This window comes from Gymnoscopelus microlampas (assembly GCF_963454915.1).
Source record: "Gymnoscopelus microlampas genome assembly, chromosome: 5".
Lineage (NCBI taxonomy): Eukaryota > Metazoa > Chordata > Actinopteri > Myctophiformes > Myctophidae > Gymnoscopelus > Gymnoscopelus microlampas.
In genome coordinates, this window is record NC_139942.1 from 36363714 (window position 1) to 36435254 (window position 71541).

The 71541-nt window shown below is 41.4% G+C and overlaps 4 protein-coding genes across 8 annotated transcripts; 2 read left to right on the plus strand and 2 right to left on the minus strand.

Moving 5' to 3' along the window:
* Positions 1-7466: 7466 nt before the first annotated feature.
* On the plus strand, positions 7467-30982 carry rc3h1b (ring finger and CCCH-type domains 1b). 4 transcript variants are annotated; one of them, XM_084058095.1, is made up of 20 exons: positions 7467-7580; positions 9079-9509; positions 12173-12293; positions 14393-14632; positions 14757-14932; positions 15355-15555; positions 15772-15904; positions 16218-16336; positions 16569-16681; positions 16823-17068; positions 17299-17516; positions 18531-18946; positions 19135-19293; positions 19544-19699; positions 19817-20036; positions 20297-20390; positions 20931-21027; positions 22820-23020; positions 24912-25015; positions 25433-30982. In XM_084058095.1, exons 2-20 carry the CDS (start codon positions 9279-9281, stop codon positions 25587-25589), a joined length of 3402 nt encoding a protein of 1133 aa, XP_083914221.1. In that variant the 5' UTR covers positions 7467-7580; positions 9079-9278; the 3' UTR covers positions 25590-30982. The 4 variants fall into 4 exon arrangements, with proteins under 4 accessions (XP_083914221.1, XP_083914223.1, XP_083914222.1 ...); XM_084058097.1 differs by having other exon boundaries at positions 22847-23020; XM_084058096.1 differs by having other exon boundaries at positions 20300-20390.
* Positions 30983-31816: 834 nt separating this feature from the next.
* On the minus strand, positions 31817-36772 carry LOC311046033 (putative oxidoreductase ZK1290.5). 2 transcript variants are annotated; one of them, XM_084058126.1, is made up of 8 exons: positions 36532-36772; positions 35105-35353; positions 34889-34990; positions 33833-33924; positions 33384-33566; positions 33185-33244; positions 32841-32942; positions 31947-32078 (listed from the first exon to the last, which is right to left on the minus strand). In XM_084058126.1, the coding sequence occupies exons 1-7, from the start codon at positions 36596-36598 to the stop codon at positions 32847-32849; spliced, it is 849 nt and encodes a 282-aa protein (XP_083914252.1). In that variant the 5' UTR covers positions 36599-36772; the 3' UTR covers positions 31947-32078; positions 32841-32846. The 2 variants fall into 2 exon arrangements, with proteins under 2 accessions (XP_083914251.1, XP_083914252.1); XM_084058125.1 differs by lacking the exon at positions 32841-32942 and having other exon boundaries at positions 31817-32078.
* Positions 36773-37032: 260 nt separating this feature from the next.
* Positions 37033-40156, plus strand: extl2 (exostosin-like glycosyltransferase 2). Its single transcript, XM_084058123.1, has 5 exons — positions 37033-37188; positions 37575-38026; positions 38280-38350; positions 38512-38627; positions 38989-40156. Exons 1-5 carry the CDS (start codon positions 37184-37186, stop codon positions 39410-39412), a joined length of 1068 nt encoding a protein of 355 aa, XP_083914249.1. The 5' UTR covers positions 37033-37183; the 3' UTR covers positions 39413-40156.
* Positions 40157-41312: 1156 nt separating this feature from the next.
* Positions 41313-47479, minus strand: LOC311046027 (presenilin-associated rhomboid-like protein A, mitochondrial). The gene is made up of 10 exons (XM_084058118.1): positions 47380-47479; positions 45105-45321; positions 44827-44931; positions 44531-44663; positions 44285-44380; positions 43591-43740; positions 43232-43302; positions 43022-43123; positions 42575-42672; positions 41313-42298 (listed from the first exon to the last, which is right to left on the minus strand). Exons 1-10 carry the CDS (start codon positions 47457-47459, stop codon positions 42148-42150), a joined length of 1203 nt encoding a protein of 400 aa, XP_083914244.1. The 5' UTR covers positions 47460-47479; the 3' UTR covers positions 41313-42147.
* Between the last annotated feature and the right edge of the window lie 24062 nt (positions 47480-71541).

The window sequence follows — 71541 nt, forward strand, 5'->3', positions numbered from 1 at the left end:
TACAGCTAAGGCGTGCAAGACTTCCGTGTCCTGCATGAACTAACGCTATGCTTAATCTATAGCATTTAGTTTAATTGCAGTGCAACAATGTGTTTCTCAATAAAACAATATAACAACAGACAAATCCAAAATAAGAATCCAGAGTCAAATTGAGCTCATTTTCTATCCCATTAATTGAACTATGAATGAAGCCTTCAAATGCAGATGATTTATCCTCAGCACAGTAAAATCCTCATGTTAATTTATCCATTTGTAAAGATTTTGTAGATTTGTACATGCTGCAAAGCTTAAAAGTTGTATTTTGGTTCCTTTTACACCATTATTGGACGTGACGTTTCGAGCCTATCGGCTCTTCATCAGATACTTTATCCATTTGTAACATCTTCTTAAGCCACATTATGTAATATCAGAAAGCCTGGGGCGTGGCAGCACAGAGGAACCTCATCCATCCATCCTTACATCCAGCTAAGCTGCTCTGCATTGTGCTTCACTCTCTGTGCTCATCTTTATCCCCTGGCCTAGTGATAAAGATAGCATGATATTACTCCAGCCATGAGGATTATCCTTGTAACGGACAGGGTGTGACTCATTCTCTCCTGCATGTGTGTCGGGAGTAGAACATGTTGTGTTCCCATAGATTACAGTGTAATGTCAGAGGAGGTGTGACAATAATATACAAGTCAGTCATGTTCACTTGTACTGTTTATATATGAGAATGACAACAGATGGAAAATACGATGTCCTCTAGTCTGGACTGATTAACACCCTTGATGAAGTGTCATAACCATGGACAAACAGTTTAGTAGCAGATCAAATTCAACTTTGAGAGAGTGACGACTCATGATTTTTGGGGTCATACTACATTTCAAAATAAGGGCAGGGGAAAACCTTCTGCAATTCTGTCTCACTGCTTTCCTCCATAAAAAACAAATACTCTAAACTGCACTAGCTATGAGAGTCTACTAATTGAATAGATATATTGATTGAAGGGATATAAGTGAGGTATGGGGCCTGCACATACAGTATCTGTAACTAAAAACAAAACAAAAAGGTTTTCTTCCATAAAGATGATTCATTCGAAATAATTATTTTTCACTGCATTCACTGACAGAACTGTGTGTTTACTTACCTTGGACATTGTTCCAGCTCCTGAGGGGGAATCGATAAGTCTGAGGCCTGGTCAAAGAACTCATTGACACCTGGAAGTGGCGGAAAACAGAAGAAGAAAGAAATATAGCCTATATACCACTAACCCCTCTGTTTGATACATTATAAATTATATTATGTTAAACACAATATTCAAATGTATAGTTTGTTTGGTCTCAATGTATTACATAATAAGATCACAAAGTCATCACATGATTTCATTCATACTCTTACTTTTTGTGACTGTAATATGAATTGTTGCTCCATGCCCATTGAGAATAAATTGGAAAGAGGGATAAAAAGATAAATCCCCTGTGAATGTGTGCAGTCATCCGGGTATAAAACTATGAGCACATGTAAAATACTTAAAATGTGGGTGTGACAGATTGAAAGTGAATTTAAAAGATCAGCAATTCATGCCACCATGAACAGAGCCATTCCAGTCTTTAATATTTTAATACTGGAGGACACAAATGCAAAGCCCCCTGGATTTTAGCTTTCACTTTTAAATGAAGAGAACGAATGTCAACAAATATGAAATATTGCGGTGTAATGGTGCAATCCCTGCACTACAAGCACAGTGGCTTGACACAGTGTGATCTAGTACATGTACATGCAGGTATTAAGGTGATTGAGTCGTAGTATGATCACAAAGATTTTCATAAGCCTTAATAACATCACTCGCTGACTCCATAGGTTATTCCACCCTGACTGACCCTCTATGTCCATCAAAGCCAAACCGTCTTATGCAACCAATGGCAGCAGGAACATTGAGTCAGTTATCATAGAGCCATTCCTGCCATTGACACTCCATCTGACACTAGCACACATGCAGTATACACATACACACCTACGTATACACACCCATACCAAGTGTAAATTAGTATGTTACAGGCACACAGTACAGAGTAAAGTCCTCCTCAGTGTTAATGTATCCATTTGTAACTCTGTGAGTACACAAATGTAACCAAATGAACCCTTACGGGTCCATTTGGTTACATTTGTATACTTTCAGAACACTGAGGATTTGACTGTGTAAGTAAACATGTACTGTATGACCTTATCTGCCTTCATGCACATGAACACATCGTCAGTGAAAAAAGCAGAGGCCCTCCTCCACAGTTCAGGCTGCTAATAATAGCAACATCCCTGTGCACATCTGTTCATGTGTTCGCATCGGAACATCTGTTCAGCACAGTGAGTCAGTCAGCTTCTGAACACAGGGCCCATGTGCCACCGCAGTTTATGCTTGAACAGATAAAGGCTTTCATGTGGCAATTCAGTCAACCATTACAGTTGGCATAAACATTAAACATACATTGCATAAACATTTTTATGGCAATATGTGCGTTTTGTGGGAAAATAAACCCCCCAAAGCTCCATCTTTTGTCTCTGATTCTGTCAAATGTTTGTGTGTGAAAAACTCACCACCAAATAAAGGAATGTGAATGCAATATAGCAGCAAGCCTGTGGCCTTGGCAAATCATAGCTTAATAAGTTATAAACAATTATCTAAAAGCAAAATCAAGCAGGCTTAATTAGGCTTTAATTTTTTTGTTGCAGTATTAGCTATAGTGGCACTAGATAAAAGCTTTCAGACATTTTTCACCTTAAGCTGCTATTGCCAAAAAACATAGCTTTTTAGTTTTAATTCAAGAACAACTTCTGGCATCTCTGTCTTTTGATCACAAAGATCCAGCTGATCATATGTCCTATTTTGTAATGATTAAGTTCTGATCAACCTAACGTTTAGATATGCTATCGATTTGCTAAAAACAGTTTCATACTCCCTGCGTGGACATATTGATACAACTCTCTGCATAGCCTATGTACAGAGAGGTCAAAGAGTCAGCCATAGATCAGCACAACAGCACATTAAATTGTTTCATTTATGATTCACAAAAATGTGCACATCTCCTCAGTTAACCTGTATAAAAGTAAATGATGTCCCCAAACCAAACATACCTTTACAATCCACTTTGTTTGCCTCATCACTATAATGACAAGAGCTCTCCGCTCCACTCTGCTCTCCCTCCTCTCTGCTGGTGTGTTGTCGTCTTTCCTTAGGCCTCCTACAGACCCTTTGACTCGTCTCTGCCTTCTCATCGTTGGACAATGTGTCACTGTGTGCGGGCTCGCTGTCCATGCTGCCCACCCTCAACAGGTCCTTCACTGGCTTGGATGGCTCTGCCTCCTTCTGCTCGTACCTGTCCAGGTAACAATCCAGACTGTCTGAGTGTTTGAATTCTGATGGTACCACCTCGCCGTCGTCCACCGTGCTCCCTAAATCGCAGGCGGTCCCGGCCTCTGCTTGGCTGGGTTTCCTCTGAGGCTCTGCGACCGCAGCAGTCTGTGTGTAGTCGATCAAAGGTAACGAGGAGGGTACACCGTTCAGAAGCAGAGTCTCTGGACGGACTATTCTCCAGAAGCCCTTCGGTGGTGCCCAGTGCCTGGCTGTTGATGAAGACGCAGAGGAAGATGAAGAGGTGCTGGTGGCAGAGGCGAGGGTCGAGGAGGAAGTGGAGGCAGGTGTAGGTGGTGCAGGAGGGGGCGGGGCATCCTGGCCACTGCTTGAGTTGTCGGTCAGGTTCTCCAGACTGGCCCCTTCCCCTAGCCCCCGAGGCTGGTCTGACAGACCGGAGATCTGGCCCCCTCCTCTATCCGACTTCTCTTCTCCTCTTCCCATTACCGCCTGGCTCCCCGGCTCCCCTGGTGCCTCCGGCGGGGGACTGTGGATCTCCAGCTTCACTTGTACCTCCTCCACCTCCTCCCCTTCCTCGCTGCTGCTTGACTTGCTCAAAGGGCAGCTTCGCCAGTTTGGGGCAGACAAGGACACGTTCCCCTTGCATCGGGCTCTCTCTCTAGGCAGGACTAGAGATGTGGTATGGCCAGCTGGGTCAAACACTGGGACCGCTGAGTCGAACTTTTCTCTTTCTCTCTCTCTCTCTCTTTCCCGCCCTCTTTGTCTCCTCTGGGTGAGTGTCTTCACCTTGGTTTGTAGTGCATGCACAGCTGAGCTCGTGGGAGGAGGTCCCAAGGAGCATGAGAGAGGTGAGGCAGGGACAGACACAAGCCTCCAGTTGACAGAGGGCCCAGAGGTCGGAGGTGAATGGGTGGGGATTGATTGATCTTCCACCTGCAACTCTTTCTCCATTGGCTGACCAGGAACAGAGCAAAAAAATGGGATGGATCCTATATAAACAATTAAGTGTTACTATTTTCATAAACCACCATACAGGCCATTGCTACTTATTCAATTACAAATCTCTTAGTTGACATTTTGCCTATATAGTCTTATTCTATAAGAATACTAATGTGGATTCAGTCACTCAGCCTTATCAAGATAGATAATCCTTTGGAATGAAAATAATCAACTGTTGTCTCACACTGTCACCGACTGAACCCATAGCTGTTCATCTGAGAGAGACTAAGAACATAAGATTTTTTTTTTTTTTCAAGAAATTGTTCAACAATCACATAAAGATGTGATTGTTGAAGTAAGCATAAAAAAACGTATGCTTACTGTTAAGCTTCTGTAAATTTGCCATCAATTAAAAAACGTTCAAAGCAGCCTTTAGCCTAATTAGCAGACGATGTAAGATAAATAGCCTACAATTAAAATATGGCCAATTCAAAGCATCTTACTTTTAGATTTTCGCCACTAACTGGATATAAACTATATTTATTCGTCCCCGGATTAAACAACTAGATTTGAATAAAAACAATAATTTACTGTTTAGCAACAGGAGAGCATTTGTAGGCCTAATACTCGAAAATACAAACATGTATACAAATATTGACTTTTAGCCTACCCAAGCAATTGTTAAGATAATATCATCTTTTGTTTACCACAGAGTTGATTCTGATGAAGAAGCGAGTAGTGCTGCAGAAGTTAGCGCGGCGACAATCCATTAAAACCTGCTGCGCTTTGTACATTTTTTTGTGCGCATCCTCAACTGCAATCATATGGAGCAACTTTCCCCTTAGTGCAGAAATTAAAATTAAAATCTTGCGCTGATCCACTGGCAACTCTTTTATGTTTAGCTTTTGTATGCTGCGTCGAAAGCACTGCTCCTGTCAGAGTCCATCCAGTGTAAGCGAACCGCCAGTCCTTCAGTCATCATGATTGGTCCCGGTAATCCCTTCAGAATCGGAGGGATTAGACAAAAATGGAAATACAAAAAAATCAAATGCGTGCTTTTTTAATTTCGTCATTGGAAATGGAAACTCATCACTACTACTGATTGAAGCTCCCTGTTTCGTAACTAAGTAAAAGCAACACGCCTGATTAGTAGCCGAGCTGTCGATAGACTGCTCAGCCCTTACCCACAAGACACAACAATAAGCCTATCTTAGGCTATTATTACAAAATAAATAAAAAAATAAAAACACAAAACTATAAAGGCTCCTCGTGCTCGTGCTTTAATCAAAATGACATTCTACCTCTCCGTTTAAAATTTCAAGATTGGATTTGGTCCCAAATAATCATATCTGGTCTATAATCTATATTAAACTAGACTATCTGTTTTCATATCTAGGCATTTTCTATATTGTAGCCTATCATGTTTCCTCTTTCTGTTCCGCTGTGTTTATCTTTCTCTTTGGGGTACAAAAAAAATATTTCCTAATTGGGCCATGTTGTTCATGTTGTTCATGTTGTTCATGTTGACTTTCCACTCAGTTGTCACTGTGACAGTGACAAAACTGCTCAATGTTGCGCGACGCATACAGTCTTTGACACACAGAGGGCGCTATTAACACACATACTACAATGCTACCACATAAACACGCACACCAGCGTTGCCATGTTGCCTTATTATAAGCGACTTTGGGCTGTTTTTTTCTGTGAAGTTGCTTGTAGAAAATTGGTATTTGCCGTGTGTTGGGCTTGTTTCTAAAGTGTAGTCGCTATTTGGGCTTGTTGTTTCCAATGTTTTTAAATTATTATCTAAACCGCAGTGGTTCTCAAACATTTTCATGGCAAGAACCCCAAATTTAACGTGTAGGCTTATTTGTCCACGGACCCCCATCTGAAATTAATTTGTGCCAGAGACCCCCGCCGTACCAGATTTGTGTGTTGATAAAGTGTTTCAACAATATTTCACATTTTACACTTTTTTTCCAAGATGTTTTTGAAAATAGCTCACAATGTGATTTTGTAGATCGACTATTTTCAAATATAGCCTGTTTAACAGTGTATAACAGTGTATAACTATTATACACTGTAGGTTTAAAGCAGGGGTCTTCAACGTTTTTTGGCCCAAGGACCCCATTAGCTGAGAAAGAGATGAGCAGGGACCCCCCCTACTAGTAGGGGCCCCCCTAGTACATATTGTATAAACATGTGTTGCAGATTAAACTTTTTCATAGATTTCATAGATAGTTCGATTCATGCTAATGTGTATTTTCAGACAGTTCACCTTTTAAACTCTCAATATTTAGTCAACTTGACCGTTGGCGTTGTCTCACTTGGTCTGCTCTTTCCCTCTACACCAACGCTCCGAAACTAGCCGATCTACAAGCTCACAACGCCTCGCAGCACGAGGTGTTATGATATGAGCTGCTGGTAGATCGGCTATTTTCGTCTATAATGTTCCCTATCACACAAATATTTGGCGGACTGAACCTGTAGTAACTCTGAGGACCCCCTAGGGGTCACGGACCCCCTGTTGAAGACCCATAGTTTAAAGTGCTCATGTGGCTCATGTTGCTTCTTTTGGGCTTGTTTTACTAGTTGCTTATTTCTCTCACAAAACCTGGCAACGCTGACACACGCATGCACAAACACACACGCGCGCACTCAAATGGACTCTATGATGGAAGCACACACGCACTCGCGCGCACACAGCTCGTCCGGAGCTAGATGTAACCGGCTAGCTGGCCTGTTGTAGAGTTGACACTTGTGAGCTTGTAGATCGGCTTTTTTCACTACTTCTTTATAGATTTGTTTTCTAATTAATGGAATTTCTTAGATTTAAAAAAAAATATTTATTACTTAATTAATTAATTCATGACGATTTATAGATTTATTTATTTTTTGCTTAAAAAAATTATGATGAAAAAGAAAATGTAGGAATCAAAAAAGTAAGTAATATATTCACTCGCGTCACGACCCACAAAAATGGGTCCGCGATCCACAAATGGGTCCCGACCCACAATTTGGGTAAAGGAGTTACACACACACGCGCGTAAACGCGCGCGCGCACGCGGAAGCACACGCACACACCGCACGTCCAGCTAGCTGTAACCGGCTAGCTGCTGGTCTGTTGTAGTAGAGTTGACACCCTCCTCCTCCTCCTCCTCCCCCTCCTCCTCCATCCCAAAGCTCGGCAGCCAGCAGCAGAGAGAGCTGCACACAGTCGACATGGCGACCGAGAAAATAGAACACCATTTCCCTAAAGAAAGATGAAGCTCTTCCAAGTGTTTTGGAACGAGTGAGTATGTCGTTGACGGGAATGTGACTTTTAATGTGGTGCGAATGAGCATAACCGGCGGTAATGGCTGCGTTATTTCGTCTTTGCGACATTCATGGGGGGCTTTAGCTGTAATTGCTAACGGCTAGCCTGGCTAAGGTAGCTGTAAGAGCCCAGGCTGTGCTGGGAGGAGTAGCGTTAGCATTTAGCTTTGTCTGATCATCATCAGTGTGGATTGTTGGGGAGTGAAGTATTTCAGATTATTGAACCATTTAATGTGCTGGAATCGCGGTTGCCGTTGGGAATTGAATCAACGCTGCGATTGAATAACGTGGATTGTTTGACACAGAAAAGAGATTAGTAGGCTTTTCCATGCAGTTGGCATGTAATCTAATGTTAACGTTACATAATGTCACTGTTGCTACGTTTTCCCAGTTTGTCTATAGTTTCCTGTTCTGGACTGCGCTACACTTGTATGTATATATCATTACACTTAACGTCACAACATGACTGCAGTCTAACAGCATGCTATCGTATGCATTGATTCTTTAAATATACCTATTATTGTTGTTATCCAACGACGTTAGCCTTAGCCACCCATAGCTAAACATGCTAACAGTCGGCTAACGTTGTGGGCTAGGTTGCGAGCAGGCTAGCATGAATAGCGCACCTCGAAATGTGTTTATGGGGAAGTAAGTCAAGAGATTGTAGAATAACGTGGATATGATTTCCCACACGTTCACATCCAGACGTGGCCACCAACTAATGTTAAACAGTTATCTGAATATCTGCGCAGTCTCGTGGATAAGTTGTGCTAATGGCTAACGTTAGGCTAACTGTTAGCCTGTCCAGGACCCTTTGTCCATGATCGCAGCGGTAACAAGTAGGCCACACAACTGTTGTTTTGATCTTATACCCAGTCATCTTTTGTCACTCCACGTTTCGTGACATACATTTACTAGTTTGAATTGTTGCATGTTTTGCGTTGTTGTCATCGGAGGGGAAGCACTTTAACATAAACTGTCATCCATTAAATGTTATTCTGCCATCATTCCGACCAGCGTTAAGCCATTTTGAATTCATAGTAGTATCTTATTGACACACATATAGAAACTCATTTTGTCAGCAACGGACTTTAACAATTTTATTCACAACGCACTCGGAGAGTTTAATAGTTAGTTTGGTTGCAATTTCTGAACATGTTGACAAGGTGAATTGTTTCAAATGTAATATCCTGAAAATGTGTTTAATTAAGATATTGAATCCATGTAAACTCAGGTATGTTTGGTGCTATTGTACACATTGTCATTTCGATAGTATATTGTTTGACTGATGCTAGATTCTTGGTTTAACCTGGGATCCTAGTTTCTTGAGGAACTACACTGTCTCTACATTAAATTATCTGTGGATAAGGGCACCTGCTAAATGCCTAAATAAATTGTAATTGCAAATTGTATTGGACTGTCAGTTTGAGAAAGGACATACATTTTAACCTACCTCTCTTCTTTTTCTCTTGCAGTATTTGTCACGTGATGTGATCCAAAATCCACAATGTGTGAGGACATTTGAGAACGATTGAGTTCGGAAGAAAATTTTCTTGATTCCAGTGGAATCTTTCATATATTATATTATATTTTTTCTGTGTAAAATCACACACATTTACACACACACATCCCCCAAACAAACCCTGTCACACATTCGTCCCGTCAACATTTAACCATGCCAGTGCAAGCTCCGCAATGGACAGAGTTCCTGCTGTGCCCAATCTGCACGCAGACATTCGAGGAGACCGTTCGTCGGCCCATAAGTCTGGGCTGTGGACATACTGTGTGCAAGATGTGCCTGAACAAGCTGCACCGCAAGGCCTGTCCCTTTGACCAGACAGCCATCAGCACAGACATCGAGCAGCTACCTGTCAACACTGCCCTGCTGCAGCTCGTTGGAGGACAGGTGAGAGACGTTGTGTGTGTGTGTGTGTGTGTGTGTGTGTGTGTGTGCATGCACATGTGTTTGGATTCCTCGGTTTGTGAAATCGCAGGTGTCACCCTTTATGGAGAGGTTCATGTGTGTACCTGGCAAGGTAGGCCTTGTTGATGCTAGGCAGGTGGAGGTCGATGCAAGCATGCCGATGTGGTTTGTGCATAGGAGTGACTAGAGAGAGACATGGGTTTGTAAGAGAACATTGTGAGAGATTGTTTTTATCTGGACATTACATGTTAAGTAGTCTCACGTAGCCAGACAATCAGGAAACAATGTGGGGAAAAAATAAATAACAGCTGCATGGTGGAGCTAATGCAAAGACCTTAGGGTGGTCCCTCATATTGGGGCAGTGATGTGTTTTCAAAGCAGTGGGCTTTGGGTTTGTCAGTCTCACCACTGTTTGAGCCCATATATCGAGTGTAGATTGAGATCCCCCCAGACGTATCAGTAGGCAGAGATCTCTGGTTACGTGAGACTACAGGTTGAGCTATAATTATTGTTTATGCATATTATTGTAGTGGTATGTCCATTTAGCTTAGGCTACATGATAAACATAGCTCTGATGTAGTCCTTGATGAGTCACTCACCAGTCATTTGGCTGTGGTTGGCTTCGTTTCATTCAGTCGGTCTGCCGGGGAGTTGGCACACATTGTCAATTGTGGTGCAATCAATGAAGTTACCTTCCCGGGAGACAGAGGGAAGCCCAGCCAACAAGTGTATGGCACACATTAAATTGTCCTTTAGCTTAGTTGGCAACGTTTACAGGAAGAGTTAGACATTTTACGTTGATAATAACAGTGATGTTGAACCATTGTCAATGTAAACCCTAGTGGGTCCCGGGAAAAACAGGTGGTTATTCAACTTTGTTCTTTCTGTCTTTGTTTGTCTTTCTGTCTTTCTTTCTCTTATCTATCTATCTATCTATCTATCTATCTATCTATCTATCTATCTATCTATCTATCTATCTATCTATCTATCTTTCTGTGTCTTTGAATTCAAAGGTTTATAATTATAGCTATATTCTTTTATGTTGAACTGATTTTAAAGTTTAAATGCAATTTGCCAAATTTGAAAACTATTTGTAAAATAATCAGCCATCTAAAATTCTTAGAAAACAATATATAGAACGAAGTATACCAGTAATACTAGTATATACCATAGAACATAATATAATATAGTTTACACTATCTACTGTACTATGCTGTATGTATGTAGGTCAAAGCAGAAGATATAACAGAAGTAGAAGCATAGATACAGGTAATGTAGACAGTACACTCTACTCATAGTAGGCTGAGCACAGGCTGGGGCAGAGAGGGGGGCATCAGAGATAGATATGGTAGCAGAAAATATACGTCAAATTGTTTGTTGGCCAGCAATAGGCTTTACTACATTATTATAACTGTTGTATCATTAATTGTCATCATTCATTATTGACGAGCAATCGATTTTGTCGATGGCACATTTGCTAAATTATGATGGCACAGAAGGTCAACAGGCTTCAAGTTGCCGTTGTTGAAACTTGTGCCCCCGAAGCCCTGTTCAATAGTGTTAACTCCTCGCGGCTGCTTTCAACACAAATGTGTTCATAATGTAGGGTAAAGTTAAAAAGTAGGATGCGTCCTGTGGAGGCATCAATGGTGAGTTCTATGCTTCCTTTCTTAATGATATGTGTCAGACGCAGGACGCACAGTATTCAACATCACTGTAACAACACTAACTATTGTGGATCTCCATCTGTGTATTTGCATGATATTGTTGTGTACCACACAACAAGGGGAGAGTCAGGTCCAACTACGTAGCTCTCTTCCTCATGTACAGACAATGCGCCACTCTCAATTGGTAATTCAATTAAAATTGGCTCCACTGAGACGAGTTGTATCATTGCCAGGTTAAAGTTTACTCATGCACGCACACCTTTACAGATTAGTGTGCGAACTGTAGAATGGAAAAACAAAAAGGGCCCACACTTAAACTCCTGGTTTAAGCCATAGTGCTATGCAAAGTTCAGGATTTTATTATACTATAAAATATATTTACGCTGCTGTTTCACTGTAAATTAAGTTTGAGTACCATTACATTGATCAGTGGTGAAAGCCCTCAACTGTTCTTGATTTAGCATCAATTGTACTTGTATTGGCCAATGCAGGAACATTGATGATGTATTGGTTACGGCAGTGAAATTTGTTATAACCGCGGTGAAAACCCAATGTGGTTGAGCGGGTAACCGCACCCGTGGTAACTCCAACTGTTAATGCTTCTGTTTTGTATGTTTGTGTATATTATAGTAAAAATGTATCTGTAGATATCATGTGCTCAAGCTGAGAAAATAATCAGGTGCCTGTAAAAGAATTCCCCCACCCCAAGTGACTTTTATGAGTTTTGTAGGGAGGCAGAAAAAAGACACATGAACTGAACAGTTATTAGTGTGTTTATGGTGAACTTAAATTTGATATGAAAAAATTGCGGTATGCAAAACCACGATAATGTGGCTTTTTCCCAAGCCACAATATCTGTTCTTTGTTATATCCAGTCTAGACACCAGTTGAACAAAGTTAGAGTATGTTTATCATGTAGAGCTATATGTAAAGGTGTTATACTGTAATTGTAACCTGTCTGTATGTTATTGCACGCAGGTTCCTAAGGTTCAACCAGTTGCCTTGCTCACCAGTCCAGAGGACTCGCAGCACTATGAGGAGGCCAGAGAGTGTGTGGAGGAGCTGGCCCTCTACCTCAAACCCCTCAGTAACACCAGAGGTACGGTACACACACATGACTGGACTCTACTCTGTCCTCTTACATTATTTATTGACAGACAGTGCAGTGTTTCCTAAAGAATTAGATTCTATTTGTGGTGGTGGTAGCTGACAGTGGGGTGTGTGCTCGGCGGAAGGAAGCGCACCCACGCATTCTTAACCACGTTGTACGACTACGAGCAAAAATGGTTGATCTACAAGCTCACAATGCGTTGCCTTTTGGCGCCAAGTTGAAAGTGATAACATTATTACCACATACATATATAAATGTGTGTGTATATATATGTATGTATGTGGTTGAAAAATATTTTACAGAACACTGTATACAGCTCCATCTAAAAAATAATATATACTTTGTCCATTAACTGAAAAATAAACAGTGTTCTATTGCCAAAACTTGGTGTCAATTAACAAGAACAATATATGCAGTGAGCTACACGTAATGTGACTGCTAATTGTTGCAAAGTTAACACCCTCTGTTTTGAATATTCTATTTTTAATGGGCTTTTTTGAAAAAATCTTCCAATGCCTGATCTTATGGGATCATAACCCATGTCTTAAATCGACAGCCGCTCTGGATCAAATCCAGTGCCTCTGTGCTTGCTGCTTGTTTATATCCTGACTACATGACACAGAACTTACAGAAGAATAGAATAAGGCCCATTTCCAGAGGAATCTGCATTTCTGACATGTCCTGCTAGCTGTGTCTCCCACAGCAGTTGCAACCTCCTCCACCATCTCTGTCTCCATTAGCTAAAGCTATACCTTCCTCAGCCTATCTCGCTGCTACAGCTGCCACATCAGCACTGGTTGAAGTCTGGAAATATTCCCAACAAATTAATTGGATCGCTAATCACACTGGTCGGACTGTTTTCTTCAATTTCTAGGTACTCTGTTTAGCTAATAACTCTGGGTCAGAGGAGGGTTGATTACTGGAACTCATTGCTATACTGGCACTGGTTTCTATGGGTCTGGTATCTACCGGACTTGGATCACAACGCAAATATCGGTCTTTCATTTAGTTGCCAATTTAATGGCCGAGCTGTCAATAGCCCTGGTGCTCCAAAATGTACATTGTATGCAACAGAATCATCACTACACATTACAAGTAAACATTACATTAATCACTTTCTCTGACAGCAGCATTTAGGCTCCCATTAGCATAAACACGGTTAAAAATGCCTAAAGCTAAATGGTCTAAACTGTGTGGCTGCAGTTCATTTATAGCTGAATAATTAACATTAATTATATCCACTTGCACAAGCAATCGTTATTGACTTGCAGCTATGTACAGCGTGCTGCTAATCTCGACAACCCAGCCATATTCTAACGTTAACTTATAGCTATCCTTACTAGCTAGGCTCCCTACATGCTTGCTAGTAACTTATTTGAAGAGTTAGGTCTCTGAGATCGACAGCACTGTGTTAAGGACATAGATGGACAAACTTAACCTGAATGCATCGGTTTTGGACAAATGTGTGCAGGGGTTCATGATTCTAACCATTTGTGAACTCTGGATTGATTTTTTTCATGAATTTGGCCAACCGTCGTCTCTGCAGGGAAAAGCGGACAATCCTTCCTCCCACGCATTATCATCTTTTGATTCAGAGTGTGTACGGAGAGGAGGGGTAATTCACAGACGAGTCCGTTAATGTGTTTGTAAAAGAGTGAGTCAGGCAAGGAGGGTGAATCAATGTGCAGCTCTGCAATGAAATAACATTTGACCTATTTTAAATGGTTAAATCAATGTGTATATTGTGGTAAGCCACAACATGTATGCACTATATTTAACAATGCAAATGGCTCAGAAGATTTGTCGAGTGAATTGCACTTTCAGTGTCATTGAAGTTAGAGGGATTTTTTTAAGGAGGTAGCTGAAGATAGTCATTCGACATATCTTCCTTATTCGATTCCAACTTCAACATTTTTATGATGTGTGCGAGAATAAACCCATATTTGAAAAAGAGTCACATTTCATCATCGCACTTTACTACCTGTACAAAACAAATTAGGAACAACCAACCTAGAATGTAACTGGAAATTCTGGACAGTTGAACTATTCCTTTGTCATATTCACTTGTTCCCGTGTCATTTAACCAGGGGTGGGTCTGAGCAGCACTGCCCAGAGCATGCTGAGTCGGCCCATGCAGAGGAAGCTGGTGACTTTGGTTCACTGCCAGCTGGTGGAAGAGGAGGGTCGCGTCAGAGCCATGAGAGCGGCGCGCTCTCTGGGCGAGCGCACTGTCACTGAACTCATCCTGCAGCACCAAAACCCGCAGCAGCTCTCGTCCAACCTGTGGGCCGCCGTCCGTGCACGAGGATGTCAGTTCCTTGGCCCAGGTAGAAAGAAAGCCCTCAACTCTTTTGAGAACACCCACTCCATCTTTCCGCAGTGTTGTTTATGTGCTATTTATGTGAAAGTTCTACTTCTGTTACTCATGATTGAGGTTTGTTTCTTCCGCAGCCATGCAGGAGGAGGCTCTAAAGTTGGTTCTTTTGGCTCTGGAGGACGGCTCAGCTCTTTCCAGAAAGGTGCTGGTTCTTTTTGTAGTCCAGAGGTTGGAGCCACGCTTCCCACAGGCCTCTAAGACCAGCATAGGCCATGTGGTGCAGCTTCTCTACAGAGCTTCCTGCTTCAAGGTTTGTTGTGGGACTAAGAAAAAGCAAAATATATTTTACTAATGTCTATTGCTTGGTGACCTGTCTCTTACCAGGTGACTGACTGTCAGTCACCAGGCAGGTGAATGACTAACAGTCAGTCACTTTGTAAAAATCTGTGTCGGGTGTCTTACTATGTAGTTCCTACATTATCTAAATAAAAAGTCCTAACATATAATCAGTCTTTGCATATCCAAACTTGAGATGAGCATAAGCCAAATGGTATAGTTCCCCCATTAGAAATCATATATACCCTGGCAACCATCAAAAAAGTAATAAAATCCAAAGCAAATAAAACCATAAAAGCTCTCCCAGAAGCATAAATGTACCAAAGCACAGAGTGTAATGTAAATACACACTGTTTAACTTCCTCTTTCCTCCTTCCTGTCTCCCTTGTCGCCTAGGTTACCAAACGCGATGAAGACTCGTCCCTGATGCAGCTTAAAGAAGAGTTCCGCACGTATGAGGCTCTGCGACGCGAGCATGACTCTCAGATTGTTCAAATTGCCATGGAGGGCGGGCTGCGAATCGCCCCAGACCAGTGGTCCTCCCTGCTTTACGGAGATCAGTCCCACAAGTCTCACATGCAGTCCATCATAGATAAGGTATGTGCTGCATTTTTTAATTGTGTGAGTGGGCAATGTCTCTGTATAGATGTCCTGTTTTCTGTGACCATACAGCATATGTTTGTGTATTTCTGAGATGTTACAATTTGTTTGGCTGGGTATTTTCCGGTTAAACTTTTTTTTTGCCTGTGAATCAGAAAACCTTGGCCGTCATTGAAAGTATCATTCACTTCTATATGTGTTCTTTTGGCACAGCTGCAGACGCCAGCCTCTTTTGCCCAGAGTGTCCAGGAGTTGACCATCGCCTTGCAGAGGACAGGAGACCCAGCCAACCTCAACAGACTGCGACCCCATCTGGAGCTTCTGGCTAACATTGACCCCAGTCCTGGTAAGGAATTGGCTTTTTTTCTTTGTGTGCTATTGAGCTTACTATGTATTTGAGATATTCCAGTGTTAATTGCGTTCTCTTTCTCTCTCTCATACTGTATAGATACAAATAATTCAATTCAATATATCTCACATTTTCATTGATTGATTGAATACTTCATTAGTCAAAAAGATAATATTTTGTAGGTACACTTAGGTAAAAAGGATGAACTGTCCATTTACCGGCTGCTTTTCTGTGGTCTGTTAAACATAAACCTAAAGATTTATTGAGAATATAAAATTCCTGCTTTTTTTCATTCTGTTCTTGTCCACAGATGCACCCGCTCCTACATGGGAGCAGCTAGAGAAGGGTTTGGTAGCAGTGAAGACGGTGGTACATGGCCTGGTTGACTTCATCCAGAACCACAGCAAGAAGGGAGCTGATCCACAGCAGGTCTGTCTGGCTTTTGGTAGACATAAGACCCAGTGTCATTTAATTCAGTCATGAAAGTCTTGTTTGATTACGTATTCGGAGGTATTGTAAGCCTATCAGAGGAAATGTAAGTGTTTGATGGCAGTAAAGTTCAGTAGTTTTGACATAGTGTACAACTTTTGTCCCCTCACTCTGTAGTCTATTTATTCTCCTCAGCACAGTAAATACAAGATGTACATCTCTCTCCATTTAGCCGCCTCAGCACAGTAAATACAAGACGTACATGTGTCGAGACATGAAGCAGAAGGGAGGCTGCCCCCGCGGAGCCAGCTGCACCTTCGCTCACTCTCAGGAAGAGCTGGAGAAGTAAGTCTGACAAATAGCCACATATACTTAACTTTTCCATTTATCCTGATACTTCACATTTATCCTTTCTGCCATGTTCAAAAAAATACATTGAGAGAGTTGTACTTTTTGTAACTGTTCTCATGCTTTGTGTGTCCCCAGATATCGTAAGATGAATAAGCGGCTGGCGGCTCGCCTCCCAGGCTCAGGAGGCCTCATGCCTGATGAGGGCCTTCCCCTAGATGTAGCAGTGACCCGCAAGCCTTCACCCCTCACCAATGGCAGTGGTGGCCCCTCCATGCTTATCGCCCGTGGCACTGAGACAGGACCGGGAGCTTATGATCTGCTGCGTAAGCCACATAAGATGGATGGAGGGAGTAACAGTGCCCCAGGTTCACCCCCTGACTCGTGAGTTCCCTTTTCCTGACCTGCTTGGATGATTTCATTAGTTGTGTGTGTATTTATAAAAAACAATATTTGTGGATCATATTTTTTCTTTATTTATCTGTGGCTTGTTGTTGTAAAAAAAAATTATCTGTAAGAAAGTACAAAAAAATATTATTAAAGTATTTTTTTTCTAGCTTATGTAGATGTCCTGGTCTGTTTCTAACTCACCATTTTTTCTTGTTCTTTTGTAGTCTGGACTCTCTGCCTAAACCTGGAATGCCCCTGCCACCCCATGGAATGGTCCACCCCAGGGGGCCACCAGACCACCTCTCTGGGGTAAAGCAGATGCCTGTGGTATCTAGGGGGTCTCCAATGTACCCCCAACAGCAGCAACTGCCAGAGATGTACTATCCTGACAGTCGCCCTCCACCTTCTGCTTCACAGTATGAGCCTTCGCAGTACCCAGCAGGTGAGAGAGCAGACGTGCCAACGTGTGTGCATTTTGCATACCATATATTTTACCGTATATATAAATATATATAATATATAATAGTATATAAAATACACTGGTATGAGGTTTTACACAATCTACAATAAAGGTGTAACAGTTAATGAAACTAATCAATAGAATCAATTATAAAAATTGATTAGTTCTACAAGCTCAGAACTTGTTGCGATGCGACACATTGTGAGCTGGTAGATGGCAAATCTGTAACCCTCTGTCTTTTCGTCTGTCTTAGCTTGAAATCCTGACTAGGCTCTGAGTTGGCTAGTCTAATATATTTCTGCGTTGTTACTGCTCGGCACATGCCGTGTCAGGTTACTATAGTAACGAAACGGGGACAGTGGTAGTGAGTGAGGAATGACGTGAATGCTGAATTGATAGCGTGCATGATGGATATTGCAACTGGGATTGAAGCAATAAGTCATGTGAATGATGGCGTGCGTGTGTGTATTCTTCTTCCATCTTTAAGAGGACAAAATGACTAGATAGACAGATGAGAAAATTCCTCTGTGGGATCTTTTGCCACTTCAGACTTATCAGCAGGCTGTTAAATGTTTAGAATTATGTTCAAGTTAACTGTTAACGAAATTAACCTTTAGTTGCGTTTGGACTTATTTTGTTTCAAGAAAAGAATGCATTTTTTTTTCTTGTACAACTCTCAACATAGGACACCCTTTACTTCTTACAGTAGCCTTTATTTTGGTGCTATTTACTATGTTCTGTAAATATAGTTTTCTTTTGCTAATAAAGTTGTCAGGTTTGGATTTCTTTACATTTCTTCAGATACATTTTCAATGTACGTACATGAATATAACCATAATTATAACGAGACCAAACACGAGTTAAACACTGCAATTTGTCAAAAATGACACATTCTTTGTCAGCAGGTGTGTGAGGGTCAAAATAAGGTGTAAAGCTTTTTCCCCCCAATAGTTGCAATACCCAGTATTGACTAGGTTCTCTCATTACCTTTCACAGGTTACCCCTACCAGCAGCCGCCACCATATGTCCATCGTGGTTATATCCGCAATCCTCCACCCCCCAGTGAACAAGCAGGGCCGCATTACCAGGATGCTTACAGTGGTTATGGCCCCCCAGATCGCTCCTACCAAGCCCCTCACTCTGGTCCGCCTTTCTCCTACCCTCCCCCTCCACACTATGATACGCGGGGTCGACATGGCCCCTACCCCGGCCCCCCACCTCCTCCCCAGCCGTACCCCTCTCAGAGGGAGGACATGGTCAGAATGAGCCCAGCACCTCTCGATGGCAACCCTCAGTCAGCAGGACAAAGTGGCTCACTCTACCACCCTGAGCACACTGGTCGGGACAGGTATACGCCGGAAAGCTACTATCCACCAGGCACCCAGCCTCCACCCATGAGGGGATATGCGAGGGTGAGTTTGGTTTGATTCTCCTTGGTGAAACTTTTCTTTGGTAAAAGTGAACTGTGTAGATAGCTAAAAAAGTGTACACTTTTATTCATACTTGGGTCACATGGTATATGCAAACGTTTCTGAGCATTTTGCTCTAGGAGTCCTTGTCACAGACTTTTTGACTAATTATCATTGTGTGCCTGTGTTAGGAGCCACAATATGGCCGTTCTCAGCCCAGCCTAGACTACCTACACCGTCGCCGGCAGGAGTTGATATCCCAGCTGGAGGAGAGGAAAGTCATCTCACCTCCACCCTTCGCTGCTTCACCGACACTCTCTCACCCCTTCCCAAGCGACTACCCACCTGAGGTAAGTTCTACCTGCATTTAGCAGAGGGAATAGGACCTCACCTGTGTGGATCATGATATAAAGTCACTTTTCAAATAACACAATTGAAGGTCAAATTTTCAAGGCAGTAGTGGGGAAGACTGCCATCATTGTGGCTTGTGAAGTCGGCTCAATATGGAAGTTCAGTGGCATGTTTCAACTCTGTTGAGGAACTGTTCTGAAGAGGAAATGGTTGGTTGTATATTAGAATATCTTGTTTACATCTCTGCAGTATGGTGAAGAGAACTCCAAAGCTTTTGGGAAGGGCAGAGAGCCTGACTACGCAGGGCAGTACTCGCCCTGGTCTTGTGATACGATTGGCTCCTACATTGGCACCAAGGACGCCAAACCCAAAGACGTTATGGCTCCAGGCACCATGGAGATGATGGTGAGTTGATCTTGCATTGTCTTCTGTTCTTGGGGATGAAAATGTGCCACCTGGTTCCCCTATCTTGTCTTCCACTAACTCTTTTGCGCTCATTAATGATTCTTTCCCTCTCTGTAGAATGAGGCTAAAGGTCTGAGGGATCAATCTCTTGAAGCCCCTCGGAGGGGGGCAGAAGTAAAGGATGATGACCCCATTATCCCGTTTGGACCTCAGCCCACTGTGTCACGCTTCGGCGCCATCTCCCGCACCTCAAAGACAGGCTATCAGACCACTGGCCCTATACAGGCAATGGCCTCAACACCCCAGAACCCCAACTCAAAACACATGCCAATGGCTGGTAAGAAGTTATTCATTTGTTGTGTATTTTCTGATATCATTATAAATGTATTCATGGATTACACATGAACACAAATATTCTAATGGCTATTTGCTATACTCTACACAGTGCTTGTAATCACAACATTGTCAAGTGTACCAGTTAATGCCTCTTTTTATCTTGACAAATCTCCACACAGATATCAGTCCTTTTGACCATTTGTCATTAATTGGCCCGAAATGAACAGGAGCTCAATCACTGTTTTATTGTCTTCCCCACAGCAGAATACTCATATGGAAACCATGGAGGATGGGGACAAGCCTCTTACCCATCCCACCAGACCGGCTCCTCCTCCTCTCAGGGACACTTTGAGCGGTGAGTTATACTTGTTTTATATTATGGTGTGGCTCTGCAAGATAAAATATGTTTTATTGTCACTGTATGGAACATACAACGAAATTGTGTTTAGTGCATGCCATCCACTTAAAACTAATAGCAGCATCAACAAAATAAATACAGATAGAGCAACATTATGCCATAAACTGTTAGTCAAGTCGCCATAGTGTGTCAAATAAAAACAACCATAGTACATACAATAAATCTTAAGAAAGAAAATCTTGAGAGGCTAGCCATCTATGACATGGTCTGCGTGTGTGTGTGTGTGTGTGTGTGTGTGTGTGTGTTTGTCTGTCCGTCTGTCCGAAGCTAATCTAGCAAACCGCTGGACTGATCAGAGCCAAACTTTGTATGCATGCTGCCAGTAGAAGTAGCCTACCTCCTCTTGATTTCTTTTCACATAGGTTTTATACTTTTTTGAAATATTTTACCTGACATTTTATAATGGAAGTCAATAGCTTGCCCAAATTGCTGGGACAGTGTGGGTGGTCTTGTAAACGTTTGTCCACCTCTCTCCAGCCTGCCTGTGGCAGCCTCCGACAGAGAGCAGCTAAAGATTGAACTGCAGCAGGTCAACCAGCAGATCAACCAACAGACCCAGATGCACAGCATGGAGGTATTGATGCTCTCTTTTGTTATGATTTATTTGTGGCTTTTATGCCTTAACTCATTGACTGCCCGAGTTAAAACATCGTCTATCGTCCCCTTGCCAGCGAAAACGTCGATTTTACTGTACCTTTGAAAAATCATGGAATATTCTCTGTGACCTCCTTCCTCACGGAGATCGGCCACGATCCTTCGTTCCAGAGCTATTGGCCGTTTGAATGTGGCTTGTTTTTTGAAAAACAGCAGAAAAACAAAACCAAGATTTTTTAACTTTTATAAATCCTTTAACATGAAAGGTGCCTAGCTTTTTTGTTGTTGTGATCACGTGATTTCTGGGTGTACTCTTCTTTGGTGGTGCTTGGATCATGCTTGGACCACCCCCCCCCCCCCCCCCCCCCCCCCACACACAAAAAAAACAAAAAGTCGTCATAAGTCGACATTGGCAGTGTTTGGACGATGTCTCGTCAGAAGTAGTTCTTGACAGTGAATGAGTTAATCGATAGGATAGTAGTCTGACAGGAAATGGGGAGAGAGAAGGGGAGTGACATGGAGCAAAGGCTGTCAGGATCGGGACTCGGGCCACGACGCACCGTCAAGCTACTTTGGAGCCTAGGTGTATTGATACTCTTATGAATTATGTCTGTCCTGTCTGTTTCACAGCTTACATTTGAATCGGTATCAGTTTTATGTGACGTATATATTTTCAGTTATTCGGGATGTGCACAGCAACTAATATCACTAGTTTATCTATAAATGAAGGAAACTGAGAAAACAGCCAGCACGCAGTAAACGTCCGATGCTGAGGAAGACCCGTTAGGTTGAACACGTTTGTTGCTCTGTCCGTGGAGAGGTAAATAAAAATGTGAAAAGGACATTTACGGTGTGCTGGCTGTTTTTTCAGTTTCATTATATTGCAGTGTCATTATATTGTTGAGCCGTGCACCTTGAGACTTTTGTTTAATCTGGAGTGTTGTGGGCATTCTGCTTTGCAGTGCTTTCTATAAATGCACAAAATCTCTCGATGCGTATCTGTGTGTCCCCCGCGTATTGCGGCTAATCGACTTCAAACATGCTGAGGACTAGAGGGAATGCAGTGCTTAGTGGGAAGTCGGTCAGATCAGCGGTTGTCCGGAACAATCTATAAATGTGCAAATCTCTATATCTGTTCTTATGTCTGTCTGCATCAGTTTTATGCCCATAAATGGAGAGATCTATGCGTCTTGTCTGTCTGGGTCCCTTTTATTCCCGTATATAGAGATCACAGATGTCATCCAAGTACTATGATGATGGGTACTGCACTAAGTACTATGACAATGGGTAGTCTGACGATGGGTATTGCTATTGCATAACCTGAGGGGCATGCGTCTCCAACGGGCATCGGCCTATGAGACCACATGTATCACATTTTTACATCCCAGGTTGATTTAAACACATACCATGACATAGGTGTGTAAAAATGCTGCTTTGTGACCTTTAAAAACTGGACTGATAATGCAATATGTCTCACTAAGCAGTGGCACCTGTAAACTAAAGCTTGCAGCATTTTCCGGAGCTGAGAACTGACTACTCCCACAGAAAGAAACATTTCAATGCAACACAACATGATGTGTCTGTGCGCCATGCGGCTGCTGCACGTGTAGTTGCATATGTAGTCTTTGGGCCATTTCTAAGCCTGGTAATTGTAGGTGGGCTTTTAATTTCTCCCTCTTTAGATGAATTAGTACTTTCAGCGTTGATGCTTCGTAACTTACGTGATTAAGATTTTTTTTTATATAGTTGGTATTGATGTCTTTTTCTGCCAGGCTGCCAGTAACTCTTTGATGTTGCAGAGGGAGGCCAGTGCAATGGCAGGCCAGCCCAGCCAGAGCCAGGTAGGCCAGCAGCAGCAGGCAAAGTGGCCAGCAGGGGGCACTAGCACAGCAGCAGTCTCCAGCGAGCAGCTCAGCCTTGAGCTCCACCAGGTGGAGAGAGAGATTGGCAAGAGGACCCGCGAGATGGCCATGGTGAGAGGACTTAATGTGGAGTGATAGTGATGTGAAGAATCAAAATCACACCACCTTTTTTTTTTTTGGTTTTGTACTGGCTCACCTCCATCCTACTCCTCCCGTTCAACACCATGTGCTGACAGGCACTGCCCACCCTGTAGTAGTCGCTAGTGCAGACAAAGACTGCCTTCCCCGCCTGGCTTCCCTCCCATGAACATGACCAATTGTGTTCACGTAGACGCTCGGCAAGCAGGATGCACCATGGTGGATTTGAACTCCATGGTGGTGGATAGGTACTTTGCCCTGCGCCACCCGCAGTTCTAGATAGCCCATTGCGTGGATGTGGAATTTGTGTGGAGGAGTTTTAAGTTTTAAGTCAGCTGAGAATGTGCCATTTCAGGTAATGTCAAGTAATACATTTTATTTGTGTATCATGCAGGTGCAAATTCAATGCGCTTCACCAATGTTTGAAAAATACACCAAAGTAGCAAAAATATACAGTGACCACCCTAACCTCCCACCCACACACCTACAAGCATTAGCATTACTGACTTCCCCACACGCACACATACAACTGCCCACTTAGTGTCTGTCTGGCACCACCACACACACAAACACACATAAGCACACAGATTCTAACCATCAAAGGCCTGGAACAACAGAAAGACCTTAAGGCTTTTCCAAAGAGTAGGTCCATAGTGACCAAATGTCTGAGGATCTGAGAGGCCTGACTGGTCTATGAGCTGTGAACAGGTCAGAGATGTATTTGGGAGCTAGACCACTCAGAGCCTTAAAATAGTAAGTATTTTGAAATCGATTCTGGGGAGCTAAGTGGTTTGAGCACAGGAGTAATGTGTTTGGTTCTTTTTGTCCTGGGGAGCACTCCAGCTGCAGCATTTTGCATTAGCTGAAGGCTTCTTCTACCCATTTTAGGCGGGAACCCCTATTTGTAACTATACCTTTCAGGATGGGAACCCATTTTGGGGTTCTTGAATACAGTTCTCGTACAATATATAGCAACATACATTTGTTGTCATTTTTGAATAAATATTTTAAGTTTTTCAAAAAACTTAGGTCAGAATTTAGAAGGCGTTTTCAGAATCGACCTCAAGTCGCTTGTAAATATTCAGTTGCTGGTTGCTTTTGTTTGGGCTTATTTCTGAAGTGTAGTTGCTTATTTGGGCTTGCTTTCAAGATTCTTTTAGAAAATGTCTGATGCAGTAGGGCTCAAGTGGTGAAACCGGTCGCTTCTTTTGGGCTTGTTTTCATAGATCTCGTCGCTTGTTTCTCTCACAGAATCTGGCAATAGCGGAGCTTTGCCAGATAGCATTCTCCACCAGCCCAGGGCTAACGACGGGCTCTAGTCTAGTCGAGACCAACCAAACATGCTCGGTTTCCTCATCGACGCGTCGATAAGGTCCCGACGGACCCTTACCCGACGGAACAACGATGTCCAACGCCCAGTCGGCCCAAAATCGGTGCAGTGGCGAGCTCCCTTTAGGGTCTATACGAACACATTTTCCCTCTGTTCAGAGGAGGGAAGCCGGATGGAAGGGTGATATTTGTCACTGCGCATAATCCTACAGGCTGGGAGTAGTGACTGTCAGCGTAGAATTTTGAGCACGAGGAGTAGGACAAAGGCTCTATGTCCTCTTGGGTGGGTCTCACTGGCAGGTGAGCCAGTAGGGTACAACAGCAGTGGCAAGCAATGGGAGGAATTAATAGGCATAACGACTACATTGGGGAGAAAAAGGGGTAAAAATAATTGGCAACTCTAAATTTAAGGGGGAAATAAGCTGCTCTAGTTCATGTCAATGATAACTCGAGTTATCATTGAGGATTACTGAGGGTTATTCATCAGCTATTTCTTTTCTGTAACAGTTGACAAATATTGTGTTTTTTCCAACAGGAGAATCAGGTGGCCCATGACGTTCAGCAGTATAAAATGAAGGCTGCAGAGAACGGACAGCCGGATCACAAGACCCAGCTGGAGGAAATCTCTCTGGCCCTAGGGTGAGCCAACACACGTACAGTATATCTGAACTAGAGCCTGACAGATGCCACGTTTTGGGGTCTGATGTCGATCCCGAGTTTGGAGAGTCTTAGCCCTCCAATTACTGATGTTTCGACCGATATTTTATCAAAAAGCGCAAAATCAATCCATATCCATTTGAAAAACATAGATTTGATTAAAGTTTAAGAGTTCTTAAACCATGCCAATCTACAAGTTTACAACGCATCAAGCTTTCAGATATTTTTGTCCAAAAATATTGGCCAATTTCGACACTATAAAAACAAGTCAAATAATGGGTTATATATTAGCAATGCCGATATATTGGTCTGGCTCTTGTCTGAGCACACACATCCATGAATGTCTTTTCCAACCGTTGCCTGACTCTGTCCCCTCCCTCCTTACCTTTCTCATTTCAGTGAGGTGTCGAATGGCTCCAGCGGCCTGCAAGACAGTGGGGTGGGTGGATCCATGCTGTCACTGACCAACAAAACGTCATCAATGAGCCTGTGTTCCGATGCTGGAACTGGCGCTTCAGACATGCAGAAAAATGGTGTGGTCCATTCATGCTCTTAGACCACACATTTAAAACACACACACACACACACACACACACACACACACACACACACACACACACACACACACACACACACACACACACACACACACACACACACACGCTCGATTGAAAAGCATGCACAGGCACACATACACATCAGTTTTATTTAGAAGATGAGCAGTATCTGCCGTGATATGAATTTTCTTTCTTTTTGTTCTGTGAATGAGCTTTTTTTAATGACTTCATTGCCTGGAAACCAGGGCATTTGATAACATTTCTCGTTTTTGTTGTTTTGTTTTTTTACTTGGACTACAGATAAACAAGGCTCACAAATAGATGTCAGGAAGGCAAATGGTGGTGATGATGATAGTAGCATTGATACAACATCTTGATTTAAGAAGGCTAGCCCCCAGTGCTGCATAGTAGCCGTGGCGCACACAGATGGGTAAAATATTTCACCTTCAGCGATCCCCAGCCCAGATAATTGCTGAATTGCACGCTGATAAGTGAACAATTGAGCACAAAGAAGCAAAGCAGATTAGCTAGAACTATCGCATAGACCCTTTTGCACGATAAACCTTAACATTCGTTCAATGAGCGTCGTCCATTACAATGTGATGACTGTGTTATAGTTGTAAACACGGCAGAAGTATGATTGTTGGTTCCCAGACACACCCACCCCCAGAATTGTAATGTGGTTGGCCAGACGACGAAGGTCCGGGGAAGGAAAAAGCAGGCAAATGTTGCACCAATCCTAGGCTGACCTTCAGATGCCAATAGGCAAGGTGTTTTTTCTAGTCACATGCACTTCCTGGCCCCGCCATGAGAAGTATGAATTTTATTAGTGCATTTTATGAATACATCATATGTCTGTTTCATACTTGAAAAGCAGTATATTATATATTTAACCAAAGCATTCTGTTTTAAAGATTGCAAAATTAAGTCTTTTTGATAATGAGCTTTCCTCATGTTTTCTATAAGGGAACCTACTATGAGCTTCTCTTGGTTGTGGTGTGACTTGTGGTTTGGTTGTAATGTCTTTGCCTGTATGTTCTGGAGGAGTTGGCATTCAGTCTTTCATTGACTGTTGTGGAGTTCTTCACACCACACTCAATGCCATGAAACGAAATGTGTGTTTTACAAAACATGCTTATACACAGTATGCTGTAATTACAGCATTTACTGCATGAGGAGTAATTATGAATAAGTAATGGTTTTCCCTTCTCGGAGCTCCCCGTCTGGTCACACAAAAGGCCTCCCCATTGGGATTATTGTGTCATTGGTTCTCCTTAACTTCTATGAAGTTGCGTTCCCTTGTGTGTTTTTTTTAATGCTTTACATCGTTACAATTTGGGGGGTGTGGCTGACAAACAAAGCTCTTAGGTCACCTCAGAGCTTTGTTTTTAAAACAAAGGATTAAACTTAATCTAACATCTCCTTTTGCTAATGGTACAAAATTGTCCAAACATTTCAGAAACGTAACTGCGTACTTGTAGAAATCCCGTTGATATCTTTTGGCGTTTTCATAGCTGTATAATGCATTTGAAGTCAAGTACATAAATTAGGGTAACAGTGTTTACTGAGGGGAAATGTATGTCTCACTGTAATATTTGTCCTTTGAAGAGATTTGCCTCTTAAATTGCATGTAGTCACATTTCCAGTTCACTGCAGTGAGTGTGTCACAGTTGAGTCACAACATGCTATTGGCATCATCACCACCACCACTAATACGTCTTGGTCCCTGTCATGGAATATTGTTTATTGCTGATGCTCAAATAAGGAGCGTTTTGCCTTTTTCTAAACAATTGACATGACTGGCTACAATTATAGAACTACCCTCAGATGCAAAGAGTGGGTCCTTGTGTGCAAACGGTTAAAGGATAAGAATAGAGGTGACGCGCTGGTCATTTTGGATTAACATTCAGCCTCTGGGTCAGACGAGGGCTAATAAGGAGCTGACAGTCTGGTTTTAACAGATGCTTGGTTACGAATATTTGCCATTAATTGGATAACTGCATAAATGGGCTGATTTAATCTGTGGTCATATCGGTTAGTTGACATCCTTTCCCCTGCAGGATCAATAAAGGTCTATAATTATAATTTGGCCATTAAAAAAAATAAATATATATATATATATATATATATTTTATCAATTATCTTTTATCTTGCATTTTTTCACCCAATGTAGTCATTATGCTAATTGCCGCCCATATGTATAGTCCCTGTCACTGCCAACCCCTAATGTTGGTTTGGGGAGGGTGTAGTGAACCACATTTCTCCTCTGATACACATGGAGTTGCCAGCCACTTCTTTTCACCTTCACTTCACAGGCGAGTTTTACTGGGAGGGTGTAACGCATGTGGAGGAACACACACTCCCTTCCAGTTATGCTCTCTGATGAAAAGGTGCCTTGACCAAGCAACAACACCCTCCCCTGCTGGCTTCCACCCACAAAGACGTAGGGCTGTCACGATCATGACATTTTTGTTGACGATTAATTGTCACACATAATTGCGATTAACGATATAATTGTGTTTTTGGCATTGAACATTGGAGCATATAAGTAGAAATTACATTTGTGTTTGCCTTTTGGGCTTTGCAAACAAAAATTGCATGGGGCAGATATGACAAATAATTTAAATATATACAGAAATGACTGACAATGACCGGTACCAATAATCAAAATACATAACGTGCTATGGCCAAAGCAGGACATGCATTTAATAATTTCATATTTTCAAAAAATAGCCCAAGCTCACGATTATGCAAAAATAATTGCGATTATCTCAAATAATTGCAATCAGGCGATTATGTAATAATTGTGACAGGCCTACAAACACGGCCAGTTGTGTTTGTTGGAGCGCCCGGCCAAGCCGGAGGCACTGGAGAGGAATCAAACACCAGTCTCACTCTCCACAGTGGTAGAAAGGAACTTACCCCTGCGTCACATGGACGCCACAATTCAGCCATTTGACTGGGCATCTCTTATTCCAGTTTGTCAGATCTTATAAGGTGAATGTTTTGGGGGTTTCTCCTAGTTTTTTTTCCCCCAACCACACATTTAAGCCTCTCAGGCTGTTCCTTGCTACATTTATTGTTTAGGTACACAACTCAACTTATACATATGAGTATGTATACATACATTAATATACTAAAGCACTATTAATGTGCCACCTCTTACTACTCGCTCAGCATTTATATTAAATGATCTCTACTTAGAATCAGCAAAATGTTTTTTTTTTTTGTTTGTTTTTCTGTCCACTGGTTGCCAACACAGACTTTATCCTTTCCCAGTCGAAGGACTTCTGTGCGCATTGATGTGTTCACTTTAATCTTTTTGTGTTCAAACAAAGAAAATGTTCTTTATAGACTATGCTTCCGAAGAAGACAAAATTCAATAACTTTTGAAAAAATACAAAAAAATGTTTTTTGTGTGTGCTAGATTGTATTGTAGAAAATGTACCCTGACTATGGCTTATTTTTTTCTCAGTGAAGTGTGCTGTACTGGGTGATGGTGTTGAGGTATTAGAAAAATCTTTTTTTTTCCCTCCCCTGTTTATCCCCCCAAGTGGCAATTCAGGAAGTCTGATGAAAAGGTTGGCCTTATTTTCTTCATGAAATGCTCCTTGCTGTGTGTCCATTTTAACAGCATGAGATGATCGGGAGCTAATTGATGCTAAATTGGCATGACTGAGCAGTCATACAGAAAGACTCTGGCATAGTTTTTCTTTAAAACTATCACTTGAATTACCAAAAATGACATAACCATAGATTCAAATTCTCAGTCGCCACAACTGATTTCAGTCACTTGGATTCCATAGAGGCCAGCATGACTTTATTTGGCTTGTAACTTTAACACTGCTTCTCTGCACCATGTGGCTGGTCAAATCAAGTCCTACAGTAATAAATACATATTTTATTTTAAGATAAAAGAGTATTTTAATTGGTCAAACTAGCACTAGAATACATGCCTCGGTACATCAGACGCATCTTTGATAAAACAAATGTCAACTAGTTGACTGTGTGTAGAACAGCGAGAACATACATTTAGAATGTTAATAATGAAACATAATTTCACATTGTGCTATTTATTTAGGAAACAGAGCACTAGTGTGGGGGTGGGGGAGGGGGCTCCTTTCACGCTGTTTCACAAATTGCAGATTGGGAGTTGACCTAACAAAAAAATATCATATTTTTGCTTTAATCCCTGCTTAACTCATGCAATAATACAAATCTCTAAAGATTTGAACTTCTTTTGGTTAGCAAAATGTTATGGACCTAGTTGGGTTTGCAGTTTTTTTCTTTTTCTAGGTGTTGAGTAAATCACTGACTTCCAAGTCTTACGGTGATGAGTGCATGGCCTCATGTCAACACGTTGTCTACAGTGATACAATGGTGTCAGTGTGTCAGACACTGGCTGGTATTCATTTACAAGTCACCTGTTTAACCACCTTTTTTCCGTCTACACCAAATCTTTGTTGAAAATAGCAGATCTACCAGCTCACAATGCATTGCAAGCTTGTAGATCTATTTTCACTGAATGTTTGCCCCAGAATAGAGGCGCTAGGGTTAAAGTGGTTAATTGTGCCTAGGGAATTACAATTTGATTCAGGTAAAAGAGGGGATGAAAGATTAACCAGAAATTGGGTGCACTTCAAGAATCAAGGTCTATTTGTCAGTACTCATACAGGTACAAGCCACGAAATGCAAGGGCCTGTGTGAGTTTTAGCTTCTCAGTCTTTTAAGATAACTGTTAACCTCCAACATCATGCTTCCTGATTCTATATAATGGGGTCCCTGCAGCCATTACTGAGCAGCATTGACATACTGATATACAGGGTGGTTTCCATGCTTAAATAGCAATGAAGTTTTTAAGCCTCCTGTTTTTGTTTTGTTTCCGAGTGGAACTGCTTCCTACCCCTTATACTCACACAGCCAATTAATCCCCCCACTCCCTTGACCACTGAACTCTGTTACTGCTGTTTGAGGCTCTCATATTATTCCCTGACTTTCTGGGGAGATGTGCAAATGGCATTTTTTACATGATTACTCCCTTGTAAGATATCTCTTAAATTAAGGTACAGGTTTGATTTCAGCAAGAAAAAGTTTTTATATGTATATTATACTCCATTAAGGAATGTCTAGAATTATCTTCCTCCAATGTGGATGTAGCCATTATTACGCCATTTTATGACTTTGTAAGAGAATTCACTGTGTGAAAATTGGTTTGCATTTTTGTATAATACAATCTGCTTTTTTTTGTTTGATACAAGAGGGAGGTCAAACTGGAAGTTTGAAGAGAGGAAAAAAAATTAACCTGTGAAATTGAGAAAGCAAAATGTAACTTATGTACTACAGTGATTCTATGCTGATGGGGAAGGATTAAATGATATTGCTAACTCTGCAATTTTGCGTCATGGTTTTTAACTGATTCACCACACTGTCTCACTAGCTATCTCAAAATGTTTCCCTGGAAATTGCAAATAAGTGAACCTCACATATAGGTTTTATTCACCCTCAACAGTCATCTTTTACCGGTGAAACTGATCGATATTTGAATACGCTAACAGCCTGAATAACTGTAAACATCTGATCATCAAAATTTACAGCAAACAACTCAGTGGATACATTTCATTATACAGCAACCACCACACAAAATAACAATCACCTTCCAAATAAAAGTACAATTTAGAATTTAGTGGACGCTCTTATCCAGAGCAAATAAAAAAGTGCATGGCTTTAGAAAGTGAACTTTAGTCAACATTAAGTGGCGCATTTCAAAACACATTCTCCACAATTGGGAGATGTGAATGGTTAATTGAGGCAGAACTAAAGTCCATGAAGATCCTGGCATACATGTTAATTAAATCTATAAAGAGGATCCTGGCATACATGTTGGTATAATAAAGGCTCATGCTTTTTATGCACATTAGCGAGAGGTTCAGTTAAGAAATGAGGTAGGTTGTCATCAGCAACTCTACTTGTTACATGCAAGAAGTGAAGATCTTACTCTGTACAATGCCTCAGATTGCCAGGTGACACTCGTATGACAGTGAGGGAGTCTGTAGGGTGCTGGGGTAGTCACTTGGGCCATCGGTATCAAAACGGGGAGGAGGCTCATTGCGAAAGGACAGATTGTTAACCCATATCCGTCAACACCCACCTTGTCTTTCATGTGGCTGATAGTTGATCATTGTGCCTAACAAATACTGGAAGATAAGACATGTGTAGAGAACGCTCAGTCTTTAAAATAACATTTTATTGTATTCAGTTTTGCTCTCAAAGAAAGATTTAAAGCACTTCAGGTAGAAACTCAAATTGTCTAACTATAAGGCACTGAAGGTCTCAGAGATTGCTACAAGAATGTCATTCTCCAGATGTGTTGGATCACATGTGTGTGTTTGTTCTTTCCAGAGTGGATAACTTAGATGAATGAGTTTCATGTCGCAGTGTAGTTTCCTGACGTTGTCCATGTCCTCTGAAGAGAGCAAGAAATCAAAGACCTGTTGAAACACCAAAATTATGAATAAACAAGTAACCTAGCATCAAAGGAGGAACACTGGTCCAAAGTGTAAAATCCATCTCATGACTATGACATGGATTTGAGTATACTGTAGTATGTCTATAGCAGAAATACATAGACAGGCTATCTATCAATCTTAGCTCCGGAAATTATTGCCTATTGGTTACTGCTATGTTTTCTGAACTGTGAACTTCACATTAGAAGGACCAGCCACCTCATTACAATTGAGTTTTTAACTGCTGACCAGGACAGAGTCAGCAACCATATTAGTTGGTGGTTGAGATCGATGGGTAAGTTATTCGGTGAGAAGATGTAGGCAAGGAGTAAATCGAGGTATAAAGTGAGATGTAGATGAGTAAGAGGAGAGAAGTAGTTCTAGCCTAGGACAACACAGATAACATAATCACAATAGAATAAAGAAAATCTGTTCCCATTCACAACGCTTTCCCCTGTAAAATCCAAACAAGGCTTTTGTAGAGGTAGTTGGGTACTCATCCCTAAATAACAAGGGATAGTTACATCACATTCTGTGTATTCATGATGAATGCAATGTGCAACACAGTATACTCCGGCAACAAAGCAGAACAGCATGATGAAAAGGAGAAGAATCCCTTATTATGAATACAAAGATCATAACAAGGCACCATGGGGAAAGATGCTGAGAATCAACAGATACGTAGGCTTGCGTTGAGAGGAGAGTGCGATAGTGAAGCAACAATAGAATGGAGATGTTGGTAAACACCTTGTGCTACTCCACATGGGTGGGATCCCAGGATACGTGTCTCCCATCATGCAATCTGCCCAAAGTTGCCATGTCCACCTCCTGCAACTGGAACCCAAACACCTGAGAGAGGAAGGACGGTGGTGGTGGTGGTGGAGGTGGTAGTAGGGGAGTTAAAGGAGAGGACGAAAGTGGGTAGGGTATATGGATATTGATATGGTTGGAAACGGGCAGTACGTTTCTGGAACATCTTGTGTTTTCCCAGAAATTCCCACTGACCTTTACCAAATATGTTTAACTGACTTCCCTCATTTGAGGCTAAAGTGACAAACATGCACATGAGCAAGTGTTAATGTTTAACTCACTTGACAATTTTCTTGTACTCTCTCCTTCTTGGTAGATTTGGGTATTGTGACAACACCATTCTGAAATGGAAAAGTAGTTAACACACTAATACATAATAATGCATGCATAAGGCCTACAGAGTTCAAGGCAATAAGCATCGAAAGAGTGGTTAACCTTGGGGAAAATATATGTGCTTTAATATTTTGACATGATTAATACCTGTATGCTCCAGCGTATGCAGATTTGAGCAGGAGTGCGTTCGTACTTTCGGGCAAGCTGTAGAACAGTGGGATGGTTAAGGGCCTGTCCCTTGGCCAGGGGGCAGTACCCTTCAAACACTATGCCCTCCTGACGACAGTACTCCACCAGCTGATTGGGCTGCTGGAACGGATGAAACTCCACCTGATTGGAGTTAAGCAGAGCTTAATATTTCGTCTGTTGAAGGCAGCCACTTAGAAACAAACTGTTCATTAATATCAGAAAGGACCTCTAGAGGAAATCTAATATCTACTATTCTTACTCAATTGTTTCATGTGTTGCACAAGTTATACTTTCAAATAGGACCATACCAGTGTTTTTGCATGTCCTAGTAAGACACATTTAGATCCATCAGCAGCACACCCCTATAGATATTGGTCTAAGGTTGGTTAGCTAGCTGGAATACTCACTTGGTTGACATGTGGCACCACACTACAGTCCTCCTTTAACTGCTGCAGATGGTGGATCAGGAAGTTGCTTACACCAATAGCCCGACACACCCCTACAGAAGCATAAACGACAGAGGTGCGCTATATGAAATGTGAGCACAATACACAGGCCCTTTTAGATTCTTTTTTCATTTGGAAATGTACACAGGAGTAGTGCATAGCAAAGATATGCTTTCCAAAGGAAATACTTAACCAGGGTCCCCCAGGTGTCTTTCCTTGGCCCCCTATTTTTTCCCCCTCTATAGCCGATCTACAAGCTCACTATTTTGGCTATTTCGCCTATTATAACAGGCCCAGAATAGGGATGCTAGTGTTCATGTAGTTAAATTACACCTTTGACTCCTTCGACTTACCACAATTAAAACATATAGTCACTTAAAGGCAGGCCTTAGACCTTTTTTTTACTCATGACTTCTGACTTCTGAGAGGCTCTTATAAGTGCAAAATGTCAAATCCATGTAATAAGCATTTTATAATTATTTAATTACTTGAAAGTTAAAGGTAGGGTAAGTGATTTGCGTTGGTTAAAATAAGTGTTAAATAGCTCTATATTTTGATAGTACTCATTGCTATAGAGTGTTTGTTCAGTAAAAGGAGTCTCCTTGTCTCTCCACCTCTTTATTAAACAGAAAATGCATTTCCGTTTCAGTTTCAGTTTCATTTCCAATTTTATCCAACCAGGACAGAGAACTCAATCAGGATATAGATTAAACAAGTGAAATTGGAAGTGATGACACTAAGAAATGAGCATGCAAAATTGGAACTGGAACACTATACAAATTAAGCTTAAAAATGGGTACTTTCTCCTGATTGGCTGAGATTTTGACACCTACCGTAAAATGTATTTTCTGTTTATTAAAGAGCTGGAGAGACGGGGAGACTCCTGTTACTGAACAAACACTCTATAGCAATGATTACAATCAGAATATAGTATTTTAACCTTTTAACAAAATACTTTTTGTTTTAACCAAAAAATATCACTTACCCTACCTTTAAATATTTCCCTTTGTTTCTCACCCTCTTCATAGAGCTCCTCCAGGGCTCTCCAAGTCTCAGCTCTCACTTCCCTGTTAGAGTGACCGGGTTGTCTGGCATCTGGCCAGTGCATCAGGTACAAATCTGAGTGGTAAGCAAAATTACATTTTGAGAGTAAGAAGATAGGGATAATGTGGTTTACAGACTGTTTAGCTCAAATCCTACAGTAGGTGGACATTATCTTACAAATGAGCGTACCAAGATATTTCACCCCCAAGCGGGAGCAGGAGTCAAGGCAGGCCTTTTTGGCATTTTCATATCCATAGTCCCCACACCAGAGTTTACTGGTGAGCCACAACTCACTTCGTGGAATCCCACTTTCTCTGATAGCTTCACCTAGCTGTGTCTCACAGCCATAACGCTTTGCTGTGTCAATGTGCCGTACACCACACTCACGGATTGCATACACAGCAGCATCGTGGGAGTATCCACCATCATGTGATGTTCCTTTGAAGAGATCAAGGACAAACATTTCACAGAAATCGTACATTGCATATAACATAACGGAGCCTTGTCATTCATTGAGTTTAAAAGTTAATTTCCCTTAGAGTTATGATTAGTTAGTTAATGAGTTTTTTGCTTGCCTGGTTGAGTAAGTAAGTAAGTAAGTAAGTCAGTGGATGGGGTATAGACCATCACCACTTGATTATGTTGGTGTGGCAACAATGGGGTGCTTCATGCACCCAGGAACACCACTGAAGAAGACTATAATTGATCTTTAGAATGTGGCTAAAGTGGCTAAACTAAGGTAGGAAGATACTTGGACAAAGCAAGTTCAAGTGTAGTGTAGTGTAGTGTAGTGTAGTGTAGTGTAGTGTAGTGTAGTGTAGTGTAGTGTAGTGTACACAATCTACACATCAACCCTAACTAGTGGTGACACACTGGCACTTATGTGTTGTCTGCACACACTTTGATGACCGGCGGAGTCTCTGGTAGGAGACTCAAAGTGTCAACTTTGAGTCTCCTACCGTACATATTAAATGGCATCTTTCCACCGGTCATCCAATTATTGGCTTAGGAATGCGACAAAAACAAAGAAATATCCATGGATTCAAGGCTTCGTGGGGTGTGTAATTGATAGATTTGGGTGAACTATCCCTTTAATTGGAGGGTGCTTGGGTCTTGCAGTGCACTGTGTTGGGTTCAGGCTTTGCATATTTATGTTCAGCTGTTCAGTTCTCCTGTCTCACAACAGTAAACAAACACCTGTCTTCCAGAGATTAGTTTATTTAAATTTGTATTTATTATTACACCTTGTCAGGTGGTGTTGGAGCTGGCCGTAAAAATGGGGTTAGGATAGAAAATATCTCTGCAGTAAACAAAGGGTTATGATATTAACGTTGTATTGATTTCTTAATTTATATTTTGAAGTGTCATACATATTTAAAACCACACAAAGCACAACATCTAAAGCTTCAAATGAATAGATGATATATTAACATGTGCAATGTCGTATTACAAAAACGTGATCAAAAACTATATGGCAGAAAGCAATGGACATCAGATCAATCATGTTCAATGTTCATGTGTGTTTTCACAAACTGTGTTACAGTGACAGTTTGTTAAACACACTGACAGGGATGTGCAGAGGCAGCAACTGTATACATTGCATAAATCAAACGCACCTAATCCAAGCTGGGGAATGTGCAGTCCGTTGGAAAGAGGAACATTGGGACAGTTTAGAGAACACATTATGGGAAAAAGCCGACACTCGCTGACGTGAAAGAAGGTAAAGTTGAAAATCCGAACAAGAATCGAAATTGTGTAAAAACATACATACAAAAAAAGAAAAAAGGTCTGCAGACCTGATCGCCAAATCACTGCAACGCAAAACACATCTGTTTTGATAATATGGTAACTTCACCGGTAAAAGTCACCGTTAGAAAATACAGTTTCCGCTTCCTATCAACTACGTTCTTCGTAGGGTTGATTCACTTTGAAGATTTCAGATCCGGCTTAGAACGGATACGGAAATGGTATCTGCGCGTTCACGTTGTTTGTGTGAAAATTACCGGATACAGTCAGTGGGCTAAAGACCGGATCTGAGCTCTGAGATGTAAATAGAAGCGCTTCGGACTACTAGGAGGTTGCTATGGTAATGTAACAGCTACTAGCCTAGCAAAGATGGCAGCTACTTAACTGCGAGCTCCTGTTTGTTGACAGCTTGTCGTGGAACTCTTTTCTTCAAAGTTCTTTTACGTGTCAACACATTTGGCCGGGCGTGTAAATTAAGAGGTCTTGCTCTCATATCAGCTATGATATGAATATGAATATAAAATGAGGTAATGTTAGTCATATTTTCTCCATGTTTTAAGAAGTTATGTCTAGTTGTTGTTTGTCAATAGTTATTAGCCTACTTCATGTAATGTATAGCACTTTGGTCAGCTAAAGTGGCTTTTACATATGCTTTATAAATACATTTGATTTTAGTTAATTTCTTCCAAAATAAATTGTTTTTTTTTCATGAGTAATGCTACTTTTTATAGAAGAGTTGAGAGAGAAGTGACCACTGAAGTAGCTTAAATATAGCTTAAGTGGTTAAAATCAGAGCAGCTGTCACTGGATGCTGAATTAAACTTCCCATTACACAGGTCATGGAGATCAATGAACTGTGCAAGAAGAAAAAGTTTCATGACTTAACTTAAATGTTGCATCTGTCTTGCTACAGAGTCCTTCGCAGCTGTATGGGTCTCCGGCGGCCTTATCTAGTTTGGCCAATACTGCTCCTCCTGCTTCTAGTTTGTGCAGCCTTGACCGCTCTATTGCCACCTGCTGAAGACTGGGGAGGCGATGGTGTCATGGGAGTGCTGCGTAGAGCGTCACCCAACAAGGTCACCTTTGCACAAAGCCATACTGATACAAAAGAGGAGGAAGAAGAGGGATTCACTATCATCATCCAAACGTATAACCGCACAGATATTCTGCTCAGACTCCTGAACCATTACCAGGGGGTACCTCACCTTCAGCAGATAATCATAGTTTGGAACAACATTGGGGAACAAACCCCCCAAAAGCTTTGGGACTCCTTTGGGCCCCATCCGGTCCCTGTGGTCTTCAAGGAGCAGAGTATCAATCACATGCGCAACAGACTACAGCCTTTCACTGAAATTGATACAGATGGTCAGTTTATCAACTGGGCTACTGTTTGTGTGTTTTCTATATTGTCATGGGACTTTCATGAACTTGGTGTGTGTGTGTGTGTGTGTGTGTGTGTGTGTGTGTGTGTGTGTGTGTGTGTGTGTGTGTGTGTGTGTGTGTGTGTGTGTGTGTGTGTGTGTGTGTGTGTGTGTGTGTGTGTGTTGTCTGTCATGGTCTGTCTTACTCTGAATGACTTATCTTTCTCTAACATTATGTCTTGTTTCCAACACCTTAGCTGTGTTGATGCTGGATGATGATACCTTGGTCAGCGTTCCTGACATCAGTTTTGCTTTCTCTGTCTGGAAGGTAATGGATACCATCAGTATGTATCTGGATTCCATTGATTATATAGAGAATGTCCATTAGACATTGACATGATGTAACATTTGTCATACATAGACAGACTGTTGTCATATTTTACATGAAACTGAGCTGCTACAATATGAAAGTCTTATTTTGTTCCACAGCAATTTCCGGATCAAATTGTTGGTTTTGTCCCTCGAAAACATGTCTGCATGGCGGGTGGAGTGTATAGCTATGGAAGCTTTGAGCTGCAGGATCCAGAAATAGGTGGAGGTGACAGGTATGTCATCCTTCAACCACTTTCAACCTGGCGTCCATATTGTGGGCAATGTCATTTTAGGCAAAACATTTCCAAAAAGAGCAGCATTCTGTTTTTTTCTGTTTTCTTGAGACACTGTCATACAAAATGTCATGAATATTTGCTTGCTTTATTTTCTATTTTGTTGACTCTTCTATTGCTTCTTTGATTATTGAATTGACCACATTTCCCCCGCATCAATATATTTGAATCTGATTTTATTGTTTGACTGTTTTCCATGCATTGCAGTATTTACACACTAGCATGTGCTGTGTCAGCAAACTTTGTATTTGTTTTGGTTGTCGGAGGTCCACAGTTTAACCTTCTATACTTTCCACTGTAGGTACTCCATGGTGCTGATTGGTGCGGCTTTCTTCCACCACCAATACCTGCAACTCTTCCAGGACCAGCCTCAAGCAGTACACAAGCTGATTGATGAAACTGAGAATTGCGACGACATTGCCATGAATTTTGCCGTGGCAATGCATTTGGGGAAACATTCGAGATTGTCAAGCTTACCCAGGTCAAAGGGCAGCATCAACAGACCCTCAGGGGTCTTTGTCAAGCCTGTGGACCTACGCAACCTGGAGAAAGATGCCAGCAGCGGGTACCTCGGTATGTGGCATCGTCCCGAACACCTCCTCCAGAGGTCCTACTGTCTGAACAGGCTGGCACAGATCTACGGCTCCATGCCACTCTGCTTCTCCAACCTGATGCTCTGCCAGTTTGGCTTCCCCAGCTATGGCAATCACAAGAGCAAGGGCTGAGGGGGAGAAGTTGCTATGACAACCACAAGTGCAAGGGCTGAGGGGGGAGTAGATACTATGGGATTCAATTCACTGACTGCCTGCCATGGATGGAACGAAGTCCGATGCATGTAGTCCGGTTCAGGTGGGTCTACGATGTGTGACTTACTTAAAGTCATACAGCATTTGAAAGGGCTGGGGGTTTAGATTAATACATAACCTTCTTACTTTTGAATACAAACACAGATGGTGCTTTTTCTTTTTTTAAATAGATGTTTAGCAGTGAACCAGATTAAGCCTAATTTGTCCTTGTTTGCCGCTTATCAAACATAATTAAAATCGTGTATAAATTAGGCTTTAGCCTGATTTTTTTCTTGCCAAAGCTGCCTTTACCTTAGTGTTTACAACTGGAGTACTTTGTTATGCACTTACTTTAAAAGCCAGCAGATGTCAGTCTCACCTGCAGCTTTGACATATTTTTTTATGTTCAAAAGAGTAACCTTGCTGTACATGAGAATTGTACTTTCTATAGAAATGTAGTTGTTTTAGAAGGTGGCACAGGATCACTTTAAACTCAGGCAATATGTTGGTCGACAAATCATATTTAGCCTTAGAACCTGATTCTGTGTAATAGTGATAATGTGTCTTAGCCACATTTATCTTGTGGGACTTTTTTCCCCCTCCAGATTCAACAGATCTGTACTGACAATCATTGTTTTTTGCTGTGACTGTGCAGAGATCAAATATTGCTGAAGAATAAATTCTGTTGACTTTGATGAGAACTTCAGTCTTGACTCTCAAGTCAGTCTCTAAACGCTAAAGTCTCTCTTCTGTTCTTAATTAATAGCCACAACCTGATTTGTTGTTGGAAAAACCTTAACCACTTAAGTCCTATATATTTTGTTGTATGACAAATAGTGAAAATAGCTATAGGCTCACAATGCATGTAGATTGGATCGAATATTTGCAGATGTTTTTGCCTATGACGTGCCCAAACCAGGGATGCTAGGTTGAAAGGGTTTAATAGTGTTGATAATCTTGGAGGAAAAAACAACCCGTGGGTGCCAGCATTCATGAATAATTGCGCCCGCTAAAAAAGTTCTTCTTCACCCAACCCGTGGGTTATGGGTCGACCCGGCATCACTAGAGCACAATTCAAAATAGTCATTGCATGCTAGAACCTTTATCTTGACAGCTAAAATGTTTGTTTGTTGGTCATGACAAACAGATGACACACACCATTCCTAGTAATACGAGCATACTTAATGCAAGGTTTCCTATAGTATAAAAATAGTTAATATTCTACTGTATTACTGTAATCAAGGAAACTTAATTATGTCCTGTGAATTACATTTTCTGTCTACATCATTGGAAGGCTTAATGAGAACAAAATAAGTTACTAGGGTATAGTTGCGAATCAGTGGGATTTTATAGAAATATTGCTATCACTAAATTGTCATCTTAAAGCTGCAATCCGGAACTTCATTTTATGAATAAAACTATTGTAATCAATGTGCATACTTATTAGAGTACAATATAATTAGCACATCTGCAATGGTTGGAGGTCATCTCCCTACTCTGGTGTTGGGTAGGACACCTAGTGGTTGACAACCATTACTGCCTGAAGCTCATGTGCAATATCTCCCTTGACCAAGCAGGAATTACTTATCAGAAGAGCAGTGGAAATGTGTTCTCTCCTGTAGGAGACCCAGGTAGGACATGGAAGTCATGGACTGCAGCTTTACATTAATTAAATGTCAGGATATTTCACCATTGGTTGATGATGTAAGTTGATGCACGAAGCTTTGCACCCCCAACTCAGTCCATTGGTTGTGTGAGGCTATGCTATACAGTACTTAGCGAGAGATGAGAAAGTGGTTTAATAATAATTAAATAGTTTTATTGTAATATTGTTCCAGCACAACAAAGTTCAGACAAAGAGGAAATTGAGTTCTTACTGTAGGTCAAAGAACAACAATGAGGTATCTGTCTTTTACTGTACATCTTCTCTTTCACACAAACCATGACAAACAATATACATTTATATGGTTGTTTTATGTTTTTTCGGATGGGTCTTAAAGGTGGTGTGATGTTTTTTTCAAGTGTTGAATTGAATAGCTTTAGATCGCCATTGCTATAGACTAGAGTGTTTATTCAGTAACAGGGGTCTCCCCATCTCTCCATTTCTTTAGTAAAAACAAAGACATTTTCAGGTCAGGATACCAATTTCATCCAAACAGGAGAGAACTCATACAGGATAAACAAGTGAAATTGGAAGTGATAAAAAATGACAAAATGGAACTTCACTCTCATCATTGGATTAATTAGTGACCCACCTAAAAATATATTTTGTGTTTATTAAAGAGCTGGTATAGTTAAAAAGAAAATCTAAACATCCCAAAAGATCATACTGTACATATTACAGTTGTAGAATTGATCAATCCATTCCAAGCCACATCACTGATATACAGTATGCATAAAGTTGCTCAGCTGCACACAAATGTTCAAACTAATTTAGAACTTTTCTGGGCAGTCTTTGCACACATTTCTTTATGCTTGCTTAATGAGCAATTCTATTCAGCAATGTGAATAGGAAATGTGTGAGATGGATTTACTGTAGGTCAGCGGTTGAATTGGTTGTGTACTAAGGTTTTTTATTTATTTTTTAAATAGGGGATTTTCTCCGAGTCGAAGATCTCCCTGTACCACGACACCAGATCACTCTTCAAGGGGTGATTACAATCGCCACATGACTCTTATTTTGGTCCAGGCCCTGCACCACTATTGACACCAGGTCCACTTCCTGGCCTGCCTCCACCAGCACCTGGAGACCGCATGGTATGCCAAAACTTTACAAGAGGTTCCCTCTTTCTCCACATAAGCTTGTGACCATATGCTACGTACCACCTGTAGGACAGAGGGACAGGATAAGTATATATAGACCCTATTGTGGAAAGACTCTTGCTAAACATTTAGGTTGCATTGTACACAAGTCTGTTGATGCATGTTAATCTTTATTAGTGATCATTCATTCACCAGGTCAGTGCAAATCTTAATTGCTAAATGTGGAAGCATTTAGCAACATTCTTTTTTTTGGTTTTTAGCTAAAATGCTTTTTTTTCAAGCAACAATACTTTTGCCAAAGCATAAACTTAGTTAAAATTAGAAACACTGGTCACTCACACTCCGAAGAGGGCTCCACCGAGATGAGCTGCATGATCAAAAAATCGCCATCCCAAAAGAAGTCCTGCTGCATCTATGGCAACAAGAGCTTTCAAAGCCTAAAGTAAGATAGATATGAGGTACATTGAGTTACTGCAGTGGGTACTGCAGTAGGCACGGTACTGCACAGCACAACTCAGATACAACTCCTTTCCATGCATTCCTTGATGCATACTTACACATTCACTCACACACTGGGATCTAACACTGTTATTTCATGCACAGACACGGTACATTTGTCGCCTGCAGTAGAAATAGACAAAATATGGATCTTAACACCCTGATAGTGTGTATTATTTTAGTTTAGCAGGTACACATTTTCCCACCATCCATGGAACACAATCACATGCACGCAAATAGCAACACATCAATATGATCATGTGTGTACAAAGTGTGTATATCACCTACATTTCCTGCTGAGAAAGTGATAATGGGAAGGAGAATAATTCCTAGCTTAGCTTCTGGCACCTTTGTACAGACCGCTGCCAGGACGGTCATGACAGCGCCGGACTGCAGATGACACAATTAGAGACATGAAAAGATTGCATTTCTGTTTCACATTTTTTAACTGAGCTGAATTGTTTTATTCTTTATTGTTTTTGTAAAAAGCATCCTCACCGCTCCCAATGAGGGATGCAGCCGTCCGGTGGCTGTTTTACACACGTAGCTTACCATGTTGGAGATGGCACCTGAAAATACAGTCAGGGTGAGAGTTGGCAACTGTCACGCAGATTATCAAACAAGTTATCCACCACTGTACCTGTTAATTTTGCAAATCCTGCATACATTCGACATTCCCTTGTCTGAGTCTGCACAAATCCATGTCGCTTACGAGGAACGTTAAACTGCTAGGAAGTGCTGCCTCGAAACCACTGGCTCCCTATGTTCCCATTTAACCCACCTCCAAATCGTTAATCTTTTTTTCACTTAAAACTCTGACTATGAATTGGGCTTAATCCATCATCTTTTCTGCATACCAGCGGAGAGGTAAACGGCGAGGAATTGCTCCCTGCCCAAGAGGGAGACGATGCTGGAGGAGAATGTCCAGAGGACCCACATGTTGGCCGCCATATGGATGATGGAGTAATGGCTAAAGGCGGACAGGGCCATGGGAAGGCACCGTGTTTCTGGTGAGAGAGGAAGCGAAAACACACCATTAAATCATTAAATGGTGTAATAATCATGAGCTGCAGTTAATTTCCCCTTGTGTATTGTGGTCCCGGTCACTGCCAACCTCCACTGTTGGTCTGTGGAGGGTGTACATCAGTGGTGTTTTGGTCGCTACACTGGATACCACAGCGTTCCACTGGTAAATTTTAACCACAACCATGTCTCCTCCGATACACATGGAAGTCACCAGCCGCTTCTATTCACATGACAGGGAGGAGTTTCACCAGGATTTCTTAACATGAGTAGGAGTAGCTAGTGCAGCTACAAGGACACAAACCCCTGCTGGGTTCCCATCTGTGAACACTGCCAAGAGAATTAGGTGGAGCACCTGGCCAAGCCGGACACACTGCTGCAGGGAAGTGAATCCAGGCCTCCTCATCACACCCAGACATCTCAGCTGAAGCATTTCTTTGTTTGAACTTAAACCGTTTCACTGGAATTTGACAGATTTCAAACTTAGAAAATGACTATTCCAGGGAGTGGTAGGAAGTGTATACTCACTGGAGGCTGGGTTGGAAGTGAAGTACTTGATCATGGATCTTTGCATGGAGGGGATCCGCCAGCAGCATAAGACTACAGCATTTATTGCTATAATACCTGGAATGAAAAGGAACTGATAATCAGCTGTGTGTGTGTGTGTGTGTGTGTGTGTGTGTGTGTGTGTGTGTGTGTGTGTGTGTGTGTGTGTGTGTGTGTGTGTGTGTGTGTGTGTGTGTGTGTGTGTGTGTGTGTGTGTGTGCCGCTTACCACTGACAGTTCTCTGTCCCTCACTGAGGCTGCTCCAGAAGTCATCCACCGTTGTCATTAACAAGATGAGCTGTTTCTGGAAATCTGACAGCTGGTTCCACCAGTCATGCCAGTAGCTCATATCCTGAGGACCCTGAGTGTAACATTGTGGTGGTTTGTTTTGTTAAGCTTTTGGGGAAAACAAACAATGCTAATTCCTTTATAGTTGATAATGGTGTAAGTAACTGTAATGCCTGCACAACACATACGTTTGGGGAGAATTTTGGCGATCGGAAATAGTGTAAGTGTACACTTACTTTCAACGTTTTATCTGACTCAGCTTCTTCCCTCGCCGTCTGAACTCTATATTTCAGTGTTTCATACTGCAGAATGGCCGCCATACCAAACGAGCAGCCTGTAAACTAACATGGAGTCAGACAACAGCAAGAAAACCAAACCACTGCCCCATCCATCTACAAAATGTGAAGTAGGCTACGTATGACATTCCTTGCTTTGGTTTGAACATGAAAAAGAACAGTCCAAGATCCATGCACTTTTACAACACAGGATAAATGAGAAGAGTGAGGAGACATACCCCTACGGTGAACATCAGGGGTTTGAATAGGCTGGGTCGTGGGACCCTGCGAGGAGGTGGGGGCGCTGGTGTTGGAGATGGCCCAACTTTGTGTTGGGTGCCATCAGCGGCTTCAGAGGACAAAGTATCTGTTTCTTTGGTGACATTGCCTTTCTTTGTTTCTGGCCTCTTGGCCTCTCGTCGGAAAGCACATCTCTGCTGAGGGTATGGGCTGAGTCTGTACAAAAACAGAAAAGCAAATGAGTTTTGTTTCATTTTTGATTCAGTTTAATGTCCACATGGCAGCCACAGACAGGTGGAATTTGCTTTCAATAAGGCATGACACTCAGACTCTCAAACTGTTTACATTACAACACTGACACTATAGACCAACACAATTGCATGGCACCCATACCCATCAATATAGTACATAATGCCTGTATTACGTAGTACTGATTTGTAGGAATAATAATATAATAATAATGTTTATTGTCCCCGAAGGGATATTTGTCTGTAAAAAAAAAGACAAAAAAACAACACATAACCATATAGCACAAAACAACACCAAGACAATACATGTAATATGTTAAACAGCGAGCATAATACAGGCATATCAGCAGGATAAAAGTACAAGGGTAGAGAAATTATCTAAGAGGTATAACTTTAGTGGGGAAAAGGCTGTTTTTGAAGTGGGATTGTGGGTGGACGGCCAATGATATGCAGCATCGACCAGACCAGAGGGTACGGTAGTAGCTGTAGAAATGGAGAGAGCATGGTTTAGATGGGTCAGAGATTGTTTTCTTTACTCTATTAAGCCTAATTTATCCTCTGACGATGGCTTTATGGAGGATGGATTTTGTTCTACTTCAGTTGGACGAAGGTACCATCTGTACAATTAAATTGACATAAGGAGCAGCATTGCATGGTTAGACTCTACCAGCATGGCCCTCTGGAATACACAGTAAGTATCAATGACTGTGTGTAGTTAAGGAGTTTGGTGTAAAGGTCGTCAAGGTTGAAGTCAAGTCACCCAGCGTGGAGGATATTGCCACATCGCGACATCGGAGAGAGTCCTCTCCACACAGGAGATATGTGATGTTACTTTGGGTTTGGGGGGTACTGCCTGATGACCAACCAAAAGCCTAATAAGTTTACTAAAGATGTTTACTTTCCACGTGGAAGACCCAGCCGAGTTCGATTCTCGGGCGTTACACTGACACTGGCCTCTGGCGGTACGTAAATACCCTGGCATACTCAGACAAATTCTGGGGAGGTATAGGTTGGTCTGCATTTAACACAGGTGCTAAAAGTGCTGCAAGCCTGCAACGCAGTAGTGTTTGTATAGTGTTACTGACAAGTAATACATTCTTATTACGCAGAATATGCACATACCTTGCCATTTTAATGTATATGTTTAACAAAACATAAGTCTTTGTCTTAGTTAAATTAATGAGTTGCAATGATATATATATTAATATAATATTTCGTGGATAGGATAAACTCGGAGGCATTCTAATGTGTCGCACTGTGTACTCACCCAATAATTATTGTTGCGACTTGGAGACAGGACAGCTCTTGTCTCATAGTATCTATAGTATCATCTCCATTTGAAAGTTATATTGTATGGTAGAAAACGTATGATAGTAAAATATCTCCACTTTTCCACGAATGATGACAACACAGGGGATGACATTCATTCACAGTGACAGCAGCACTAAACACAGATTCACTTCCTTCAATTAGTCCATATACGTCCAGTATCGGACACACAAATTGGTGCATTTTGTTGTAATCACTAATCACCTGTGTCAATATGTATATTAGCTCCATAAAGAACCTCTCACTCCGCTATACAGCTCCGAGGGCTGTATAGTAGAGTAGTAGAGTGAGAGGTTCTTTATGGAGCTATATGTATATACGTTTCTGACAGAACTTTCAAATGGCTATGATACTATTATACCTAGCATGGGTGAGTACTGTAGTACTGTAGGAGAATCCCTTCACGAAATTGCATTGTGTGTTCTATGGCAATGTAATAAACAGGCATAGCCATTACAGGGAGGATAGCTGGCTAGTAGCTACTGTACACCTTCAAAATGTCGAAAACATTCATATATTTAAGACAGTAGTAGCCAACTAGCCATATTACCAGCATGACAACTTCCAGCAGTTGTTTACAATGACGGTTAGATAACAGTGATAATATACAATGTTATTATGCTTATGATTTAGGACTGGATTTAGCTACATACGCTACTACCTGAACCCCACGATACATACTTTTGCCTTTGCTCACCTGGTACCTCGGCACACTGTGTTTGTAGATCTGATGAACTCTGTTTTGGTCCATTTCATAAAACATCCCATCCACGCCATATTCCAGTGACCCCGACTGAAGTCCCTCCCCCACCACCACTGTTCACTACCGGGGGGGAGATTTCCTTAAATCCCATAGGTCGTAGGAACGATCCTGTTGTGATTGGGTATAGTTTGTTGTTGTCAGGCAACCATTGCTTTAAGAGGAAGCTATCAACTTGAATCAAATTATAGCCGTGTTCATAGTAGAATCATCATGAATGGAAGTTCTCATAAGTTCTCCCTCTGTTCTTTTGTACTCTGGTGTTCGTTGTCAAACTAGCCTCCGCACTATGGGATGTAGACTCTGTAACAGGACAGGCTGCTATGTGTTGCTGGCCCCTAGTGGTGCAGTGGAATCATAAAGATGCAACATGAAACTTTCAGACAGACGCAGACCCATTTATATTTTTCTGTCAATGAGAGAGAGAGAGAGAGAGAGAGAGGAGGGGGGGGGGGGGGGAGAGAGAGAGAGAGAGAGAGGCGAGGGGGGGGTGTACCCAGCAGGTAGCTATTATTGATAGGTTTCAGTATTGGCATCTGGGCAAGCTCCACAGACTTCACACAAGCTGTGAATACGGTATAATTTACAGCTGCACTGCACTAGCTGCACTGCAGTGTCTCTGTGGTCTGCAGAAGCATCATACAAGAATGCACATCTTTACCACTAGTTAGACACTAGGAAATATCCTGCTGCCTGCAATACAATTCATGTGTTTGGTTTATTGCACAAATACGTGTAGAAGGGAATATAAGTAATACTAACCATAGTAGAAGAGGGTACTTTGTGCATCAATGTCTGAGCATGATCCCACTCATACAAGGGAAACTTTGAAAATTACTAAGCGTTGCAGCAAAAATAAGTGAAACAAATAGGGCAGAGACAGAGCATACAAGAGAGGGGGGAAAGAATGAACAATGTGCCTTTGCCACTATGTGAACCCCAAGGACACACTGCAAAGCTAGATGATACCCTACGGCTGTAGGTCTGGGGCAGGTGGAAGAGAGGACAGACTGAGAGATGCAGGAGAGGAAGAGGGGGCACAGCGAGAAAGGGACGGGGAGGGGAAATGACAGAGATAGGTGCATGGCTGGGACGGAAACAGGTGGCGACACTGGGAGGAAATTCAGAGGGAGATGAAGAGGAGAGGAGGATTCTTGGATCATTTATATTTAAGCTGCCACAGAAGTGGGGTTAGTGGAGCAGTTGGTTTTGGATTTTGGTTGTTTAAATGCTGTTTGGGTTACCGGGGCACAATGGACTTAAGGGATATTTCACTTTTAAACATGTTTGGGGTCATTTTAACGTCGACTCAGGCTTTTGTGAGCACCCCAGACAGTTTTTAAGTTGCTTGATTCAGTATATAGATATTTGATATTCATTTTATCAGACACGCACCCTTCCTATACAAATCCATTGTAACTTCAAACTATTTTAATCATGATAGATTCATCGAAAACACCCATTCTTGGTTCTGGTGACTGATATTGTACTTTTAATGCCTGAGGGGGCTGTGTTTTTTCAATTACTTTTTTCATTTATGTTTTATATATTTTTGGGAAAATTAAAATAAATAAATAAAATACAATAAATTAAAAAAGTACTTGAAAAACCTAAAGCCCCTCACGTCACCAGAACCAAGGATGGGTGTTTTCAGTGAATCTATCTATGCTTAAAATGGAGTTTGAAGTTACAATGGGTTTTTATAAGAGGGGGGCGTGTCTGATAAAATCAATTTCAAAATACTGAATCAAGCAACTTAAAACACTGTCCAGTTATAATGACCCCAAACATGTTTGAAAGTGAAATATCCTTTTTAAAACAACAGCTTTGCAACAGCAGTAAACACAATGCAATCACACACACACACACACACACACACACACACACACACACACACACACACACACACACACACACACACACACACACACACACACACACACACACACACACACACACACACACACACACACACACACACACACACACAACAATCTCTCTTTTTCAGGTGGTAAAGTCTGTAGAGGACTTTAGGTTCCTTTCTGATCGATAGAGTGGATTTTTCCCAGCAGAGGTGTCCCCTTTCAGGTCCTCTCATCGATCTGCTGTGAACAGACGCCAGCTAGGATTTGCTTCTGTCGGCATCAGGGCAGCAGCCAGCGGTTCAGCCATGTGACAGGAAGTACAACGGGTGTGCCTGAAATTTAAACACCTTGCCACTCATTTTAGGACATTGTGCCAATTCCAGTCTGACTGCGCATGCATACTGACTGATAAAGGAAGTCTGCTGTTCTGCCCCTGAATCATTGTTGTGATCCATGTATCATTGACACCTTGTTGAGCGATTGAGTGATTTGGCCTTGAGGCTTCTATTTCAGCCTAGAGGCTAGAAACATCTTATACCAGCAGCAGTCTTTTTATACCATCACATGAAACTCTAGCTGTTATCATTGCGTCCCGACAGAATGCTGACTGGGAGCTTTCTAAGACATTGATCAATGGGCCAGTTAGATAATACCTCACTGTGACTCGCCTTCTTTTTTCATACATGTTTGAATATACATTTTTAAACACTGTGTGTATGTGTGTTTGTGTGTTTGTGGTGTTCATTAGTGGTCCCAGTACTCATTTTAAAGGGCAATTTCTGTGAATTGAACACCGGCAGACGTTTTGGATAATGCCACATCAGCAAAATCATGTGTGTTTGCTAAACACAGACTAACACAGGAGTAGCATGTTAGCACAAAATACACAATGAATCAAAGATAATTCACTGATTCGTGGCTAGGTTTTTTGTCTTTGTAGAAACTTTTAATTCCCTTCAGATTTTATTGATTATATCTAACCACTTGAACCATAGCCTCCCTATTTTCAGAGGGAACATTCTCTGAAAATATCAGCTCTATATTGTAATGCGTCGCAACGTGTGGACCAAGTACAGAGCTGACCGGTCAAGTTTATCAAGTATAGCAGGTTTAAGTTCTGTAACTGTGACAAAAGCTAACCGTGCAGTAATAAAGTTCACTTGTGTTGGATTACCTATCTTATAATAATAATAATAATAATAATAGTAATACTTGCAATTTACATAGCCCTTTTGTAAATACTCAAAGTCACTTTACAAAACAAAACAAATAAAAACAACTTTTTTAGGAAAATGACTAGTTAAAAGGCTAAAGAAATGACAAAAAAAGTAAAAGTAAAAGGGGGATTTGAATTAGGTATAGGGAATGTGAGCCTGAAAAGGTGGGTTTTGAGAGTGGTTTTAAACATGGCAAGGGTGGGGGCAGCTTTGATGTGACCTGGGAGTGAGTTCCATAGGGACGGGCGGCAACTGAGAAAGCCCTGTCACCCCAGGTTAATTTCTTTGTCTTGGGGATGTCCAGGAGGTTGGCATCACCAGACCTGAGGGAGCGGGAGGGGGTGTGGCGTTCTTGGAGGAGGTCAGAGAGCTTGTTGAGGGCCTTGTAGGTGGCGATCAGTATCTTGAAATCTATTCTTTGTTGTTTGACTGGGATCCAGTGAAGGTCATGGAGGACTGGTGTGATCTTAAGCAGGTTTTTAAGTCATCTGGCCCTGCAAGTTGATGTTAATATTGTATTCAAATGAATAGAATCCAGTGGATTCCTCAAAACTCAAACCAACCACAGTCTGCTTTGGAAAATGGTTGGTGGTAGCAAGAATATGGTGAGTCATATGGACTAATCATGCCAGACCACCAGTATGGTTCTTTAAGTCAATTGTACTTGCATGTTGTGCTTTGTGCAATTTGTCTTTATTTCTTTCTTTCTTTGTGATCAGCTGCTTTTAATAGAATATTTACTACAACAACAAAAAACATAAAGACTGGACAAATAACAAAATTAAGGCCCTATGTGATCTATTGCTGACAGCAAAGCAACCATGGCAATTTGAAAAGAGTGAATTACGGGGCTTCCATTGAACTGCCAACATCTTGGTTGTGTTGTCGCACCTGCTAATATGATACACTTAACAGTGATTGAGATATTTAGTGAATATTAAACATTCAGGAACATTACAGAATTGGGTAGTTAGTAATTAAAGACAGAGTTTCAGGATCATCTTGCTAGAAGGTTTTAGCCACTGTGCATTCCCACATAATATGCATGTATGCACCTGGAGTTCCTAGTACATAATGTACAGTTAGGATAGTGGTCTGGATCTATTTTCATAGAGTTCTATACACAAAACTATCGTGTACCCTTTATTGGTTGGCTTGCCTTGGTCGAGGTAAATATATTTCCAAACTGCAGTCAATAGGACAAACATTTTCCCCAGACAGTGCAGAAGATGGCTAGAGGCTTATTGGTAGCTTTAGTGAATGTAGAATATTTTTTATTAAATAGTAAAATGCATACAATGGATGAATATCTAAGTTGTGCCCTAGGGCATGCCATACAACGTCAAAGTGGATCTAATTTGAACATTTAAAATATAGGGACCAGAAATCTTATACTTGGCTTTCAGAACTTGAAAAGAACAGTTTATATTCTTGCATAATGTTGTTTAAAACTGGTATTCCCCCATCTGTCCAACTAGAACCTATATTTACCATCAACCTTAAAGTAGAAGATGTAATAGATGCACGTCATATTTAGATGAGATGTTTTAGTTCTAGATTCAAAACAGTGTCAAACTGAAACGAATTGTGAGATCATAAGACCAAAAGGAACAATTAGGAACAACACCGACATACAGTAGAATATCGTCAGCAAATAGGGAAATATCATGGTTGAAGTTGTGAATTCTGACCAAGGAGTGGTTCTAAAGGCGAATTGCTTATGCAAGGGGTAAAAGGAGAGGACAAACAATAATGGACTACGGGGGCATCCTTCTCTTGATCCTGCATACCGTAGAAATGTGTTTTCCTGTCGTGACCATGGCCATGTTTGAGATGTGATTTTCAACCATGGTTCTGGAGCAAGTGATAAAACCCAGGGGTCTGTTTCATGACAAACGTTAATTGGTGTAGCCTGCAGAAGATTAATTCCACCCCTCCTTGCAGGACTCATACACTGGTAGGTGTTTGAGCAGAGCTAAAAGGAATCTGAAGGACAAACACCACCCCAGCAATGGACTGTTTATGCCACTGCAGTCAGGAAAGTGCCTGCGTTGTCACAAGGTCACCCCAGAGAGAGACAGAAAGAGTTTTCCCCTCCAGGCTATCAGAGTCCTGAACAATGGCCAAACTGCCATGTCAAATGTTTTTTTTGGGTCAATACCCTGCACATATTGTACCTTGCAAAAATTGCACTACATAACCGTATACTATATACATTTTGTAGTTGCAAAATTATTCTCCCATCATATTCTGAACACTCTCTTTACTGCCGCTAAAGGTTTTACTTTTTACTTGTTTACTTTTTAAAACTTGTATTATACCCTGTAATTATATCTTCTTTGTATATTGTTAGCACGCACAGAGCATGTAACATCAACATTTTACTCTACATACGAGTGAGAAATAAAACCAGTGGTGTGTTCTACCAGTATACACTATATACGCAGTATACTCAAACCGACATTTTTAAAAACATAGTACAACTAGAAAAAGTGCTCCTCGGAGCACAGGTCTCTGCCAGGTCAGGTAGGTTAGTGTGGGCCAGCAATGTTCGGAATTCGCCAATCAGGCTGGAATGTGAAAAATCAGACGGTTCGGCCCGTCTTGATCACTTGACTAAAGAAATAATATGTACCGATTTGTGTGATGTTTGGACAACATTTGTAGGAGTAATATATTTTTGTTGTTGCAAAAATCGGCCTCTTGGTGGCGCTATAATAGGGCAATGTTGAAAGGATGGCATTTGTTCCTCAACGTAGAGGGAATGTGAGTGCAAAGTTTCACCCCAATCGGACTCTGCGTTCATGATTTGCAGCACTTTTTTTTTTTCAAAACGGGCCACTCCTGCAAACTTTAGATGTCAATCTCAGCCAATCAGGATGGAACATAAAAAATCACAATCTTGATCACATGACTTGAGATCATGTGTACCGATTTGCGTGAAATTTGGATAAAATCTGAAGGAGTATCCAAAAATGTGTTTTACATAAGTCGGCCTGGTGGCACTATAAAACGCAGATGTGAAAAATGCAGGGCAAAGGTTTTTCCTTGGCCTCTAGGGAGTGCACTGCAGTGCACATACAAAGTTTTATACAGGTCATACGGTTATAGGTAAAAACACGAATCGGCCTGTTATAGCGCCACCATGGGGCTGATTTGAAAATTTTCAAGTGGCATTTCTTCCTTGCCTATAGTGAGAATGTGAGTGCAAAATTTCACGGAAATTGCATGCTGTGTTAGTGTGTTCATGATTTGAGGCATTTTGTTCAAAACGGAGCACTCCTGCAAACTTTGGAAGCCATTCTTAGCCAATCAGGATGTAATATGAAAAATCGGAAATACCAGTTTCGTTTCATGACTACTATAGAGATACTGTGTACCGATTTGTGTGATGTTTGGATAAAATCTGTAGGAGTAGCCTACTGTCAAAAAATGTGCCTCCTGGTGAGGCCCTATAACAGGCCCATGTGAAAAATGTGGGGCAGAGGACGGGTGGACGTGGACGGACGGACGGACGGACGGACGGACGGACAGACAGACGGACAGGGTGCAAAACATAGTCTCAGCCATGCCTTTCGGCCTGGTGGAGACAATAATTCATTCTGTGACCACCCGCGTAGATGTGCGCGTGCACGTGCCGTGTGTGAGGGAATAATGGTATGGTATATACCGTCTGAAAAAACCTAGACTGCAGCACTGAAAAAAACCCTCATTGAAGCTTGTGGGAGAGAGGGGGGTTATTTTCTTTCCTTTATGTTTTATCCAGAATCTAAATCACATTCATGTGAATTTTGATGGAAACTCTCTGCTTGAACGCTGTTCTATCTGGACTTAACCCTACTTGACAGTGACATGATATTTAACAATTACAGATATGTGTATAAAAGGATTACTGTGTGTTTAGTGGCTGCTGGCCTTTTTGAAAATGGAATTCTGCAATCAAGTAATATCAGGATAATAAAATGCATCAAACAATGACCTTTATTTCCTTGTGCATAGTCCAAAAGAGTCATGAAACAAATAGCGGTTTAATGCACGTTTGATAGGCACTTAATATCTCATCGGCTTGTACAGTACATGTCAATCTAACAGGGTTACTGAATTTCAGCACCACTGCCAAAGGACAGCTCCTGCCAGCAGCGCTGTGATAAAAACCATTGCGCTGTATTTTTACTGCCTTAAAAGACACCGGGAGGCTCCCCTTACCAGCACACACACACACACACACACACACACACACACACACACACACACACACACACACACACACACACACACACACAACCCCCCCCCCCCCCCCCCCTCTCTCTCTCTCTCTCTCTCTCTCTCTCTCTCTCTCTCTCTCTCTCTCTCGCATTCTCTGTCTCTCCTCCAACCCCCTCCCTCTCCCTATTATTCACACGCACTCATTTATACCTGGAGCCTTACTGAACTCGTGCAAACGCCAGAGATCAAATATAGTCGGTTGTCATAAGCCGGCTCCACTACGTTTAAAGAGACCCTAGAGGGTCTCATTACTTCTCAGTGATTAAGCTACTTTAAACTCTAGCCTTTATTTGATCTCAGTTCGGCTGTCCCATCTGAAGAAGCGAGCGCAGCCAGCCCACGAGCAGTCCCACCACTGGCTTCAGACTAGAGACACAACCCTCAACTTTTTACACCGACCTCAGTCGCAAGGGGAGATGGGTGATAAAAACGCAGGTAAGAAACTTTCACCTGCCTGCATGAATGAATGAATGTGTGTTGAATATGAGCGAGTTATTGCAGCGTTTGTGTGCGAGTGAATATCGCGGACTTTGTCTCCAATCATTGTGTTCATTGCAGCAAGGCACTGCATGCAGCAAAAATAACGATGCCTTTCTCGAGTGTGGTATAACCACCAGGGGTAGCCTATTATTCATAGAGTAAGGTAATATACCTAACTCACCAGAGAGTGGGCACCGTGGCACATGTCTCAGCTGTTTAAGTCCCTGTATAGGCTGTACAGAGACATACACAGCTGAGACATGTGCCACGACATCACCCACATCAACACTGTCATCTCCGGCATAAAATGACGCTTCTCTCGATCTCTACCGCAAATACAATCTATAGGCTGTAAAATGTATTGACCCTAACTAGATGAAACTCCTAATATCACGGATATTTATCTTTGTTTTACATGCTTTCAATACGGTCCCAATGAAAAATCAATCGGATTTTGCTTGCCAAACATTGCATTCCTTCACCCGCTCTGTCACTGCTGTGACGTGGGTGCTGCTGGTGCAGGAAAAGTGCTTGCTCTCCACTTTTTCGGCGCGAGATGAATATCTTGCTTCCCCCCTGGTTGCGGTGTATAGCTTCAACCATCGGCATGCTGTTGACAAAGCCTCCACTCTGTTAATAATGGGCTATAGAGGTACGAATTACGATTGTGTCTTGGAGTCCGCAGACAAACAATACAACATAATTACTAACTACAAAACAAAATACATAAAGATTGGGAGAACTCAGACCTCAAATTTATAGCCTATAGGCTAGCTAGCAATCCACCCATTTGACAAAAACAGCAGCCTATAGCCAATGCATACCTACACATATAGGCTTAAATGCCTGCTTCCTGTGAGATACAGTTTATCAGGGGTCGGCAACCTTTTTAACATGAAGTGCCATGTTTTAATTTTCTTGATAGTCAGTGTGCCATATCAACATTAAGTTTAATTACGACACCACATCAAAATTAAATATTTCCAACTGATTTTGATTGTCCATATACATAACCTTTATTTTTTTCTTCTTCTTTCTTTCACATCAGGATGTAATGCTCATTAGACGCAGAGCATTAACCTACCTATCTCCCAGACTCCCTCCCCAGTCGGAGTTAGGAGTTTGAATGAATGTTGTGCAGGATGTAATTTGTATATAGATGTGAGAGGACTTAATTTAACTGACGAAACGTTTTTTTTATGTTTCATTTTAAAAGATAAAAACTCTCTCTCACTTGCCAGTGTGGCAGTGATTAGCCTACCCTCCCCTGTGCCAATGTTGGCACCTGTGCCTAAGTTTGCCTACCCCTGCAGTATATTATTGTGGCGATGTATGCTTCACAGGTATAATTCAATTCTACACCTAAAATCATTGAGATACACAGAGCCCTGGGTTGATGGGTAACCCTTTTTCATGGGTACTCAACCTGTTCAGAGTACATAAATCAAAACCCCACTCAAATACACACAAACATTTTCAGAGTAGCAAGGCTGAAAGGCTTTGGCTCTAACTCCCTTATAACATTTCTGTTTACAATACTTTAAAAAAAAAAAAGATTTATTTTCTGGGCTTTTTATGCCTTTATTGTTGATAGGACAGTAGGCTGACAGGAATTTGGGTGAGAGAGATGGAGAGTGACACGCAGCAAATGCCGTCGGGATCGGGACTCGAACCCGCGATGCGCTGTCAGGCTACATTGTAGCTTAGGTGCCCGGACCGCTGGCGTAGCGGTTCGGGTCTACAGCCAGGGCCGTGCTTTGCTGTAGGCAAGGCTCGGCAGCCGCCTGGGCCACATCACAGGCAGGGGGCCTCATGAAAAAAAAAACCCCCCCTTTTTTTTTTTTTTTTTTTAATAATACATAGAAATAAACAGCTTTCTAATCCATTCCAGGCCTTTAAAAAAAAAGACAACATGGGCCCCCAAACACTCAGCCTGAGTGTTTGGGGGCCCCTCCTGAGTGACTCAGGAGGGGGCCCCATTAGATCTCCTCAAATTATTATTTAAAATATATATAAATAAACAGCTTTCCAATCCATTCCAGGCCTTTAAAAAACAGATAGCATGGGCCCCCAAACAGTCAAACTTTAAAAAGTAGGGGGCCCTGGTGAAGCAGTGTTGTCGTGGCATTTTTAAAAAATGAGGTCAGTCATGGGGCCCCCTCCTGACTGTATGTTCTCTCTTCCCTTATTGGCAAGAGAGAACATATGGTAATGTCCCTGTATGTTGCCACAACTTCCTCCTTTGAAGAAGGTAGGCTCTTTGGTGCAGGGGGTTGTTAACTGGACTGATGATCCATGGGTCATGAGTTCAATTTTTGCTTGCTGCAGTTCTGTTTGGGGAGATCTCATGAGGGGGCCCCATGAGATCTCCTCAAATTATTATTTAAAATATATATAAATAAACAGCTTTCCAATCCATTCCAGGCCTTTAAAAAACAGACACCATGGGCCCCAAACTCTCAGGAGGGGGCCCCATGAGATCTCCTCAAATTATCATTTAAAATATATATAAATAAACAGCTTTCTTTCAAATCCATTTGAGGCCTTTAAAAAACAGTCAGGAGGGGGCCCCATTTTTACAAAATGCCACGACAACACTTCTTCACCAGGGCCCCCTACTTTTGAAAGTTTGAAACTCTCTCTAATTCAATTCAAAGGAGCCTTATTGGCATGAGAGAACATATTATTGTAGTGTCGCGATAATATTCCACAACTTCCTCTGGTGATCTAGGAAACTTCTATGGCGCAGGGGTTTGTTGGCTGGATCAATAAACCATTGATTATGAGTTCAACTCCAGCTAAAGGCGCTGCTGTTCTCAGCCACAACAGTATTATGTCTACATTAACAAAGCAAAAGGCTCCCTCAATCCAGAGTAGACTTATACTATTAGCACAAAGAAGCACCATTTGTCACACCACTCTCGAGCACTGCATTTACATTTGAATCAGCACAATCTACAGTGCATGAGTAAGTTGAGACTCTCTCTCTCTCTCTCTCTCTCTCTCTCTCTGAGGAGTGAGTGTGAGTGTGAGTGTGTGTGTGTGTGTGTGTGTGTGTGTGTGTGTGTGTGTGTGTGTGTGTGTGTGTGTGTGTGTGTCAATTCAAGGAGCTTTATTGGCATGATAAAACATATGTTTACATTGCCAATCGAACAACAATCTAAACAAAACAAAACAATGAATGTACATGTTAACTTTGTGGATGGTTTTAGCATGTAGCTAATTACAATGTGAAAATATTTGGTCTCTCAAGTGATCTGTATCTGAAATCTGAGAACAGCCACACATTAGCCACAGAAACCACCACACATGTTGGCTTTGACATGGTAATGTGTGTTTCACTTCAAATTGAATTGTTCTACTTCAATGGTTTGTTTTAAATGTCAATAATGAAAGTAGCTATTCTTCTTCATAATATTTTTTTCTAAAAGTGCTATACTGTAGTTATAGCAGTGACTGAGACAACAGACTGAAAAACAATGCTTTATAACTGAATACCTAATGCCACCATTGGATAGAAAGAGAGTGAGACAGCAATAATATGTGATATTATTTAATTTAATAACAATTCACTATGAATATAACTTGTAATGAAGTAGTGAGATTGGAATAGAATTATCAGACAGACAGACAGATAGACATCTGTCTGTCTGTGTTGTTGTACATTTGTGAAAGTTTGAAAATCTCTTTGGCTTTAACCTCCCTCTCTTCGTACAATACTGTGGCAGCCATAGCTGAGTGGTTAGGGAGCCCGCCTGGGAAGCCGAAAGCCCTGGTAGTCGCAGGTACGATTCCAGGCAAGGTCAGCAATGTGTTTATGTGTGTCCCCAAGCAAGACTACTAATTGCTCCCTGTGTGCTTCACAATGTTTAAAATCCTAAATTTGGGAAATATACTTTTTAGCTCGATCTGCTATTTGCATTACTTTCTTTATTTAAATAAACATATTTTTAGTTTTAAAGGTTTCATGACGTTCAGTTTTACCACACATTAGAAGTCTTTGTCATGGTCCTTCAAACGTGTATAGAAAGTTTTAACCAAAATTTCCACTTCCATTGATCCATGGCAGGTGTTTTTCTCTCACATTTCTAAAGCCTTTTCAACTGCAATGAAAAAAGAAATCTTTGCCTGCGGGTGTCGCTGGTGAGGGATTTTGCCTGTCAATCATCGCCTCTGCTCCGCCCCCCCAAAGGAAAGGATAGGGGAGGGGAGGGGCGAGGAGGAGAGTGGGTGGGATTAATCGACAGTGACCTCACTGTCGCAGGGCCAAGCTCAGATTACTTTTCAGCCTAATTATTCAGAAAACCCCAGACCACAGAAAATCCACTGAATGTTCAAAGTTCAGATTTTTTGGGTGTAATTGAGGTCATAAACCCCCCAAAAAAACATAAAAAATAAAAAAAGTGAAAATGAATGTCATAAAACCTTTAAAGTTATTTAGTTTTACATTTATTTTAATTTTTTTGTCAAACATTTTTTGTCAAAACGTTTGAAATAATTAAAAACAAAAATGTAGGAAACAAAAAAATAAAGGGGTATTTTACTCACGACCCTTAAAAATTGGTCCGCGACCCACATATGGGGCCTCATACTGGGGGCCTCATACTGGGGTTTGCCTAGGGCCTCCTGATCCCTAAGCACGGCCCTGTCTACAGCACATTTATTTATTGTAGCTTTAGGGTCCAGCCTTAGATAAAGACTGTAGCCTTAGATAAAGACTCTTGTAAATGTATTTTTTTCATTATCGATTTTGACCATTTTTATCTCTACGAGAGTCTTAGCTACCACACCCACCAGATTGCTTTGAAATGTCAGCTCCATTGCCAGTACTTCTCCAAACATGCACACTTGCAAAATTTAAGGTGCTTACCCGCGTGCCCCAAATGTTAGCTCGGTTTCCGGTGTGTTTGTGCAATGTATTAGTCCATATTATTCAACAAAGAAGTGTTTTAATCCCGTATGTGGCCGATTCTGTCGGAAGTTCCCAATGGGCGTTAGCTACAAAGCGCATCCGGTGAAAGCCAAAATTACACTCAATGTGAACAGGAAGTAATAGAGGGAGGGGGGGTGGCGTTCGGCCACAGATGGAATCAAAACACTTCTTTATTGATAAATGTGGACTAATACATTGCCCGCGGGTAAGGACCTTATATCTTGCATTTGTACATGTTTGGAGAAGTACGTGGAGAAGGGTAATCTGGGGGAGTGGTAGCTAAGACTCTCGTAGAGATAAAAAATGTCAAAATCGGTAAAATACATCTACGAGAGTCTTTATCTAAGGCTAGGTCCAGGGACCTCTTTATACGACACAATCCCAGATCTCAGTATAAAAATTCTATGGCCACTTAAACGATGTGCTATTACGTAGGTGGGATGGCATGAATGCTATTGCAATTGCACTCAAATAATGTTAAAAGCATTGAAACGACATTATGTTAAATCCTGCTTTTAATTTGTGTATTTGTTCCTATTAAGTACAATGCCCATTGTTCATACTTACTTACTTAAGCCCTTTGCTCCTCTAGGGCAGTGGTTCTCAAACTTAAAAAGGTCAAGGTCTCCCCTTACCCCTGACAGTATACAAATGGAACCAAATGGACCCGTTAGGGTCCGGGTCCATTTGGTTTCATTTGTGTACTGTTAGAGTTACAGACTTGTAAGGGTCAATTTAGAACCCCCTAAAGGAACCCAGAGAGTCCCTGGACCCCACTTTGAGGACCACTGCTCTAGGTTGCATAGGCCGTTGACATAATATCCTCCATTTCACTCGGTTTTTAGCGGTTCTTTCGAGATCTCCCCAGTTGAACCCACTCTCTGACATTTCTGCCTCGACACTTCTTCTCCAGCTGTTCCTGGGGCGACCTCGTTTCCTTTTCCCTTGGGGGTTCCATTTCAGGGCTTGTCGGGTGATGTTTGTAGCAGGTTTTCTGAGGGTGTGGCCAATCCAACTCCACTTTCTCTTTCGGATTTGTAAGTCAATGGGATTCTGACATGTTCTTTTCCACAGGTCCACATTGCTTACTTTGTCTCTCCACCAGATGTGTAGGATTCTCCTGAGACAGGTGTTGATGAATGTTTGCAGCCTGTGTTGTGTGTTTTGTTGTCCTCCAAGTCTCAGATCCATACAGCATCACCTGTTTCACACTGGAGTTAAAGATGCGCATTTTGGTGTTGATGGAGATGTTGTTTGAGCTCCACATTTTCCTGAGCATGTTAAAGGAGTAGTTCACCAAAAAAATGACTTATTTTCTATCAATTACACACCCCATGAAGCATTGAATTCATGGAGATCTTTTTTTTTTTTGTCGCATTCCTAAGCCAATACTTTGATGACCGGCGGAGTCTACAGTAGGAGACTGAATTGACCTGCATTTGACTATGCTGGTAATCAAATGATTGGCTTAGGAATGCGACAAAAAATGTATTTTTTGGGGTGAACTACTCCTTTAAACCCTACTCTAGCCTTGTTGATTCTGCTTCTTATGTCAGCATCTGTCCCTCCGGTGGTGTCCACAACACTGCCCAGGTAAGTAAAAGCTTCTACCTCCTCTAGGGCAGTGCTGTTCATAAGGATAGGGTTGATGGTTTTGGTGTGGATCTTGATCACCTGTGTCTTTGCTGTATTGGGAGTGAGACCGAGTTTTATTGCAGTTTATGAGAGTCTGTCTGTCTTCTCTTGCATTTGTGTTGTTTGTGTATGTGAAAGGAGAACTATGTCATCCGCAAAATCAAGATCATCCAGCTGCTCCCACATTGTCCACTGAATTCCATTTCTCCGCCCCTCAGTTCTTTCCCTCATGACCGGGTCAGTTGCCTGGAGGAACAATCCTGTTGAAAGTAGGCAGCCCTGCTTGACGCCTGTCTTGACATCGAAGCTCTGAGAAAGCTGGCCTGCATGCATGACTTTGCATGAGGTTCCGTCATACGAGTTCTTAATTAGGTTTATGATCTTGGTGGGGATTCCATAGTGGTCCATTAGTTGCCATTGAGTGTTCATACCCACAGAGATATGAAGCTGTGCGGTATACAGACAATAACATTGGAACTTGGCCTCTGTTTTTAACTCAAGCCAATAGAGATTTGTTTTATTGTAGGTTTGAAATGTATACACAGGAATACCAGACATTGAAACAGAAGTTAGTGTAACACTGTCTCCTTCTTGTCCATTTATTTGACTGTGACTCATCATCAATCATCAATCAACTACTACAACTACTTTTTTGTGCGTATGGAGATGGAGTGCATTGGTATGTTGTGGTCGGGAAAGCACCCAGCACTGGTCATCACATCAAAACAAATCCTCACTACTTCACTCGCACAAATAAATACAATACATACAGTTGGGGCTGGACAATATATTTCAATATTGTGATAGGAGACTAGATATTGTCTGGGATTTTGGATATCGTATTGTTGATCAGAGATCTACAAGCTCACAATGCGATTTGATACGCTGTGAGTTCTCTTTGATAATGTTTGGAGAAAAAGAATATATCGTCATCATATTTTTATTATCATTATGATATCGATAGAGCTATTTGGTAAGAAATATTGTGATATTTGATGTTTTCCCAAATTACCCAGCCCTACAAACACATGCACGTGCACAAGCTTGCACACACTATAAACATAGGTCAACACAGGCTTGTCAGGGCTTCAGTCTTTCATTAGCTGTGGTGTCTTTTGCCGACCGGTGCATCTTTTCAGTACACCTCTCATTTTCTAAGAAAAGTTACACGTTCACACAGACACACACACGCACACGCACACGCACACGCACACGCACACACACAAACACACACACACACACACACACACACACACACACACACACACACACACACACACACACACACACACACACACACACACACACACACACACACACACACACACACACACACACACACACCCAGACACACGCTCATCTTTAATGCAGCAGTCTGAACATATTTCTCAACCTTCTTCCCTCCTTAAGCTTCACACTCCTCATCTTTCAAATCCACTTTCTCTGTCACGTAAACCTCTGCTGTCATAACTTGTCATTTTCTCTCTCTCACAAACATGTGAGTCTTAACCATTTTAACCCTAGCGTCCCTATTTTGGGCATGTCATCGTAGGTGAACATTTAAAAATATATAAAAAATAGCGAAAGCAGCAGTGAAGTTCACGCTTGTAAATGGCTATATTTGCTATTCGTCATATGGCAAAGTCATGTTAACAATCTCATGTATGACTACCAATACTATACTCTCTCACTGCAATTTCTTTTTTAATTCATTGACATAATCATAGGGGCTGAAACCTACACAGTAAAATCCTCTCAGTGTCAATCTAAGTCTGAGAGTGAACAAATGTACACACCTAGAAAGAGACTAGTCTGACTGACTTCACTTACAGATTTATTAATCACTTAACCACTTACACCACAAAAGATGGTATGTGTTGTGTGCTTGTAGATAGGCTATTTTCAAATCATGTTTGAAATATGAAAATGTTCTTTTTTAATCTTTTGCCTATAATGAGTAATGACTTGCCCAAAAGTGGAATGCCAGGGTTAAAGTGGTTAAAGCAATGTTTCGAACGACTGACCTTCATCAGGCATCTGGCAGCTCTTTCTATGTTCTCACACCTGTCCATTGTAAGCAGGTGTGCAAAAATACATTTTCAACGCAGTGTTCAAACCTGAAATTAGAATAAATATTCATAGCATTTCCTTGAAATGTCCATTAGTGGTCACAGACAGTGTAATGTTTTTTATGCTGATAGTAGCACATATTGTATCCAAGAGACATATCCTTTTGCTGTGTTGATATGCATAGTTGTCATTTTGTGGCAGAGTTTTGTCAGCTTGATTGGACTCAAACATTTATTATTTTGTAAAGCTATAATTTTTTTGTTAGTATGTATGTTGCATTGCAGAATACGAGAATGCAATTTGACATCTCATATTGCTTTAAGGCCTAAGGATATTCATTACTCCCTTCTCTTGCTTCTTTTGCTTCTTCTTCTTCTTCTTCTTCTTCTTCTTCTTCTTCTTCTTCTTCTTCTTCTTCTTCTTCTTCTTCTTCTTCTTCTTCTTTAATAATGTTTTGATGCATGACTGCAGGGCAGTGAAACTGTAAACATCAGAATGGACACAAATACCGGGTAATGTAAACATAAGAATGGACACAAATACAGGTTAATGTAAATATTCAGTTGCCTGAATAACTTGTTATCGAGGTGGTGTCATGTGTTACTTCCTGATGTTGTTTGAGTTTATATAATCATGCATTAAAATGTGCAGTCATTTTCTTAGATGAACAGACATTGGACAGTTGATATTTTAATCATTATTATATACTTTCAGCTTCCACATTAAGCATCGAGGGCTATGGGGTTGCAGTTACTGTTGCCTTTACCGCCGGTGTCGACTTACAAGGTGAACGTTTTAACCTCGCCTCTGTTGACACGTTAAGAAGCGAAATGAGAGAGGACGGGGCCAGTGTCTGCCCGTAGTGTCATCACACACAGACCTGAGTTTGCTCAAATACATACGGACAGGGCACATCTTTTTTTGGACGGGATACAAGAGGACAGGTGTGAACAGCGTATGAGGTGATTAGAGGTGTCACTGCAGGATTATTTAAAAGCCATGCCAAATGAATCGGAACCAGAGTCTCCTTCATGTGCCAAATACACAGCATGCACAAGGAATGTGACATAGTGATATACTGCAGCAGAGACATAAACAAATCCAGGATGATCACAGAGCAGACTAACATACTAGATTAAAATTGAGTGCAAAAATGTCCATCAAGAAGAAATGGGGTACCACCGCGCCTCAGACAGTTAATGGCAGGTCCGGTGCATCACATTAGTGGGACAGCGCAGCAGACAATGGACTAAACACTCGAGCATCTTGGACGATTAAATGCCAATTTAGTTACAAGGTGCTAAGTATCCAGGTTGATTAACGTTACGTTCCAAGTGCATCTTCATCAGAGTGAGGAGGATGCACTTGGAATCGAAACGTTAGTCAAACTGTATACTTTGCACCTTGTAAGTAGGATACTGTAAATAAAAACGCATTGAATCGCCTGAGGTGCTCTAGTGCTTTACTCCAGTGCTTTACTTCATCAGAGTCAGACTCTGAAGAAGATGTACTTGGCCTCGAAATGTTAGTCAACCTGTAAACTTAGCACCTTGTAGATAAAAAGGCATTTAATCGCCTGAGATGCTCCAGTGCTTTACTCCTCTTGTCTACGTATGTATACGTACCTATGTCTGTAAGACTGTAAGATATGACTAGGTGGTATGGTGCACAGTCACAGACACTTCCAGGACAGACTGAGCTATACACCAGACTAACATTTAGGGCAAGAAGGCCTATTGATGATTGAATTGGTTCATATGTGGTCTTGTCAGTATATTGGTGTATGTATTGTTTAAAAAAAGGAAAGTAAAAAGAAAAAACGTACAGAGCATAAAACAGTGTACAGTGTGGATATGTGCTACAGTATAGCTGCTATACACTGTATGTTTAATAAATATAGTTGTGCAAATAGTTATAGTTCAGATATTGTATGTACTCTGTATGTATGTTGTGACTTATAATATCAGTGGGTGGTTGCAAAACGAGGAGCAATATCATGTGCTTAGATGGCATAGCACTTGGTAGATGGTAGAACTGTTTTCCTGACTTTTATGTGCTGTTGTAAGTAAGGAGTGCAGCAGTGCGTAAAGACATTGCTTGAAGGTTTGAGGACAAGGTGTCTGCTGATGGGAATGTATGAGGCCATTGTCACCAAACAAAAACATAAAGAAAGTCATATTTAAGTGCCAGAGAACCTTATACTGTATGCAGGTGCTGTTAAGGATTATTTGACAGGACATATTTCTTATTAAAAATACCACTTAAGGGTGAAAAGTGTAATTGAATAATCGATTAATCAATTGACAAAACATGGAATGGTAAAATGTTTAGCGATCGTGTAATGTCTTATTATACGCTATTCACAACTTTATTCAAATGTGAATGTGTGTCTTTGTTACATATACAATGAAAAGTTGTGCTTTTGACTGCTGGTAAATATATTAAGCAATTTGTCTATTGTTTGTTTAGTGGCAGCGGTGGCCTAGTGGTTAGAGGGGCGGCCTTGATACCGGAAGGTCCCTAGTTCGATTCCCCAATTCATCACATCAATCATGAATCACCGCTGAATAGCCCTTGAGCAAGGCTTCCATGCAGGGTCTGGCTGTAAATAAGTTCCGCACTTAGTCCAACACCCTGGGTAAACAACAAACTTTGCTTGATGAGCATTACCATTGAATACGCCATTACCTACTAAAAAACGAATAATTGAAAAAAGTAATCAACAGATTACTCGATTATGACAGTTAGTTACAGCCCTTGTGCCGCTGCTTTAGCCTCAAACAAATATAATTACTCCCCTTCACTTCTGTTCAAAAGTATCTTCAATTAAAACCTATTTACGCTCTGCCAAATGTACAAGGTAAATTCTGGACCGTTTTTCAACTTTGGCTTTAATACATGCTTGTTATCAGCTACTAGCTAGTAAACAAATACATCCAATACCAAATAAGGCAGGTGCTGAGCCAAAGGCAAACAAGCTGTCGAAAGAAAGAAAACTGCTCGCACACTGCTGGGCTGCAGTTTAGAACTGATTTATTGCACCAAATGAGTGCCGGGGTGACATTTGAACTCACACGCTCTTCTGACTGATGAAGACTGATCAGTCCTGTAATCAGTCCTGTCTGTTTGTGTTTATGTGTTTGTTTGTTGAGAACAGATGGGCAGATTATTTTTTAGACTTGGTGGGAATGATCAAAAGCTGCACTGAAGAGAGATGATCAACTTTTGGGTTGAAAAGATCAGAGACAAATGTCACAATGGACTTTCACTGGCCACCCAAGATGCATTACTTTACCTTTTTATTGCAACGTATATTTGCACAGGAGCATGCCTATGTTCCCTCAACCGTATGTCTAATTAACATCTCAATTTCCTGATACTATTGACTCAAAATGTAATGATAAGCACCAACATTACAACGATACAGATATAAAGGTAAGCTGAAATAGAAAATAATAGAAACTATATGTACAATATTCAATATACAATATACTAAAGCAATAGATAGCAAATAGCAATAAAGATTGTACACTATACAATATGAAATATACAGGTACCCTTTAGTAATACACCATGTACACTATAGAGTCTATAGTATAGACTGTAGGGGCTGATATGGTAATGTAGGTATAGATAAATGAATAAATAATGATTATTTCACTGATGGTGTGTACAGTGTGTACACCATCAGTGAAATAATCAATATTTATTCATTCCAAGCTAAGGAGCTTGACTGATTGGTGGCTCTTAGTTCATGTGTTGGTATACAGAGAGCAGGGGGGCGAGCATGCAGCCATGTGGTGCTCCAGTGCCGGTGGACTGCGGGTCGAGACCTGCTTACTCAGCCACACGTGCTGTTTCCTGCCTGTTAGCTAATCCGTGATCCACTTGGATGAAGCCAGGCACGCTCAGCTGGGTGAGCTTGTCCCACATGCCAAATCCAGAGCATTATACTATCACCCTTTGGTTAATGTTCTTCATGTTTAATGTACAGTATAATGTGTAATTTATGAGAACTGGTTTGTTTTGCTAATTTACTCATTGGACTCAATAAGATCAGCCCAGAGAAGCCATGTGTTGTTATACAGTAGACCCTACATGTGCTGTAAACCTAAGTGGCACACAAAATAAGTTTTATATTTTTGATATGTTACTTTTTTTTTTTTCAACTTTGAATGTCACTCTCTGCCAAAGTGTACTGCTGCTAAATAGCCTGCATATCTGATGTAAAAAAGACAACAGCACAAAATGAATGCAAATCAAAGTAGCAAGAAACGGATAAACATTTTCAAAGAAACGTTTGCCAAAGTTTGGTTGTGTAATTTAAATTCACATACATGTGTATTCAGGTTCTGAAAATGTAAAATCAAAACTGTGGAAAAACATTGGCCTACACTTGTTTTGTTTCTACTCCTGTAATGCAAAATACAGGTTAGAGTATTCAACCTATAGCTTTGAAATAGATTTAAAACTCGTTTCACTGTTAACCTTTTCAGTGAGTCTGGGAGTCAAATCATGCGTGGAGCCTTGAAAGGTGTGTGGGACTGAAAGTTCAATTACTTTATGCTTTATAGATAATTTAATAATTATAGTAAATAATCAAACTATTAATGCAATCCAAAGGGAAGAAAGTATTGTGCATTATTTAAATATGATAGCATCCTTTATCTATGGAAGACATACAGCCTAAAGATCCATTGTATTTAGATTAGAAAATTAAGAAGCAAAACAAGTTGTTATAGGGTTTCCATTTTAACTGTACGCACTGCAATGTTGTTCATTGGTTTTGTTGTGCCATGATTATTTGGCTGTTGTCCTAGTGATGACTATAAAGTTGAATTATTTGGCCTTCAGCATGTTGGCTAAGCACAAAAAGGTTAGCTGATTGCCTCATCAGCTTGTAAGAAGCTCAGAACAGGCCAACTTGGTAGGTAGATCATACCCCAGTCAGTGATCTTATACTGTAGGTCTGCAACTATCAACTGAATGTATTAGTCCGATTAACCACTTGAGCCGTATTTTGTACTTTATTGTACAACAATGTCATGCAAAAATATAAAAAATAGCCAATCTGCTATTCTTTCTTTTTTCTTTAAATTATTTCCCCCCAAAATGTATTATTTTATTAAAATCAGTAATCTTTTATAGTCGATTAAATCAATTAGTTTGATTAACTCATTCTCTCTGGTAAGATTGTTTATTATAGGCGGTCTGTATTTAATTTCTATCATCCCCTTCACCCGCTGTACTATCAATCCCTACCACTTCTCTGTTTCTGTCTCTCTTTCATGCCTGTCCTTGTACCCCCCCCCTCTCTCTCTCTCTCCTGCTCTCACTTTGTCTTTCTCTTGCTATTTCTCTGTGCTATAGAGGTGATATGCTCTGCAGTGGGACAGCATAGAGAGAACTTGGGATAAAACAGCACCATCACTGTATCTCTCACTTTGGGTCTGATGCCAGCTCCCCTCCCCACCCTGTTCCCTTCTTCCTCTTTCCCTCTCTGACCTTTTCTTATTTGCATGAACGCTATTGTTGAAGCATTTTACTGACCCAAAAACTATGTGATACGAAATGATACAACTTTATTGTAAGTTTACATTTGCTTTGGCAGATCCTTTCAAGAGGTTAACACACAGATTAATCATACAATTACACAATTAGCACTTTCCATAGACATACAAAGCACATCAAACATCATGGAAATACATTCCAACATATCATAATTACATCCTTATCTGTTATAATGTATATATACAGTATATCATGTTATTAGCTCTCTGATTTTGGTTTGGCATCAGGATAGGGTGATGTACAGTAAGGAATTGTTAAGCAAAAACGTCCTTCTTTGTACAGTGTATACATTATTTAGTACATTGTAAGGGCATATCCCCTAACCAGTTGATGGAATGCAATGTATTGTGCCTTGTGGTGCAAGGTTGTGCAGGGACACAAACATAACTTATGAATGAAAGTAATTTATGTTAAGTCACTGCTGTGGTTGTGCAGTGTGTCCTGGTTCTAAGCACAGCCAGCAGAGAGGAACAATGTTCTCTCTGCACTTGTCCACCCTTGAACATAATTCAATTCATGATGGTAACCATTGAACAGTGTTGTCTTAAGTTAACGTCAATGCTCAAATCTCAGTCTCACTCCCAACTAGCTCAAATGTTTTATGTTATGGCTCCCTCTAGTGTACACAGCTGTGTATAATTTGGCCTGTAAGTCAACTCCAGGTGATACTTGTCACTCTGTGTCCCTGTTAACCTTATAAGAAAATAAGTTGCAATTTGTGTTGGTCTTGGTTACTGTGTTACTTGGTTACTTAGACCCAGTTTGGGGTTCTACACTGACGCAAATAACTTGCACTATTGATTTATTGAACAGAAATAATGCTAACGTTTTTCCAGAAGATTAAAGTTTAAGGGTGGGCTTTTTTTTCATGTAGCCTAATTTCCTTTAATTTCATTCGATTTGTCTCATCATCTTTTTCTCTTCTCTTCTCTTCTCTTCTCTTCTCTTCTCTTCTCTTCTCTTCTCTTCTCTTCTCTTCTCTTCTCTTCTCTTCTCTTCTCTTCTCTTGTGAGAAGAGAAGAGAGTGAGATGAGATGACCACCGTTAAAACCATGACGCAAAACTTTTCTTGTTAATATGCGTTGTCTTTAAACTGTGCCGTGAGTGACGTAGGTTATGCGTTGTGTCCACTGCTCCCCATGGATCATACAAAACATTGGACTGTATCCCAAAATCTGTGCAGCAAGCAAGCGACCTGATCACACAGCTGTCGTTGCATTGGATTGTCAGCTCTGCATTACCTCACCCATGGCCAGTCTGCCACTTACCCCTGCAGTTTAACTTTGGCGTTCACGCTCGCACTAGCGCCCCCCCCCACCCCCCCACCCCCTCTCGTTTCCAGCTCTCTCGCAGGCTCTCTCTCCCTCCCTCTCCCTCAGTCTCCCCCCCTCTCTTCTTTCCGGCTATTACGTCCGCTGCTGGTAAAGACGCGTAGACAGGGGATGTACAATTAAGAACACATTCTAACGTCCTTGCGTTGCCTGTCGTGGCAGAGGAGTGCGCTGTAAACGCGAATGACCGTTGGTGGGCGAGTAGAGGATAGGGAGAGAGAGAGCGAGAGCGAGAGAGAGAGAGAGCAACACTCAAGATGCCTCGTTTTAGCGTAATTTGTCCTGCAGACTGTGCCCTTCCGGCGGTTTGAGGGCTGGTGTGAACCTAATAGAGGGCTGGCTGCTCTAGTCGAGGTGGCTACGCTATGCTACCTGACCCTGCTGTGTTGTGATAGCGTTGTCCGATTGCTTGGATTGAGGAAGGCTCCCACCAACCCAAATCAATGAGGATTCTGAGGCCATTCCTTCAGAAAGGAGCGCATATGCTGCAGTGTTTCTGTGGACAACGATCGAAGACGACCACTATCGTTAACGGTGAGAAGCACACACATAGCACTATGGCTTATACTAGCTACCCTTGCTTGCGTGCTTTCTCTGTTGAGCTGTGAAAAAAGGTGGGAGATAGAGCGATTTCATTGGCCACTCGAATGTGTGAGTAACATCTTTCGAGTCTGCAGTAGAGAGCCTCTCCTTGTGCATCTGTCCCGAGTTTTGTCTCTCGCCGCCGCGGA

Coding starts and splice junctions, on each gene's coding strand:
- rc3h1b (XM_084058095.1), top strand. CDS start 9,279: ATGCCAGTGCAAGCTCCGCAATGGACAGAGTTCCTGCTGTGCCCAATC. Junction 15,556..15,771: donor TGCAGTCCATCATAGATAAG/GTATGTGCTGCA, acceptor CTTTTGGCACAG/CTGCAGACGCCAGCCTCTTT. Junction 20,037..20,296: donor AAAACACATGCCAATGGCTG/GTAAGAAGTTAT, acceptor TCTTCCCCACAG/CAGAATACTCATATGGAAAC.
- LOC311046033 (XM_084058125.1), bottom strand. CDS start 36,598: ATGTGTTCTCTAAACTGTCCCAATGTTCCTCTTTCCAACGGACTGCAC. Junction 33,925..34,888: donor GGAGGAGCTCTATGAAGAGG/GTGAGAAACAAA, acceptor ATGCTTCTGTAG/GGGTGTGTCGGGCTATTGGT. Junction 32,079..33,184: donor GAGTACAAGAAAATTGTCAA/GTGAGTTAAACA, acceptor GTGTTTCAACAG/GTCTTTGATTTCTTGCTCTC.
- extl2 (XM_084058123.1), top strand. Junction 38,027..38,279: donor CACTGAAATTGATACAGATG/GTCAGTTTATCA, acceptor CCAACACCTTAG/CTGTGTTGATGCTGGATGAT. Junction 38,628..38,988: donor GAAATAGGTGGAGGTGACAG/GTATGTCATCCT, acceptor TTTCCACTGTAG/GTACTCCATGGTGCTGATTG.
- LOC311046027 (XM_084058118.1), bottom strand. CDS start 47,459: ATGGCGTGGATGGGATGTTTTATGAAATGGACCAAAACAGAGTTCATC. Junction 44,381..44,530: donor GGGACAGAGAACTGTCAGTG/GTAAGCGGCACA, acceptor TTTTCATTCCAG/GTATTATAGCAATAAATGCT. Junction 42,673..43,021: donor TCACTTTCTCAGCAGGAAAT/GTAGGTGATATA, acceptor ATCTTACTTTAG/GCTTTGAAAGCTCTTGTTGC.